This window comes from Anabrus simplex, chromosome 10, assembly GCF_040414725.1.
Source record: "Anabrus simplex isolate iqAnaSimp1 chromosome 10, ASM4041472v1, whole genome shotgun sequence".
In the NCBI taxonomy this organism is placed as follows: domain Eukaryota; kingdom Metazoa; phylum Arthropoda; class Insecta; order Orthoptera; family Tettigoniidae; genus Anabrus; species Anabrus simplex.
This window is the reverse complement of record NC_090274.1, coordinates 33,540,497-33,612,585: the sequence shown is the minus strand read 5'-3', so window position 1 is coordinate 33,612,585 and position 72,089 is coordinate 33,540,497. Positions and strand designations below refer to the sequence as shown.

At 40.1% G+C, this 72,089-nt stretch overlaps 2 protein-coding genes across 5 annotated transcripts in view; one reads left to right on the top strand and one right to left on the bottom strand.

Annotated features, from left to right (window-relative positions):
• Positions 1–21,661: 21,661 nt before the first annotated feature.
• On the bottom strand, positions 21,662–58,002 carry LOC136882356 (isoaspartyl peptidase/L-asparaginase). 4 transcript variants are annotated; one of them, XM_067154963.2, is made up of 7 exons: positions 57,896–58,002; positions 54,262–54,495; positions 52,232–52,309; positions 43,018–43,234; positions 35,194–35,321; positions 25,151–25,261; positions 21,662–21,995 (listed from the first exon to the last, which is right to left on the bottom strand). In XM_067154963.2, exons 2-7 carry the CDS (start codon positions 54,452–54,454, stop codon positions 21,781–21,783), a joined length of 942 nt encoding a protein of 313 aa, XP_067011064.2. In that variant the 5' UTR covers positions 54,455–54,495; positions 57,896–58,002; the 3' UTR covers positions 21,662–21,780. The 4 variants fall into 4 exon arrangements, with proteins under 4 accessions (XP_067011064.2, XP_067011065.2, XP_067011062.2 ...); XM_067154964.2 differs by having other exon boundaries at positions 54,262–54,492; positions 57,896–58,001; XM_067154961.2 differs by lacking the exon at positions 57,896–58,002 and adding an exon at positions 57,689–57,814 and having other exon boundaries at positions 54,262–54,492.
• An 8,512-nt stretch (positions 58,003–66,514) lies between these two features.
• The window catches only part of DCTN5-p25 (Dynactin 5, p25 subunit), a 9,013-nt gene continuing 3,438 nt past the window's right edge, over positions 66,515–72,089 (top strand). Inside the window, exons 1-3 of the mRNA XM_067154401.2 lie at positions 66,515–66,749; positions 66,985–67,172; positions 67,580–67,691. Coding sequence (XP_067010502.1) covers positions 66,702–66,749; positions 66,985–67,172; positions 67,580–67,691 — 348 coding nt within the window. The 5' untranslated portion in view covers positions 66,515–66,701. The remainder of the gene's footprint in view (positions 66,750–66,984; positions 67,173–67,579; positions 67,692–72,089) is intronic.

Genomic DNA, 72,089 nt, shown 5'->3' with positions numbered 1-72,089 from the left:
TGCTGTGAAGAAGGGTACCAGGGGTATATTTTTGCCAAAGTCATGGATACAGGTATGATTCACCCCCTTTCCGCGCGCATCCCTCTTCGTCAGTCTGGCAGTCTCTAGCATCTGTTGTTAGTTTCTTAGTATGTAGTCACATGCGAAATGATTTTTAATTATATAATCACACCACTCTTCTATTTAATTGTAATACATGTGTAATATTGTTATTTTGGTTTTCCGTGGTTTCCCATTTTCACACCAGGCAAATGCTGGGGCTGTATCTTAATTAAGGCCACGGCCGCTTCTTTCCCACTTCTGGCCCTCTCCTGTCCCATCGTCGCCATAAGACCTATCTGTGTCGGTGCGACGTAAAGCAACTTACAAAAAAAATCGCTGAGAGAACATCAGAAAACTTACAATTTTTTAGCATTTTTAGTTTTGATGTATTGACGCCCTCCTCCCCCTCCCCCGCCCCCCAAACCCGGGTATTTTTTGCTGTCTGTAAAATCATTTGCCCCTTCCTCCCACTTCTATTTCCCAATCGCTGCTACTGGACCCTGGTGATATGCCACGTGTAAACTGCGTAGTTATGTAACGTTATATTCAAAAAATAAACAAACAAGACAGTGTTTATTGCAGGAAGAACCATTTGTAAACTAGTATCACATCGCATTCTAACAATGTCATGATCATAGCAATCTGTTCTCATATTCACTCAGAATAGCGTCGAGAAACCGGGAGATCGTATTACATTTGCGTCACAGTGCGCGCCTAGCGTGTACGATACAAGAGCGTAACCCAGAAACCATGTTTCCTCGAAGTTCGTAAAATAACGACCTATTTCTGGGAAAATAACAAAGGGAAGTATTATAAACTACAGTTGGCTTAATGGTCAGCGTACTGGCCTTCGGTTCAGAGGGTCCCGGGTTCGATTCCCGGCCGGGTCGGGGATTTTAATCGCTTCTGATTAATTCTCCACTTCATATTTACACAATACCCTACCAACCACCACAGAAACACGCAATAGTGATTACATCCTTCCATATAGGGTTAGCATCACGAAGGGCATCCGTCCGTGAAACAGGGCCAACTCTACATGTGCGACGCAGTTCACACCTGCGACCCCACAGGTGTGGGAAAAGCGTTAGAAAAAGAAGAAGAAGAATTATAAACTACAGCTATCCATACGAAAATTTGCCTCCTTTTTGCTAATACACTCCACGTTCGGCTATTTTAATCTATTTCAAGCCTGGCTGAGGGGCTCAGACGGTTGAGGCGCTGGCCCCTTCTGACCCCAACTTGGCAGGTTCGATCCTGGCTCAGTCCGGTGGTATTTGAAGATGCTCAAATACGTCAATTTCGTGTCGGTAGATTTACTGGCACGTAAAAGAACTCCTGTGGCGTCTCCGAAAAACAAAAGAGTAGTTAGTGGGACGTAAAGCAAATAACATTATTTATTATAAAATATATTTCAACTGAAGACGAGTGCAGGAAAAAATCAATTATGGGAAAAGTACAAAATAAATCGGTCTCAATTACAGTTACCTGAGAAAAAATTTACTCAATTATGTTTTCAAAAAGTAATCAGTAAAATTACAATTCTTTCACAGAATGCGAGTCGTCAGGGAATGGGATGGAATGATACCAAAGTTCAAAAGAAAAAAATACATTACTCAATGTTGTGCGGTGTTTTTTTTTTTTTTTTTTTTTTTTTTTGTTTTTTTTTTTTTTTTTTGCATACTGGCATTTAAGCGGCTGTCATCACCAGGTGAGACTAGTCAGACTTTCAGAATTATCGCTCCCAAGCAAAATTTGAATGTCACTTTTGAATTTTCATTATTTTCGAGATAATTAATTCAAAATATTTATTCAAGTAGGGAAATGGAAATGCCTTAACCCCATCGCCGTCACGTGTTTAATACGGCTTCATTCTCGACCACGTAACCTCCTATGGATGGGGTGTGGAGAGTGGTAGAATAACATTCACGGTATTCCCTGCCTGTCGTAAGAGGCGACTAAAAGGGAGACCAAGGACTCTTAACTTGGGAGCGTGGGTTGGCGACCACGGTTCCGCTTTTGCTATTTGCTTTACGTCTCATCGACACAGAGAGGTCTTATGGCGACAATGGGATAGGAAAGGCCTAGGAGTTGGAAGGAATCGGCCGTGGCCTTAATTAAGGTACAACCCCAGCATTTGCCTGGTGTGAAAACGGGGAACCATGGAAAACCATATTCAGGGCTGCCGACAGTGGGATTCAAACCCACTATCTTCCGGATACAAGCTCACAGCCGCGTGCCCCCGACCGCACGGCCAACTCGCCCGGTAAACCACGGTTCCGCTACGTGAGCCTGGCATTGTTTACACTTACCTGTGTCAGTGTTCTATCTAACCTTCCTTGGTCAGCTCTTGTTCAACGGTATTAGTTTTTCGAGATGTGGGGAGATTTTTTAAAATGTTTACGCCCTTCGTTGATCTTCCTTTCTTTGGCCGATACCTTCATTTTTCGAAGAGTCGGATCTCCTCCGGGTTTTTTTTCGATTAGTGTTAATAGAAGATGGTTCCCAGTTATTTTTTGAGGTGACCCAAGTGTAATTATTATTAATTATTTCTGCAGGCGATCCCATATCACATACGTTACGCCCCTTTGCTAGAGTTATTTAGTCGGGAGTAACATTGGACAGCTGAAATACAATTTATTCTTTTACTTACTACTACTACTACTACTACTACTACTACTACTACTACTACTCTACTACTACTACTACTACTACTACTACTACATGAGGAAAGCAACGGGAAACTACCTCACTCTTCATTTCCCTACTATACCTCTTCAGTGATGCCTAGGCCACCTATGACAGCTGATGGTGGAGCTGTTGAGGATCCAACCAGCCTTAGGGCTGATGACTGAACACATTACTACTACTACTACAGAAATTGCGGTCATTATGCGTATTGTGTTCCTTTTGTTTAAAGCTATGAGGTCGGCAGATGCAGAGTGGGTCTCGGCCCATAAGTGGCCACGGCTGGTCCGTGTTCCAGCACTCTTACCGGCCAACCGAGCAGAGGAGGGGTGGCCACGGCTCTACCGTGACTCTGCTCTGTATTCGGGAGACAGGGACACGGCTGGCCCCAAACGTCGGCTGTCATGAGAATAGTTTTCCATTCTCCTGCACTAAGGCGAATGCCGGACAGTTCCTAGTATAGGCCACGGCAAGTAACTGCATTTAAGTAAATATTTTTAAAAACTACTGATAACCTGCTGATAGGTATGTCGTTATGCTCGAACGTGTCCTGTCTATTATTTCATAAGAAATGTTTGGAAGCAAGAATCTTCCTAAGAAAATAAGAATGTAGCGTCTGTCCATACCTGCATACACTCGTCTTTTTGGTCCCAGTTTTGAGAGGGTAAATAATAATAATAATAATAATAATAATAATAATAATAATAATAATAATAATAATCGTATGGCCTGAGAAACCGTCGTAAGAAACTTCTAAGAAGGCAACGCCGGGCTGAGTGGCTCAGACGGATGAGGCGCTGGCCTTTGAAGGTGTTCAAATGTCAGCCTCGTGTCGGTGGATTTACTGGCACGTAAAAGAACTCCTGCAGGAAAAAATTCCGGCACCTCGGCGTCTCCGAAAACCTTCAGAAGTAGTTAGTGGGACGGAGAAACAATAACGTTATTAAGAGGAAAACGCGAAAGGATGGGTGGGTGTGGTAGAAAAACACTCACGGTATACCCTGCCAGTCGAAAAAGAGGCAACTAAAAGGGGCCCTAGGGGTTCTTAACTTGGGAGCGTGGGTTGGCGACCACGGGAACCTCCGATGAGTCCCGGCATTGCTTCCACTTACTTGTGCCAGGCTCCTCACTTTCATCTATCCTATCCGACCTCCCTTGGTCAACTCTTGTTCTTTTGCGACCTCGACGATATTCGAGCACTCGAGGCCTAGGGAGTCTTTCATTTTCACGCCCTTCGTGGTCTTTGCTTTTCTTTGGCAGTTTCGAAGTGTCGGATCCTTTCCATTTTTTCTCTCAGATTGGTGTTATATAGAGAATGGTTGCCTAGTTGTACTTTCTCTTAAAACAATAATCATCACCACCACTAAAGAATCTTTACTCGCTCTCTCGTCTTCTAACCCCGAAAACGTATCCATGATCCATGATTTTATGCTTTACCCTGTGCGAATGCGAAGTTTTTTTTTTTTTTTTTTTTTTTTTTTTACAATTTTATTTTCGGTTTTCGATTAGATTCTATTCCATTAAATGGGCATGGACTTTCACACCATCTCACAACTTAATTTTAGAAGAGCTGATCTTTATGTCATCATGATGTTCACTGAATATGCTGGTCTAATATTTGATAAGGTTTATTATGAGGATTTTGTTACATAATCTAGTCTGTGTGACCCTCAATTACGCTAAAGCTTATCAATGTATTGTGCTACGTACAGGAAAGTGAATGAGTAAGCGTGTTAATACAAGGCCAGGGTCTTGACATCCCCTGGTGTTTGCGTGATTTTTATCTTGGATTAGAGCACATGCTCATGGCTTGTTGGCACGAACTGGATGTCACTTGTGTCTCAGCCAATGGGCTGTCGAAAAAACCGTCAAGCCTTCGAATGATAAGAATGATAAGACATATATCCGAATTATCTCAACGAATAGCATGATATGATCCACAGTCAACACCAAGATTTGGTTTTATCCCCCTCCCCCCCCCCCCCCCGCCCCACCCCGGATTTAGGCTTAGATGGATCATCTGTCGATGTTACACCTTGGATCCGCCTATCTCCGTAGTTGTATACACTAGGACACGCACTGTGTTGATGGCAGTGTTATAACACGAAACCTAGCAACGTGAGGTGGAGGCCCTACACCAAGGTGACCAGACATCTCATTCTGCCGCAATCTGTACCAGTCATTGTACAGTTAATTACTGTTAGCTTGTTAGCTATCTCTGCCAGAATTTCCCAACCTTTTCTGATTCGCAGAACCAAAGAAATATTTAACAAAACTTCGAAGAACCCTGGATTCCTGACACATTTTAACCTAGGTCAAAATATAAAATTATGTTACACGGTAGGCGAGACAAATTTCAATTCGTACATTTTCAATAAATATATTTATACAGTATACAGCAGCTTTCATATTTCGTCACAAGGGCTTCTTCTTCTTCTTTTTCATTCCCCGTGGATTGTGAATCAAGGATTTCAACAGTTTTATATTCTCTCCACCATTCCCTTCCTTCCCCCAGTATTTCTTCTACTTTTACTCCTCTCTTCTCTATACTCTCATATCCATCCACCTCTTTCTGGGCTTTCCCCGTTGCCTTCGTCCTATTATTTTCTCTGTAAATACTCGCTTTGGAACTCTCTCCTCTTCCATTCTCATCACGTGTCCATACCATTTCAGCATTTTAGGGAATCCAATTCTCTCTCTGATTTCTGTGTTTCTGATTTTATCCATTCCTGTCTCACCAATTATTCCTTTAAGGAATTTCATCTCGGCTTATCCCTTCTAAATACCAATTATTTATAAACTTATTTTTAATTCATTTTTTTTTTTGCTAGTAGCTTTACGTCGCACCAATACAGATAGGTCTTATGGCGACGATGGGCCAGGGAGGGGCTAGGAGTGGGAAGGAAGCGGCCGTGGCCTTAATTAAGGTACAGCCCCAGCATTTGCCTGGTGTGAAAATTGGAAACCACGGAAAACCATCTTCAGGGCTGCCGACAGTGGGGCTCGAACCTACTATCTCCCGAATACTGGATACTGGCCGCACTTAAGCGACTGCAGTTATCGAGCTCGGTAATTCATAATTTATCTAGCGGTGAGGATTTAAACAGAGTGTATCCGTGATGATGTTACAAATTTTCAAGGATGATGGAGGACGGAGAATGGATCAATTTGAGATAAGGAGCCGTAGTCCGGAAACGATCGAGTCAAAAGTTAAGCCAAATACTACTCATTTTAAGTCCGTTTACCTGCACAAGTTTCACAAGCCGCTCCTTTTACAACAAATGTTCGAAATGGCGTCCCCCTGCGTCAATACAGGCATGGCATCGTCGTACAAAGTTCTGTCGTACCCGTTCGAACATCCCCGATGTCGTCTGAATTGTTAAGGCGGGTTTACTTCTTCTTCTTCTTCTTCTTCTTCTTCTTACCCTGCAGGCTTGGTTTTCCCCTCGGACTCAGCGAGGTATCCCACCTCTACCGCCTCAAGGGCAGTGTCCTGGAGCTTCAGACTTTGGGTCGGGGGATACAACTGGGGAGAATGACCAGTACCTCACCCAGGCGGCCTCATCTGTTATGCTCAACAGGGGCCTTGTGGAGGGATGGGATAGGCAAGGCAGAGGGAAGGAAGCGGCCGTGGCCTTAAGTTAGGTACCATCCCAGCATTTGCCTGGAGGAGAAGTGGGGAAACCACGGAAAACCACTTCTAGGATGGCTGAGGTGGGAATCGAACCCACCTCTACTCAGTTGACCTCCCGAGGCTGAGTGGACCCCGTTCCAGCCCTTGTACCACTTTTCAAATTTCGTGGCAGAGCCGGGGGACCTCTGGGGGGTTGCAGCTAATCACACTAACCACTACACCACAGAGGCGGACTAAGGCGGGTTTACACGCAACGATAATGTAACGGAATAGTCACGATTTATCGTTGCGTGTTAATAGGACATGGTAGCGATTTATTGGAACTGGATTGGATGGTTGGTGCCGAATCGTAACGACAGGTTGGAACATGTAAACAGTTGCGGCCACATGTCGCTTCAATTGGACTCAGTTTGCGTTGGCTCTTCACAAGAGAGGTTGTTTTGAAATAGTGTTTTTCTTCCTTCTGATCATGCCCGTTTCCAAGCAAAGTCCTCATGAGTTCCTTGAGTGAATTCATTGAACAATATCAAGAGTTTTCCGTGTTTGTGGCTCATTAAGAGCAAAGAATACTCCGACAGAAATAAAAACAGACCTGGTGTATGCAGAGCTTGTTAAGAAATACAAAGAGCTTGATCCGTCGGCAGACAGAAGAACTGTAGTGAAAAAGATCAATGCATTGCATACTGTATATAAAAAAAGAACTAGCCAAAGTCCACAATTCGCTGAAATCCTCAGATATCCTGGATTCAGGAGGTCAAATGGACTGTATCGCAACTGACCTGTCTAAAGCATTTGATAGGGTAGATCATGGGAGACTACTGGCAAAAATAAGTGCAATCGGACTAGATAAAAGAGTGACTGAATGGGTTGCTATATTTCTAGAAAATAGATCTCAGAGAATTAAGTAAGCGAAGCTTTATCTGATCCTGGAATAATTAAGACGGGAATTCCTCAAGGCAGTATTATTGGACCTTTATGTTTTCTTATATATATGAATGATATGAGTAAAGAAGTAGAATTAGAAGTAAGGCTTTTTGCGGATGATGTTATTCTGTATAGAGTAATACATAAGTTACAAGATTGTGAGCAACTGCAACGTGACCTCGATAATGTTGTGAGATGGACAGCAGACAATGGTATGTTGATAAACGGGGTTAAGTCAGGTTGTGAGTTTCACAAATAGGGAAAGTCCTCTCAGTTTTAATTACTGCGTTGATGAGGTGAAAGTTCCTTTGGGGATCATTGTAAGTATCTAAGTGTTAATATAAGGAAAGATCTTAATTGGGGTAATCACATAAATGGGATTGTAAATAAAGTGTATGTTATGAGGGGTTGTAGTAAGGATGTAGTCCGGCTCCATGGCTAAATGGTTAGCGTGCTGGCGTTTGGTCACAGGGGTCCCGGGTTCGATTCCCGGCAGGGTCGGGAATTTTAACCATCATTGATTAATTTCTCCGGCACGGGGGCTGGGTGTATGTGTCGTCTTCATCATCATTTCATCTTCTTCATCACGACGCGCAGGTCGCCTACGGAAGCCAAATCAAATGACCTGCACCTGGCGAGCCGAACCTGTCTTCGGACACTTACGGCACTAAAACCCATACGCCATTTCATTTCAGTAAGGATGTAAAGGAGAGGGCATATAAGTCTCTGGTAAGACCCCAACTAGAGTATGGTTCCAGTGTATGGGACCGTCACCAGGGTTACCTGATTCAAGAACTGGAAAAAATCCAAAGGAAAGCAGCTCGATTTGTTCTTGGTGATTTCCGACAAAAGAGTAGCGTTACAAAAATTTTGCAAAGTTTGAGCAGGAAAGACTTGGGAGAAAGGAGACGAGCTGCTCGACTAAGTGGTATGTTCCGAGCTGTCAGCGGAGAGATGGCGTAGAATGACATTAGTAGACGAATAAGTTTGAGTGGCGTCTTTAAAAGTAGAAAACATCACAATATGAAGATAAAGTTGGGATTCAAGAGGACAAATTGGGGCAAATATTCATTTATGGGAAGGGGAGTTAGGGATTGGAATAACTTACCAAGGGAGATGTTCAATAAATTTCCCATTTTTTTGCGATCATTTAAGAAAAGGCTAGGTAAACAACAGATAGGGAATCTGCCACCTGGGCGACTGCCCTAAAAGCAGATCAGTGTTGACTGATTGATCCGGGGCAGGTGAGGATATACCTAGTTTGTGGTACTTCGACCTTCTGCATTTTTTGAACAGTCAGGACTCTGCAAGACCTGGTAGGAGTACAATGGCCGATGGGGTCGAAGAAAGACCACAAGATGTAAGCAAACCGAATTTTTATTTGTAGTAAAAGTAGTTTTATTATTTTCTCAAATTATGATGCACATCACATGTCAGAAATCAGTAGGTCTACATTTTAATTGTAACACATATTAATGAATTAATGGCACATATGGTTCAACTTCATTTTCTGTCTATATAATTAAACGTTTGCAAGGTAATAAAGTGAAAAATATTACTATAAATAAACCAAAATTATCATAAACATTTATTATAATACGCTTTTTTCAGGAACTGTAACGTTCAAACGTTCAATGCACTTTGTTCCTGCCCGTTAAAATACGTACAGAACTTTTCTCGAACAAATTTTGCTTTTTCTAAAACTTGACCTGAACGTCGCACTTCAGTACTTCCTCCATCGCAACAACAGCTGACTGCGTTGTACCACGGTCGACAATAAAATAATATTGGACAAGACATCGCTGCGTGTAAACAGTACTCACTCTTTCGATTTATTTATAACAATGAATTGTTACAATCACATCGTCACGATTTATCGTAGCGTGTAAACCCGCCTTTAAGGACGGACGGACTTTAACTTGGATTATTAATAACTTTCGACTCGAACGTTTCCAGACTACGGCTTCTTTCACAAATTGATCCATTTACTGTCCTCCATCATCCCTGAGAGTTTGTAACATCAACAGGGATGGCTCTTTTGTACTGTCGGATGCCCATCCTGACGCCAACCTCAGGTAAGGTGCTAAAGAAGGTGAAATTAATTATGGTGAATGAAATTGGATAAACAAGTGGAAGGAATCGGCTGTGGCCTATGAATATGAACGGTCCCGGCATTTGCCTGGAAGAGAAAATGGGGAAACCACAGAAAACCATACTCAGGACAGGGTCTCGAACCCACGGATGTAGAGCTTGAATCGATAGCCGTAGCGCGGTAACGGGCTCGGTGTCTTACTCCTTATGTATCTGCATAAAATCGGAAACAACAATGCAACTGTAAAATGATCTCTGCCACTTTTCTTCGGTCACATTTTCACACTCTTGATCCCATGCTGCCAGAAGCTCCTCGTCGGATGCAAAACGCTGCCCTTTCAGCTTCATCTTCACTTCTGGGAAGAGTGCGAAGTCACATGGGGCAAGATCAAACTGTATGGAGGGTGATCAAGCACAGTCAACCCTGATCTGGCAAGAAAATCCATTGTTACGTTAGCACGATGTGCTGGAGCATTGTCGTGATGCAAGAGCCAAGTGCTGAGCCGTGACCTTGGACGGAGCTGCTTGAGAGCCTGGATGACCTGAGGCAGACAAGTCTCACTGTACCACTTCACAGTAAATGTCCTTTGTGTTTCTAGCACAACCCGAGTCAGGATGCCCCGTTTAGTGAAGAATACTGCAATCATCCTTTTCTTCTCTGACCTTGACTTTCGCACAGTCACAGGAGTACCCTCATCTTCAAACAGCCACACCTTGTTCTGGGATTTTGTTGGGACATCGTAATAATAAAGCCAAGTTTCGTCACCTGTAACGATGCTATTGTCGTTATGTGAAGTCCGATTTTCAAACTGTTTTAGCATTTCTCGGCACCATTTCACTCGATGTGCCCTTTGTTCCTCTGAAAGTTAATGGGGCACCCAAAGGGAACAGACCTTTCTTAAATGGAGATGGTCATGTAGAATTGAATGAATAGCTGTTGCAGGGATGTGGAGGGTCTCTCCAACCTGCCGATATGTCAACCGCCACTCTTGCTGCAACATTTTCCTTGTAGCTTCAATGTTTTCCTCAGTCACTGATTTAGACGGTCGCCCAGAAAGAGGATCGTCTTCAACCCCAAAATTTCCCCTCTGGAACTCTTTGTAACAGCGGAAAATTGTTGTCCGATGTGGACAGTCTTTCCCCAGCATATGAGTCATTTCCTCCAGGCACTGGTCAACAGTTAATCCACGAGCAAAATTGTAGCAGATAATTGCGCGATATTCACCTTTAGACCACACTGACATCTTAACTTGCTTTCAATGCCACTGCTTGGTAACAACTGGTGTGAAGGTGGTGCTTTGCTGTATAGTAGCCCTTGCATATAAAGGAGAGGAAAACTGAAGGAAAATGATCTGTGGGGAGACGGAGAAATTCCTCGCTTAAAGACCTGCGCCACTGCTATGGTCGAACTTCCATTGAAATCTTTCTAGCCTCTGTTTCACGAGTGGTCATAATCAATTGGATCGCCAACCATCATAGGGAGACGGCGTTCTAAGAAGAGCAGTCCAATAATAACTTACCTACTCTGATTAACCACTCTTGTCATCACTTTCATCTCTCTTCTCAGGCTCGACATCAATTGCCGTGTCAGTTGTCATAACAAGAGAACATTACTAACTGTACTTATATTATGGCAGTGTAAATATTTTAAATGCCCCCAGACATTCATTTAACTTGCTCCACATTTACTTCCCTTGCCCTTTATAGAGCAATGGGATAGTGACTCCCCACCCAAATTTTGCAAACGGGCATTGGTTTATTATCAGAGCCCAGATTTTGATGAGATAATTAATGTCCAAAAAATATCTAAACATTCTAAATAAATATAGGCTTAAAATGCGTGAAATAATGACCTAAAATATAAACGATTTACCTGAAATAGTAAATATTTGCATTTTCCACATTACATTTAACTAGTAATGGAGTGAATACAATCTTAATGTGTCATCAGTAATAATACTAATTATAATAATAATAACCAAAAGGAAGTACTTGAGGAGAGAGCAAGGAAGATAGAATGACATTTAAAATGAGCCTTTGCCGGTCTGAGTGGCTCAGACTGTTGAGGCACCGGCCTTCTGACCCCAACTTGGCAGGTTCGATCCTGACTCAGCCCGGTGGTATTTGAAGATGCTCAAATATGTCAGCCTTGTGTTGGTATATTGGCACGTAAAAGAACTTCTGCGGAACTAAATTCCGGCCCCTCGGCGTCTCCAAAAACCATTAAAAAAATTAGTTAGTGGGACGTAAAGCAAATGGCATTATTATTAAAATGAGCCATCATACTTACATATCCAAAATCATCTCCTACTGGGCTAAACTGAGACACTACTGTGTAGTAGTCAGACCGGCATGCCTTTACGCTGCAGAAACACTAACAAAATATGTCGAGTGAGAAAAAGGAAAGGAAGTTCCTAAGAAAAATTTTGAGTCCTAAGAAATTGTCCGAGCCCCTGAGGTCCCTTTCAGTCGCCTCTTACGACAGGCAGGGGATACTGTGGATGTTATTCTACCACCCCCACCCACAGGGGGATGAATCACTACAGTAGATACAGGAGTACACTAAGCATGGGGAAGGGAGGAGGAGGAGGTTTCCATCAGGTCCCTTCCTGCTAGGAAGGAAAACCCACAGTTTTTGCCATATTTTTAATATGAGTACACAAAGAAAAGAGGATAATAAGGATTTTAATTTTGTAATGCTTTTCACGCTGAGTTATAAGCTATGAGGATTGGGGGCAACTATTTTTTTTTTTTTTTTTTCCTATCATATGTATGGTGCTCTTCCATACAAGGGTCCTATGTCCTGCAAAGCATGACACTCGTAGTACATGGACACAGCACAAGATGGCAGTGCGTTGGACAGGTACCACACAAGGGTGATGGAACTGCAGTAGTGAGTCAGGCTCCTGGATGTGATGAGGAAAGAACAGCGTGCATACGAGAAACTGGCTGTTCACAGGGGTTACAATGCCAAAGAATGTCCTAAAAAGCAAGTGGAAGCTGTGGAGAAAAATACCCTTCCACACAAAATTATTGTGAGATAGGCAGCATCTTTCAGAACAGACATGAAATAAATTCAGACCTGTTAGTGTCTGGAATGATGTGTAACATGCTGTAATTACCCATTGCATGGACGTGAATGAAAGACACTACTTGAGTTACAAGCCAAAACAATACCATCCTTCTCCACGACAACAACAGATTGCATGCAGCAGAGGCTGTATGGAGGCAAACTCAGCACCGAGGGTAGGAAGTACCGGAACAGCCGCCATATTCACCAGACCTGTTTCCATGCGATTCTGACCTCATCCCCAAAGTGAAAGAACCATTGCATGGGAGACTGTTTGGGACATGACAGGACATTACTAATGCTGTGAAATGTGAGACATTTCTTCTCTTTCAGGTAGTTTATAAATGTATTACTCAAAGTTAGTTTTGGCAGACTTAAGAGCCCAACAGTTATAAATTAACTGAGTCAAAATTGAAAAGAGGTGGCTTCAAATATTACAAACAAACAAAAATCACACATGGTGAGGCGACTGGTATCCAACATCTCCAACATGCTGTGTACAATCTAGCGGATTACTTTGAGGGTTTACCATAAAGGTTTCTGTACTCTCCGAGAATAAACATTATGTAGCACAACAGAGTTTCCTCGCTCTATATCCTACACTTGGCAAACCTACTCAGCATTATCCATACATTCCACAGCACCTCACGCTCCCAATTCACATCTGCTTATTTCTATTTGTCTAGTAGACCCCACTTTCATGTAGGAAAAAAAATGCTGCCATGCCAACTCTGATGATTTTTCTGATTTTTGTTTTAAGAGGAAGTACAAGTTGAAAAGAAATTTAAAATAAAACTAAATTATGCATTCAACAAAGGAATTACAAAACAAAGTACAAAATAAAACAAAAAATTATTGAATTAAGCCAGAAAATTTCTACAGAATCAAAAGGGAACATGCGTTCCCTGAGTAAGAGAACACTTGCAATTTACATACCCTTGATTAATCTACTGTCACACATAAAGCGGATGACTAGATCAGCGGTAGTCAAGTCATCGACTAGTATGTGTTCAAGTGTTTCCTGCACGGTGAGGCTCCTTTGACCTCACCCACAAAGTGAAAGAACTATTGCATGGGAGGTGGTTTAAGACATGAGAGGATATTACCATCGCTGTGAAATGTAAGACTGCAAATTTTTTTATTTAGTAGATAAAAACAAGGACACCACGTATGTTTCACATTTCAGTATACCATGGAATATTTACACAGATTTTGTGCATTATTGTACAAGGAACGCTGAGGAGCAGCAGGGGTCCACTAGTTCTTAAATTAGTTTTGACAGTCTGAACACTCTAAGAGTTATAAATCAAATGAGTCAAAATGGAAAATAAGTGGCATCCACTGTAACAAAAAAAAAAAAAAAACCAGGAGACAATGACAACATGAAACACAAAAGGACAAGGACAATTTCCACATCTTAAAATCAAATGGCTCTCATCTCATCAATCTCAGTTCTTTACATCCAATTCTTCTCAGTCTCCGACGAGCTCGTATCTGCTTCCCAGCTTCATCACTCTGGAAATGTTAATTTCCAGACCACCTAGAATGTGCGAAACTTGAGGAAAACCTACCCCGTGGCTATAAGGAATCTTGGCATACATGGAAGGATTGGGAGATCTAAGGACAACTCAAAGAAATGGGGTTTCTTGCAAGATGGACACACCTCAAGCAACTGTGATAAACATCAGATAACATGGCACTTCACGAACTGCACTTTGTCCCCATATGGTGTTCATCTCTTTGTATTTGGCACTAGCCAACAACCAATGCCATAACTGTCACCAAATTTTGGGCTCAAAGTTATTAATGTCATTATGGTCCGTACTGACAATTGATCACTATCAAAGGGTAGAGAAAGGTCCACCTATTCAATACCATTAGCTTAATATAGTGCCCTATATATCTGGTACTAGTTTCGACCCTATATACAATAGGTCATCTTCAGCCATGATCTAACTGGAAACAATGAAATGAAATGGCGTATGGCTTTTAGTGCCAGGAGTGTCCAGGGACATGTTCGGCTCGCCAGGTGCAGGTCTTTTGATTTGACGCCCATAGGCAACTGGTGCATCGTGATGAGGATGAAATGATGACGAAGATGACACATACACCCTGCCCCCGTGCTAGCAAAATTAACCAATGATGGTTAAAATTCCCGACTCTGCCGGGAATTGAATTTGGGACCCCTGTGACCAATTAGCCATGGAGCCGGACTAATTGGAAACATATGTTTACATTCAACCAATAATAAAGCATACAATTGGGAATGTCTTAATTTAAAATCTAAGTCTAAAACATTGATGAAGTCTGACTACACATTTAAAATTGAAACCAAAATGACACATCAAAATTGCTGTGGTCGGTGTCAAACCATGGCATCATACTTTCAGTAACCGAGTGTTCTTGAGTCGATCTGGGAGTTGGTATTCCTTATCTGTATAGTTGAGCCATTTGATTTATAAATGGTTTATATGTACAGTGGCTTGAAGGGGACATTCACAACTTGAATAAGAGCTCCTTTTCATCAGATGTAGTGATCTAGTGTTTAATTTGGTTTGAAGTGAATGTCTGAAAAGAAAATATTTGAAGTAATTGAGAAAAGAAGGGAAGCTAGAAGATTGAGATTATTATACATCTATATGAGACTCATCCCTATGTTCCTCGTAAATTGTGTGTGTGTGTACCGGGTGAGTTGGCCGTGCGTGTAGAGGCGCGCGGCTGTGAGCTTGCATCCGGGAGATAGTAGGTTCGAATCCCACTATCGGCAGCCCTGAAAATGGTTTTCTGTAGTTTCCCCATTTTCACACCAGGCAAATGCTGGGGCTGTACCTTAATTAAAGCCACGGCCGCTACCTTTCCTATCCCATCGTCGCCATAAGACCTATCTGTGTCGGTGCGACGTAAAGCCCCTAGCAAAATAAATAAATAAATAAATTGTGTGAATTTTGGGCTGACAAATAGTAAATGTATTTTATTAATCCTAATTTTTATCTATGATACTACTGACATGAATAAAGAAAGATGATTTAATGCTGGTTGTGTAAGATAAGAAGAACACCAAATAAACAAAGTAAAAGGGAAGAGACAAAAAGATAAAGCTGAATACAAGTGGTAAAAGACTAGCAATGCAGGACAGTGGTGGTGGTGATTACTGTTTTATGAGGAAGTACAACTGGGCAAACATCCTCTAAATAACACTAATCAGAGAGAAAAAATTGGAAGGGTTCCGACGCTTCGAAAAATTAAGGTATCGACCAAAGAAAGACCAGGGTCACGAGGGGCGTGAAAATGAAAGAATCCCTAGGCCCTGAGTGCTCTAATAAAGTCGGGATCGGAAAAGAACAAGAGTTGACCATATAGGATAGATAAAAGTGAGGAGCCTGACAAAAGTAAATGAAAGCAATGCCAGGACTCAGCTAAGGGCCCTGTGGTCGCCAACACACGCTCCCAACTTGAGAGCCATGGAGCCCCATTTAGTCGCCTCTTGTGACCGGCTGGAGATACTGTGGGTGTTATTCTACCACCCCTACCCACAGGGGTTGAATACAGGACAGACATAAAAGGAGAAATGAATCCCAAAGTAATGGAAGGGAACAAGCAGTGATAAAACAACTCCTATATAGACTTTTTTAACATCGCACAGACACAGATAGGTCTTACGGCAACAATGGGATGGGAAAGGTTTAGAAGTGCGAAGGAATCGGCTGTGGACTTAGTAAGGTACATCCCCAGCATCTGCCTGGTGTGAAAATGGGAAACCACGGAAAACCCTCTTCAGGGCTGCCGACAGTGAGGTTCGAACAGACTACCTCCCAAATGCAAGCTGATAGTTATGAGACCCAAACACCATGGCCAATTGCTCGGTAGTCCTATATAGAAAGAACATGAATAAAAACATGTAAAAGGATAAACACAATGATGAATCAGTATTTTTTTTATTCCATCATGTGTCCCTATCTACTCCAAGGTTTAGGAATAGCAAGCCTCTCTCATGCAGAGGCTCAAAGTTTGAGTCTCAGACAGGTCTGGGATTTTTACTTGAATCTGAGGACTGGGATGCGGTTTATTCAGCTCAGTTATCGTATGTGTCACCTATCTCCCAAAAGATATGTAAGTGGTCTGAGTGGTATCGATTCCGATGCACCCATCGACGCTCCTCTGTTGGTTTTATATTTGTGTGTTTATCTGTTGATATTGGTAGTTATTTTAAGGTAATTTATGACTGTGTACGTGAGAACAAATGAGGGAGTATTTGACAGTAATATAGTGGCTATAGCCTAGAAAACCATGCCTAGGCAAGCGGACTTGTCACGCTAATCATGTGACATCTCGTAATCTGCAGACGATTTGGGATGAGCGGCGGTCACTTAGTAAGTGAAGGCCCATCAGGGCTGCAGCACCATGGGCTTTTTTGTTTGTTTTGTTTTATCATGTTTCTACCTTTCTTTATATGACTAATTAATTTACCTCCACTAGTTAAACCGATCAGCTGGCGATATTTCGTCGATGGAATAAACTTAAATCTGTCTTGAAATATTTCTCTTATTCACAATATCTTATTCTCTTAATTTCCTGAGAAGAAAGGACAGTTTTTTTCAACACTGTGGGAGAAAATCTTATCAATATTTTGGTTACAATCTATATCAGGGCCTCTCCAATGCCCAAAATCTCACGCGTGCAAACCGAGGCGCAGAGGTTCTGTGCACCGTGCATCGGGCGACTCGGCTAAGCGCGGCTCAACTTTTAACTACGAATGATAAGTTATGGTGCAGAATAACTATTTGTATAAACATAGCAAGTGGTGGAGCACTGTGAAGGAAATGAGGAAGGGGGAGGCAGGCGGAGCGAGCGACACAGACGTAGGGAAAGAGAGAGACAACGCTATTGTTCAAACTCGAGGAGTGGGAATCTGCACTCTGGTCAACCTAGCCAAGTTGTCTTTTGCACCTTGCGCCGTGCAATGCACCGGTGCATGCACCCTGAGAGACCCTGATCTATATCATGGATTAAAAATCGAGAATTACAAAATAGGCATCTTTTCTCGCCACATCGTCTGTTCAACATTTGGTATTTTTAGGTGCACTCTTCTTAATTATGCCCAGTCTTAAAAGGGCTAAGGATAAATTTCCTTCCCACTGCAAAAAAAAAAAGAAAGAAAGAAAGAAAGAAAGAAAGAAGAAAGAAATCCAAGGTATACAGACATCATCAGAACCAGAATTCTCATCAAAAGCTGGGTAACAAAGAGTATAGGTTGTTTTAAATGGGTCTTTTATATAATATAAACCATGAAATAAACATGCCTCTTCAGGATAGCATATTAAAAAAGGAAAATTTATAGCAGGACTATGAATCTTAACAGAGGAAATTTTTTACAAGCATGAGAAGATGAGGAGCATATTAAGGAGGGTAAGCATAAGTAGCTCAATTAATTTCACTGCATTTCAATAAATTTAGTGTCCGAGGACATGTTCCACTCACCTGGTGTAGGTCTTTCTAATTGACACCCATGGATGACCTGCGCGTCCAGATGTGAGATGATGATGATTAGGCAGAAGAGAGTAAACTCAGTGTCGGCATATAATTTACTCCTGTCGAATAACACCAAGGAATTTTTTCAAGGCTTTAACCCTAGAACTGGCAACTATCCAACATTCAACACTTTGGTCCTTGCTGTAGTGGCACTGTCGAATATTCGACATGTTCGTATTTCATCGCATGATTTTCTCAGTTCTTCAAGACATGACACGACGTTCTACCTTCTGTCATTCTCGATGTCCACAGTAGCCGTGAGTTCATTTTCATTCATAGCTACAACCTCTTTGGGTGCAATTTCAGGGAACTAAATGACTGCAGTTTTCCGACCATCTGTCTGAGCACCACTGCTGTAGTATTTGTAAACAAGCATGGGCTCTGCTTTGCAATTCTATTTCATAGTTTTCCATTCGGTGTGGGTTATTTATTTCTGTGTACATATATACATATTCTTATTTGATTGATTATACACATTTTAATATAGTGAGGGCATGGCATCTTTATTGCAGAAAATTAGTGATGCAGTATGGCAAAATTTCTTGGAAGATGAAAGTGACGAATCTAACTTTGACGATATTGAGAATGAACCAACAGATTTCGAGTCGGATTTGGAAAGTGCATCAGCTATTTCTTCGCATCAAATATCGGAAAGTGAAAGTGATGACGAGCCTGCCATTCAGCAACTTATCGTAACAACGTGGTCTAAGGTTACGCCTCCCAAGCAAGGCCTGCCAATACATTTTTCTAAATATTTTCAAGAATATACCTCCCAGAGCGAAGGAACATTTGCTAGTGCATTACAGGCATGTTATTGACAATCCATAAATAATAATAATAATAATAATAATAATAATAATAATAATAATAATAATAATAATAATAATAATAATAATAATAATAATAATAATAATAATAATGATGATGATGATGATGATGATGATGATGATGATAATTTGTTGTTGTTATTATTTTGAATTTAGGAATTACACTTCTTGAAGAGACTGTACTTTTTTCTAGTCAAAAAGTGTATGAAATTTTGTGTCAATACAACAATCCTCAGTGTATTAGCTTTATATAGATACATGAAACTTCGTAGATTTATTTCATACCTCGTGGTAATTTTGTATTTTATTAAGACAAGTAAAAGCTGCCAAATATGGCTGCCACCACAAGATTTAACATTGCCAGTTCTAGGGTTAATGTCCCCATCCAACGGATGATCACAATCGCCATTAATGCCCTCACTCCATATGAACACTGCAGAGAGGTTTGGAAGCAAATCAAGGATTTCGGCACACAGTCCAGTGATCAAAAATTTTATACCACCACCTTTCCTACCCTGCCGACGAATTTTCTGATAGTGAAAAAGGTTTCCACCAACAGGACCTGAACTAGTTAACCAAAGTGTTGGACCGTATAGACTCGACGACCTAGGCCTCTTTCAAAAGGTGTGGGTTCAACTTGTTTCTGTGTGTAGCCGTGGGTCTTCCAAAACACAGAACCAATTTTTAAAACAGAGTCATTCAGATGACACAGAAGCGGAGATTAACCGTGCGTGAAAGAAATAATCGAGCGGAGGGGTCCATAACGAGACACGGTCCCGCACCCGCTTTTAGTTCTTATTGGACATTAGTATTTATGAATGTCATCTGCACTGCAGGTCGATCATGCCCACATTGTCGGTAGATCTGTGTGCACTAATCGGAAGCATTGCTAAATTTGGTATATTTATCTATTTTCAATTTATCAATTTATCCGTGGGCTTTTGTCTGTGTGATTTACTGTGGTTGTTACGGAGCCCGGTAGACATCAAGAACATGATAACTTTAGTGTCGGAAAGACCAGTAGTGTAGGACCAATCTCTGGAAGAATACAAATCCAGAACAAGCACAACAGAGACAAGATGACAGATTTGCCATGAAATCTCCAGTGATTTCGAGAATATATCTGATAAGCAAAAAAAAATATATTTGGTAAGTAGTTCAGGCGTTCAGCATGTTATACGGCATCCCTCATTTTAGTGTTTTCCCGGAGAAGATGGTTGTGTAACTTATGCAGAAGTTCATCAAAGGAGGATATTGACAGCCAAAAAGAGTTAGAAAACTTGCCATCGTCCATTCTCAAGTCATGAAACAATGTAGCAGATGCTCCCATCTGACTTCTCTGTCCTATCATTGGACGGCCAATCAGGGGCGAATGCTGGTCATGAAAGTCAGGCTTGCTCTTCCATTCGTGAAAGTTGGTGGGGTGGGACATACATAGTTCTGAATGAATAAAATTCATAAACCCAAAAATCGCTAAATCACATGAACATTTTAATCATGCATTCAAACTGGTTACGTCACACCTTCAAGAATGGCCAAAAGAATAACAATCAGACAAATTTTATAATTATTAACAAATCATGACAAGCCAGTGATTATATAATTTAAAGAAGTAAACGTCAAACTATGTACACAGAAAAACTGCAACTATTTATTAGATCTTCCTACTTGAAAACAAACTCTACTCTGCGGCTTCTCTCTACAAAACCATCAATAACTTCATCATAGAAAGAGGACTGTAATCAAATTTTTGCAAGCAATCCTTTTTCAATCGACAACATAGCTGAGATATAGAGAACGAACGTACATATTCTCTGTTTTTCTCCCTGTGCTGTGTCTTTAAATCTGGCAGCGCCGGACAGGGCCTACCATTCTTAATAATGTCTGTTTTCTCTTGGATAGTCCTCCGAGAAAATAGATTTGATAACAAGCTGTCAATAATGCACGATTCGGAACCCATTGCAGCACGTCAAATCATTCAGAATAGATGATCAGGAACTTACAGTACACTACTCACTGACACAACACACTAGATCTGTAGCTCTCAGACCAGAGCTTCCAACTACACATTACAAACATGACAGCTTGCAACCGGCCTTGGAGAGAAGAAACCTGCGCGCGCATACATTTCTCGCTGTGTCGACAGCTCCGCTGAAGCTCCTAAGATACGAGCAAGCCTCGCTGAACTCGCCAAGATAAGTGCAACATGCGATTTGTATAATGCAGATCTATTACAGATACGGTACATACTGTAATTTTTTTAACTCGCCTGCTTTAGAAAAATATTGCGCTTGCGCAGCAAGCGTAGCATGCTCGGAGAAATCGCCCCTGCGGCCAATACATTTTTCTAAATATTTTCAAGAATATACCTCCCAGAGCGAAGGAACATTTGCTAGTGCATACAGGCATGTTATTGACAATCCATAAATAATAATTTGGTATATTTATCTATTTTCAATTTATCAATTTATCCGTGGGCTGTGTGATTTACTGTGGTTGTTACGGAGCCCGGTAGGCATCAAGAACATGATAACTTTAGTGTCGGAAAGACCATCCTCCCATCCTCCGGCTTTGTTTCCTTTTCCTTAAGTGTAGAAGGTAGAGTAAACGAAGACGATGATTGTCCGTATTTCTACAATGAAAAGTGTGTTGAAAAGGTTCTGCTGAAAAGTGCAAGGAATTTTGCATGGCTGTAATTTACCTGCTATGTGTAAAAGAGTCAGTGGAAACGGGTGCACCCGCACATACATGCGGGAGCGGTTTAATCCCACGCTGTCTGAAATAATTCTTAATGTTCAAGGCCTCCAGGCAGGCTATTTCAACAAATGAATGGATGATTTAACGAAACTTAAGACATAAACTGGCAACATAATATAATCATTATTAATACAATTAAATTTCCAGTCAAGATAAAAAATACTTAACAAAAGACAAGACAATAATGGTATATATGAGATGAGGATGAAGTTTGGTACCTAACTGCACTTAGGATCATGATCAATCATATGTTGACCAGGGTCAATACCATAATGCACTTCATGACCCTTCTTGTACGCCCAGGACATACGTTTGGAGGAAAACCCTACTCCCACATCACCACGATTAGACAGGGTGATAGCTCCAGCAGTAAAACCAAGTATCTCCTTCAAGTTGTCACAGCCTTCAGCTGTAGCACATTGTGCTTGTCTGCCTGTAAGCAAAATGAAAGTCACTGTTACCAGGTTATTCCAATGCAATGTTGCCAGAAAATATACTAGTAATAGTTCAGGACCTGCGTACTGGGAATACATATGCCTGTAGAGGTCAATGACCGGGCGAGTTGGCCATGCGCGTAGAGGCGCGCAGCTGTGAGCTTGCATCCGGGAGATAGTAGGTTCGAATCCCACTATCGGCAGCCCTGAAGATGGTTTTCCGTGGTTTCCCATTTTCACACCAAGCAAATGCTGGGACTGTACCTTAATTAAGGCCACGGCCGCTTCCTTCCAACTCCTAGGCCTTGCCTATCCCATCGTCGCCATAAGATCTATCTGTGTCGGTGCGACGTAAAGCCCCTAGCAAAAAAAAAAAAAAAGAGGTCAATGATAATTATTATAACTAGTGTCCGAGGACATGTTTATTATTATTATTATTATTATTATTATTATTATTATTATTATTATTATTGTATCTGTATTATTATTGTTTAATTCAATTCTGAAATCTGATTTCGCTATGTAGTAATTGATTATAGCTTGCGTGATGGTAGTTAATTTGTTATGTAGAGAGAGAGAGGGAGAGAGAGAGAGAGATAGAGAGAGAGAGAGAGAGAGAGAGTGCGCGCGCGCGCGCGTGTGTGTGTGTGTGTGTGTGTGTGTGCGTGTGTGTAGATTAACATTAAAGACATGTAAAGTAAGAGTTGCTGCATAATATCATCAGATATAGATATATTGTGTGAAATAACTTTTGACATTGCAATGTTGTGCAATACTGCTAGCGTAACTGTCGAGTCATCGCTCTGTCATTGTGTGCATTTAGCGATGAGCTCATTTTTAGGATATACCTACGGCTGCCGTAGGCTTTTTCACAACAACATGCAACATTTGGAGCCGGGTGGGAGTAACATCAGAGTCATTTTTGGAGATTACGTAGGTGTGACAGCTAATGGCTATATATACACTAGGGCCAGCATCTTATCCATTAGTCATTTGAAAGGAGAGGCCTCAGTCTGAGAGTTCAGTTGGTTGGAAGGAGGTGAATGGAGAGACTTGCCATGAAGTCAGTGGGATACCGAGCCTTGCCATATGGAGTACTACTGAGATGGTAGTAGTCAGTTGTTTGGATGGAGAAGCAGCAGTTACATGGATACTTAGTCGCCAGTCACCATATGGATTAAATGCTCAGAGTGTGAATTTAATTTCAAGCCATGCTATATCTTGTCAGTGAAACAAAAAGGATACATCACCAAATTAGGCTTGAGACACCTACAGCAGACACCAACTCAAAGGAATATGTTATAATTACACTCAAAGTGTTGGAGGTACAGTCAAGTGAACACAGAGGGATAAATATCTTGTACAATTTTTAAATGTCCAGTCAAGAGGAATTCAAATTTAATACCTAGTTTCTTTCAGTTGTAATGTCATAATTTTGTATTCTTGTTTTATTGCAGCAAGTCTTACTATTTTAGACATAATTTAAAGAATAAATTTTGTTCAATATCTAATTAATTTATTGTTTTATTTCAAAGGTAGAATCAGATAACCTCAAATTTAATGGAGAAACAAAACGACAATCTCCTTTTCCTACAACCTATATGTTATGCTTTCTAAGTAAGCTCATTACCCCACACCCTAGAAATATTCAAGACTCTCATTCTATTATTGCTGAACTGAGTTGTAGCTGGCGCCCATCAAATATTGTATGTGTAAGTAATCAAGTAAGAACAAAGTGTGAGTACATAGTCCAACGACTGAGTATTTTATTTCATGAATATTTTAATATGTTAATACGTTTTTCATTCTAATGCAATTCAATATTTTTAAATACAATGAGTGGAGGAGTCACAAGATCTATCATAATACTTGTACACAAGTAAAGCAGTTGCTAAGCAAAAATGTAAGAACCTCAAGACTCAAGTGATATGGCCATGTAAAAAAGGATGGATCATATCAGAACAGCAAGAAAATGGCTAGAAAAGGAAGTGGAAGGCAAAAAACCTAGAGTCAGACCAAGGAAATGGTGGATCAGTCAAGTAAAGCAGGACCTGGAAGGAAGAGCAGAGGACTGGCACCAAGTTGAGAAGGAAGAAATGTACCTGGGTAGACAAAGATAGAGAGAGCTCTTGTACCGCATCCAAGTGACTGGAGATGGTTAAAGGATGATGTAGACAGAATACAGGATCTTCCAGAAAGAACAAGAAAAAGGTACAACATAAAGTTGTCCTAAATGGGTGAAAAAAAATGAAAAAAATAATTGATAATAATCTTCCTGAAGAAATGATGACTAACAAAGAATATCACTACATTCCTCGATACCAAATAAGGAAAAATCAAACATTCAAGTATCTTAAAGAGACTTCTTCTAATGCATCAGAGAAAGAGTCCAGTTCCTTGGCTGTTGGTTGGCACTATTACCCCTGGGTTCAATTCCCAGCCAGGCCAAAGTTTCAACCATGTTTGGTTAATTCCTCTAGCTTGAAGGCTGGGTATGTGAATGTTTTTTTAAACACTACGTTGCACCGACATAGATAGATCTTATGGCGACAATGAGGTAGGAAAGGTCTACTAGTGGGAAGGAAGCGGCCATCCTGCATTTGTTTGGTGTGAAAATGAGAAATCATGGAAAACCATCTTCAGGGCTGCCGACAGTAGGGTTCGAACCCATTATCCCCCGAATACCGGATACTGGTCGCAGCATATATTTCAACAGACTGTCTTTATTCATTTAGTCCCTGTTATACTGGATTCAAAAAATAGATGTTAAAAATATTTATATTCAATGAAAACTCATGCATTAGCAAAAGACAGTCATGGCAAATTTGCCAACATTCCTAACTTGATAGCAAAATACAAATTGTATTTCCAGATTTAGTGCATCAATGTTATGTTGAATCAGTTTAATATGTTTTAGAAAATATTCATGAAAAGCCTAAGTGAGGCATTAGTACAAGTGGAGGTACATGTTGCCCCTAGTGGTCCATCACTGCACTGTCTTACAAAGGAGATGGAAAGGTGTGGCAATCCATCTGACGAGTCCGCTGCTACATGGGGGGAAAACACTGGTATTTCAATGTTGAAAAGCCAAAATTTGCAGCTAGAGTTAATATTTTATTTCCAAGACAAATGACCTACTTTGTAACTATCCTACCTTGTTCCATGCGAGCGAGAATGTCTCGTGCCAGGTTTAATTTGATGATGGACTCTCCATGGCCTGTGGTAGATACAGCTCCTACTCGATCATCACTGTAGCCCCCACAACCTGTAATTAGATATTATTCACTAGAAACTAGATTATAACACAACATTATAGAGACAAGTTATACACATTTGTTTTTTTGTACTGGACAGGAAACAAGCAAATGTACAAATATGTCAAAGACTGGAAGCTTGGGAGTTGAACAGAAACACATGCAGAAGATAAATGTTATGATAGTACAATACCGGTATAGGAAGAGAGACCAATAGAAAGAAGAGGCAAGGACAAGAACGAAAACACTAACGGACAAGGACAATCTTTAGATCTCCACATGCTGACATCCTGAAATACACAGGCTCTCTCCTCATCAATCCCATTTATTATTATGTTCAGTCTTCAGCCCTATGGCTGGTTGGATCCTCGACAGCTCTGCCACCAGCTGTCATAGATGGCCTAGGCATCAGAAATGGCATACTAGGGAAATGAAGAGTAAGGTAGTTTCCCGTTGCTTTCCTCTTTATAATAATAATAATGATAATAATAATAATAATAATAATAATAATAATAATAATAATAATAATAATAATAATAATAATAATAATAATAATAATAATAATCAGCAGCCCTTTTTTTTTATGGAAAAAAGTTAACCAATACCCACTCGACCCATCCCAAACATAGAATACTGGAGTCGCAGGCTACAGTTTCTATGGTGTCATATAATCATATTATACTACCAGGTAGCTAGTTGCAGCAAATTAGTTAAAAATTAATTTAAAACACACAGCGTCTGTACTCCAGTGGAGTGGCCTAAAATAACACCTGGCAGTAGGTATAAAACACCTTTGGGAGTGGCGACCCCATCGTAATAATAGCCTATAAATGGTATGGTACTAGGAAATCAACCTCGGAAAAGGTTAGGGCATTCTCTGCTTAAAGCGACGTGTAGTTTTCGGGATACTGGGATAACTGTGAGAAATGGGCGACCAGTAACCAACATTAAGACAGCAATAGTAAATCTTATGACCCTCACAGGAAAGGCAGAGGAAGTAGTAGATTTTATGGAGAAGGAGAAGTTGGAAATGATGGGGCTGAGTGAAGTGAAATAGAAAGGTAACAGAAGGAAGAAATTGAGGAAATGATACACATTATATTGGAGTGGTGGCCATGAGGCAATAAACGGAGTGGGACTAATCATTTCAAAGCAATTGGAGGAGTATGTTGAAGTGGTAGAATGTGTGAGTGACAGAATAATGAAGATTACACTAAAGATGAAGAATGAAGTGATGGACTTCATACAAGTGTATGCACCACAGACGGGAAATAGGGAAGAAGATACTGAAGGTTTCTTGAAGAAAGTAGAAAGAGAAATTTCAGGTGTGGAAGTGGTTTTTATTATTGGAGATCTGAATGCACAGGTCAGAAACGAGAGACAAGGAAAGGAAGAAGTCACTGGACCATATGGATATGGGAAAAAGAATCGCGAAGGAAAGGAAGTAGCGGACTTCTGTGAAAGGAATGGACTTATAGTGGGGAATAGATGGTTTCGAAAGAAAAACAGCAGGAAAATTACAAGATATGGGTAGGGTGAAAGAAGAACAAAATCAGTAATTGACTACTTTTTGGTGGAAAGGACAAATCGCAGGAAGCAGATGGATGTGACAGTTTTACCAGGAGAAGCATGTGATGGGGACCATAGAGTTGTGGTGGCAAAATTGCGGTTGGGAAAAATGGAAAACTAAAAGAGATAAAAAAAATATACAGGAAGATTTTCAGGAGAGCTTGAAGCAACAAATCCCAGTTACTGAAGTGGAAAATGTAGAAGAGGAGTGGGCCAATTTTAAAAAGGCGTTAGTGCATTAGAGAGTGCTTGTGGCAGGACATCTACAAGAGTGAAAGAAAAGGAGACACCGTGGTGGAATGAGGAAGTGAGGAAAGTGGTGAAAGAAAAGAAGACAGCCTGGCGAGAATGGATCTGAGATCAAACAGAAGAAAGCAAAAGGAAGTATCTCAACGGCAAACAGAGATGGAAGAAGGTGGTAGGAGAAGAAAAGAAGAAGAGTTGGGAAGAATTTACACAAAAAATGGAAGCGGATGTAAGTGACAGTAAAAGGATGCTGTATGGACTTATAAGAAGTAAAAGGACAGAAAGAGTTACCACAAAGCTAGTGAAAAAAGAATATGAGGAACTGTTAACACACCCAGAAGAGATAAAGAGAAGATGGAAGAGGTATTATGATCAGCTATTGAATGTGAATAACTGCACAGGGGAGATAGAAGCAATAGAGTGTGAGGACTCAACAACAGAGGATGATATAACAATGAGGGAGGTGGAGTTAGCAGTACAAGAGATGAAGATGGGAAAAGCAACAGGGATGGATGAAATCAGCATGGGAATGATAAAGGCTGCTGGACCTGTTGGTATGCCATGGTTGTGCCAATTACTGAAGTGTATGTGGGAAGACAAATGTGTACCAGAAGAATGGAAAAAAAAAAGGGATAATAATACCAGTGTTTAAGAAAGGGGACAAGAAAGTTTGTGGTAAGTATAAAGGAATCGCACTTATATTGCAGGTAGTTAAAATACTGGAAAGAATATTAGAAGGAAGAATGAGAAGAAAGATTGAAGGAGAGTTACAAGAGGAACAATATGGCTTCAGGAGTGGAAGATCTACAGTGGGCCCAATTTTTAACATGAGACAGCTGATGTAAAAGAACAGGGAATATGGAAAGGATCTGGTCATGACTTTCATAGATATAGAAAAGGCATATGATAGTGTACCCAGAGAGAAGGTTTGGGAATCCACGGTTAAAAAGAGACTCAGAAGAGAAATGTTAGAAATGGTGCAAGCAATGTACAACAACTCTGTTAGCAGAGTACTGACCCCAGTTGGAAAGACAGAATGGTTTAGTAATAAGACTGGACTAAGACAGGAGAGTGTGCTGTCACTTCTTTTGATTATAACGGTCATGGACAAAATTGTAAAGGAAACAGAGGAACCTTATGGAGATAAAGAGATAAGATACTGCTATTTGCAGATGATGATGTGATCTGAAGAAAGGACTGCAAAGAAGAGCAACAACAACTAGATGTACTGAATGAAACAACTGAGAAGTATGGCATGAAAATCAGTACAGAGAAAAGCAAGACTATGGTGTTGAGAGGGGAAAGGCAAGAAAAGGGCACTGTGAAAATTTGGAAGTCAGAGTCTGAAAATTGCGAACAGCTTTAAAATACCAATATAATGGTCCGTTATTGGACATTATAAGTTTTCCAGCTAACTCATTCTTGGTTGCCTGCGTTAGCTGGAAAACTTAAAATGTCCAATAACGGACCATTATATTGGTATTATAAATTTACTCATTCAGGTCAAATTTTCTAAGTTCCCTATGGGAATCAACATCTATACCAACAGCTTTAAATACGTAGGAAATGAATTAATGCAAAATGCTAGCGTGAACATGGAGATTAGCAGGAGGGTACAGCAGGACAATGCATTCTACCAAAGTGTAAGAAAACTTGTTTAGAGCAAAGAAGTACAAAGGAAAAGTAAAGAGATAATATACTACAAAATGTACTATGTACCCATACTGACTTATGCAGCTAATACTTGGACTCTGACTAGCAGGCAAGAGAGTAGAATTCAAGCCAGTGAGATGAAATTCCTAAGAAGTATGATAGGAAAGACAAGGAAAGACAGAGTGAGAAATGAAGGTGTTAGGAAGGAAGTTGGTATAGGAAAACTAAATGAGAGAGTTAAAAAGAATAAACTAAGGAGAATTCCAAGATAGATGCTGGAGGCAAAGTGCGAGGGCAAGAGAGCAAGAGGAAGACCTAGAACAAGGTGGATTCATTCAGTGAAGAGCAGCATAAGAAGGCAAAAATTAGACTGGGACAAGGTCGTGGAAGAGGAATGGTGGAAGGAAAGAGAAAGATGGAGAAATACCATAAATACCCCAACCCGGCAAGAGTTGGATAAGGGGAAATAATGATGATGATGATGATGATGATGATGATGATGATGATGATGATGATGAGCACACCATAATGTATAACTCAATCTATAGGCCAAAACACAACTTAATCTTTACACTAACTATCAATACTTGCTCCATCGTCACAAGATTTTCGCCACACACATGTATGAGCAGAACGACTGTCCTTTGTTTACTTCTCGTGGCCTTCTCATGCAGGACATTGGGCAGTGCACAAGACTGCCAACCTCTCTACTTAGGAACTAAGGGGTGATGGTGGTGATTACTGTTTTAATAGGAATTATAGGAGCTAGGGGGCTAGTGGTGTAAAGGTGAATTAAAAGGTTTTTCTTGCCATGCAGATGGTTAGGGTAGGGCCTAGGCAAGTTTCCTGCCGTGCGGACAGTTAGTAATAGGTCCTGGACAGGACCAGTGATGTGGGAACAAGCAAAGGGGGTCTGGGGACATAAGCCGCAGGTTACAGCCGCAAAGCAGCCTTAGGCCTCTAGTTTCCTTTCTTTTTTTTTTTTTTTTTTTTTGCCAGTTGCTTTACGTCGCACCGACACAGATAGGTCTTATGGCGACGATGGAACAGGGAAGGGGTAGGAGTGGGAAGGAAGCGGCCGTGGCCTTAATTAAAGTACAGCCCCAGCATTTGCCTGGTGTGAAAATGGGAAACCACAAAAAAACATTTTCAGGGCTGCCGACAGTGGAGTTTGAACCTACTATCTCCCGAATACTGGATACTGGCCGCACTTAAGCAACTGCAGCTATCGAGCTCGGTCCTCTAGTTTTCAGTGGAAACACCGTTGGTCTGTAATGATTAAGGTAGGACCTGTTTTTTCTTGCCCCATGGATGGTTAGGGTAGGGTCTGGACGAGTTTCTTGCTGTGCGGACGGTTAGGGTAGGTCCTGGACAAGACCAGTGATATAAGGAGAAGCAAAGAGGGGTCTGGGTGCGAAACCCTCTGGGTTAGAGCCGTGAAGCAGCCTTAGGCCTATAGTTTCCTCTGGAAACACCATTGGACTGGACTGGTAGGGTAGGGCCTGGAGATGACCATTGGTTATCCTGACATGTTCCATTTACTTGTACTTTTATTGTGTCGGGGTTGGTAACAGAATCTCATCATCAAAATTGACGGGAATGACATCACATGCCACTTCACGTTGGCCAATAGGAATGCAAATAGCTACTGCAGCAATGGAAAATGGTGTGTCATGCTCTTCATTAGGTTATAAAAGTAAAAATACTTCTGGGGGTGGGATGGTGGGTTCTGGGACATTGCAATGAACACATCTCTCTTCTGACACTCATTCCAAGTAATATTTCATCAATTTCTACTTACTTATAATGTTACAAATATCTTGTGATCAGGTGTCAATTTTTACCCATTAACTTTGATTTCAACATAGGTAACTAAAATATTACTAAAAATGAAGTCATGACATTCTTTTCTATTACCGTAACTACCAAATTGGACCCATGATGCTGATATCTTGTCTTTGCATCGGTCGCAAGTTGTCTTCCTTTCAGGTACTATTTATGTCAATATTAAGTTAATTTGCGAGAAACCACGTTCACTTCCAGAGGTAAAAATGGGAATACTGTTGATGGTGTTCATAAGTGGTAGTAGTGACGCTGGCATTTTCTCCTCAACGAGGAATACATGATAATATCTTAGAACATGTCTGTTTTGAATCCTTAATCGCCTACACAAATTTTGTACTCCAACTTTACCAAAAGTGACATTCATCTAAACATTATCTAGCCAATATTCAGGATACAATACTTTTGTCCATTCTGGTATTTGTGTGTCTTCTTTAGTTAAGAGACACTTTTCCATCCATCGTCTTAAGCTGTCATAAAATATTTCTTTATCAAGAGAACTTTTTGCATTGACAGCTCACCTTTTTTTCTCCCTTCTCCAGGGTTACTTCCTTGAATTTCAAATTCTCAGCTGCCCTTCGAGCTTCATGATAGTGCAACTCACTATTAACTTTATATTTCTTTTCCCAATAGGGCCAAAACATGTACCATTAATGAGTTTTTATATAACATTTAATGTATTGACCACGGTGGACTAATTACGTTAGTTTGTCAATACAGAACAAATATGAGATTAAAATTGAGAGATATAAATCAATGATACCTTCTTCTTCTTCTTCTTCTTCTTCTTCTTCTTCTTCTTCTTCTTCTTCTTCTTCTTCTTCTTCTTCTTCTTCTTCTTCTTCTTCTTCTTCCTGATACGTTTCTGCTTATGCAGGTCATTGAGATTCCACCTAATCAATACTATTTATTTGCCTTTGACAAACTAAAATCTAGTACGTTTCGTCTAGCGACTAGACATAATCATCTACGTCTTGTTTAGGTGTACTATTTACAAGAAGTAAGGACATATTCATCCCTTCTTAATCCTAAAAAGACATTTGAAAACCTTAAAAGTAATTAACATATCTCAAACTAAAGGAATGTGTCATGGAAGAGGGGGGAATGGTGGGGGGAAGAGAAGGAATGGGTGAAACTACCAAATTATGGTTTAAAAACTTTTTTTAGCAGTTAAAAATGGCTTATGGCTAAAAATAATTTTGATGTTATATTATACAATGCAGTTTTTAAAAATTAAGTAGTCCTTATGTTACCGTGAGTCTCATATAATATGGAAATGTGATCAGTTGTTGTCTTCTTATGGCACTGGATCTTGTTTTGAAATTATTATTTCTTAAATTTTTGTTGTATCATGTGTGTGTTGACAAAATCTATAACCTCACTGCAAGAATATCTGAATTCCATGGAGCCAGCTGCACACAAACTCTTCTACACTTCCATCTTCACTGAACTGCTGACCTCCTAGGTCTTGTTTGAGTGGTCCAAACAAGTGGCAGTCACAGGGCTATAAATCTGGACTGTACGGAGGGTGTTCCAGAGGTGTCCAGTGAATTTCCTCCAGTTTTGCCCGCATTAAAGCGGCAGTATGTGGCCTTGCATTGTCATGGAGAAGAATATGTTTCAGATTGGTTGCTGGCATCGCTTGTTGTGGTACGCAGCTTTTGCCTCATCCAAAAGGCAACAGTGACAGACTACATTAATTGTCCTTTGTCCATGGAGAAAATCCACCAGCAAAATGCCCACGGAGTCCCAGGAAACCGTTGCAAGCTTTTTTCCAGCAAATGAGCGTGTTTTGGCCTTGACCGGACCTGCTTCCTTTCTTTGTCGCGACTCTATGCTTGCTTGTTTTGACTCTGGGGTGTAATGATACATCCTAGTTTCATCACAAGTCACAATATGATGCAACAAATCCTCTTCTTCCTCCTCGTAGCTACGCAGGAGTCTCTGACGAACTTCCTGGCGTAAAGTTTTTTTGTTCCTGGTTGAGAAGACGAGGAACCCGCGGCAGACAATTTTCTGAAATGGAGTTCATTTCGGATGATGGTTTGAACACTTCCATAACTTATTTTGACAATTAAAACAAATTACAAAATTTTTATTCACTAATCTTCACCAATAATGTCACAAATTGCAACAATGTTGTCTGCACTGATGCTTGTCTGTGGTCTCCCTTTTGTGAGGTTCATTTTCCACAGCTTCTCTTCTGGTCACAAATTTTTTAGCCCACTCATACACTCAAGTCTGCAAAGGTGTATCTTGCCCAAATTATGCATGGAGCCATCTCAAAATTTCATAAGATTTGGTGCCCTCTTTTGCGAGAAATTTGATAATGATGCATTGCGCAAGAAATGTGTGCACCTCTTGCTCATTCATGGCGTACTGAAGCAGCCCAGCTCTCCACCGTTGTTCGCGCGTGCAAACCCCTTCTCCAGACACCCCCACCAACATCCTGGCAAAGCCCCGCCTCTGAATTACTACTAATAGCAGCGGTACATTCAAATTTCCATTTATATTTGATCCGCTTTTGTAGTACACCTAAACAAGATGTAGCTGATGATATCTAGTCACTAGATGAAACATGTACTACAGTTTTTAGTTTGCCAAAGACAAATGAAAAAATGAAATGGCATATGGCTTTTTTTGCCGTGAGTGTCCAAGGACAAGTTCGGCTCGCCAGATGCAGGTATGATATAGATGTTGATTCCCATAGGGAATCTGAAATATTTGTCCTGAATGAGTAAATTTATAATACCAATAATACCAATAATACCAATATAAATTTATAATACCAATAATACCAATATATTGGTATTATAAATTTACTCATTCAGGACAAATATTTCAGATTCCCTATGGGAATCAACATCTATATCATCTAATGGCCAAGCAGGCATCAATTTTTGATATTGAGACAAAGTCTCTTAGTGCATTGGCACTGCCGGTGGCTCTAGTTAGCCTACGCAGTGGCCTCCACGGTATGCCCTGGCCAGCGTATTGGTAGGTGTGCTAGGTACCAACTGATGAGCCCACCCTAGCACACGAGGGCGAAACGCTGGCAACCAAGAATGAGTTAGCTGTAAAATTTATAATGTCCAATAACGGACCATTTATATTGGTATTATAAATTTACTCATTCAGGACAAATATTTCAGATTCCCTATGGGAATCAACATCTATATCATCTAATGGCCAAGCAGGCATCAATTTTTGATAATGAGACAAAGTCTCTTAGTGCATTGGCACTGCCGGTGGCTCTAGTTAGCCTACGCAGTGGCCTCCACGGTATGCACTGGCCAGCGTATTGGTAGGTGTGCTAGGTACCAACTGATGAGCCCACCCTAGCACACGAGGGCGAAACGCTGGCAACCAAGAATGAGTTAGCTGTAAAATTTATAATGTCCAATAACGGACCATTTATATTGGTATTATAAATTTACTCATTCAGGACAAATATTTCAGATTCCCTATGGGAATCAACATCTATATCATCTAATGGCCAAGCAGGCATCAATTTTTGATAATGAGACAAAGTCTCTTAGTGCATTGGCACTGCCGGTGGCTCTAGTTAGCCTACGCAGTGGCCTCCACGGTATGCACTGGCCAGCGTATTGGTAGGTGTGCTAGGTACCAAATGATAAGCCCACCCTAGCACACGAGGGCGAAACGCTGGCAACCAAGAATGAGTTAGCTGTAAAATTTATAATGTCCAATAACGGACCATTTATATTGGTATTATAAATTTACTCATTCAGGACAAATATTTCAGATTCCCTATGGGAATCAACATCTATATCATCTAATGGCCAAGCAGGCATCAATTTTTGATAATGAGACAAAGTCTCTTAGTGCATTGGCACTGCCGGTGGCTCTAGTTAGCCTACGCAGTGGCCTCCACGGTATGCACTGGCCAGCGTATTGGTAGGTGTGCTAGGTACCAACTGATGAGCCCACCCTAGCACACGAGGGCGAAACGCTGGCAACCAAGAATGAGTTAGCTGTAAAATTTATAATGTCCAATAACGGACCATTTATATTAAGATGCAGGTATTTCGATTTGACTCCCGTAGGTGACCTGCGCATCGTGATGAGGATGAAATGATGATGAAGACGACACATACACCCAGCCCCCGTGTCAGCAAAATTAACCAATTAAGGTTAAAATTCCCGACCCTGCCAGGAATAGAACCCGGGACCACTGTGACAAAAGGCCAGCATGGTAACCATTTAGCCATGGAACCGGACCCAAAGGCAAATAAATAGTATGGATTAGGTGGAATCAATTGTTTATTTCTCCCAGTTGTATATCACATCGATACGAATCATGAGGATGTTAGTTCGCAGATATGAGATTCTTAAATTGCAATCCCAGTTCAATGTCCTACAAATATCGTCAAGAGCATACTGGATAGCATGGCTGCTCTTATAGCCGCAAAACGTGGAACAATGAGGTTATAATGGAGACAACCCATCAATAAACATAGTGGACAATTAGTGTCCAATTACTTTTTGTTAAATGCTTTACTTGAAATTTTCTGCTGAGGTCAATTAATCTTAATCTTACTGTAATGGAAATATAAAAAGTAAACTACGAACAAACATTCTGGGAAATATCAAGAAAGAAACTAATACAAACCACAAAGAGCTGTGTCCCCTACACGTCCTGGCATTTTGCCTGTCGTACCCCCAGTTGAGACAGCAACAGCCAAGTGACCATTTTCATCAATAGCAACAGCACCAACAGTTCCAGTGCCTCCAGTCCACCTTAAATAAGAACACAAACAAGGTTAAAACACCTGCTCGTTCTCTTGGTGTAAAGAGAGATTTCTCTCTCGGTATGTGTTTTGAAAAAGTGTGTAAGGGCATACATTGTGCATTTGAACATCAGACAGGAAGAAAGGATGGTTGAGAGAAGAGAAAAGAGTGTGTCTAAATAAAGCGGGTAAAGTAAAGTAAACTCATGTCCTCATCCTGAGGTTCGTGTAGCTCTTTTCAGGCACACCTCCAATGGAGTTGAGCTGCATGTACCATTTTAACCAAACACCAGTCCTCCTACCATTCTTAAATCTCTGGCAGTACTGGGAATCGAACCTGAGCCTCCGAGGACGGCAGCTATACTGCTAACTGGTATGCTATGGAGACAGAGTATAAAGCAGGTGAAGGGGGAAAATGGAGAGAAAATAACTTAACCAGAGGAGATAAAGAAAATATAGAAAGATTATTTTCATGAACTTCTGAATGTGACAAGTGGTTTAGATGAGATAACACAAAACCGTGTCAGGAGACAGAAGCTGAGAACATCACAATGGAAGAGGAAGAAGCTGCAGTCAAATCAAGAAGGAAATGCAGTGGGAATGGATGAGTTATGTTTGAAAAAGATAAAGGGAGCAGAACCTGTTGGTCTACTCTGGTTGTGAAGGCTATTTAGATTTATTTGGAAAGAAAAATCTGTGTCAGATTACTGGAGTACAGGAATAATATCCATATTTAATGATAATGAGAAGGTATGTGATGAAAGGCGAAGAGCTGTACAGAAAACAAGGTAGGACAGAATTAGGAATGATCAGATATGAAGAGACCTGCAGGTCAACCTGACCATGGAAGAAAAGCTGAGTGTTGCAATGCTGAAGTAGCTAGGACATATTAAGCCGCTACAGGAGACTTGAATACTCATTGGCTGAATGGTCAGCATACTGGCCTTTGGTTCAGCGGGTCCCGTGTTCGATTCCCGGCGGGGTCGGAGATTTTAATCATCTCAGATTAATTCTTGTGACCCGGGGACTGGGTGTTTGTGTTTGTCCCAACATTTTCCTCTTCATATTCACACAACACACTTCACTACCAACCACCACAGAAACATGCAATAGTGATTACATCCCTCCATATAGCGTTGGCGTCAGAAAGGGCATCCATCCATAAAACAGGGCCAAATCCACATTTGTGACACAGTTCGCACCCGCAACCCCACGGGTGTGGAAAAAGCGGTACAAAAAAGAAGAAGGAGACTCGAACACCAAGGAAGTATCTTGAAAAGATTGTTCTGGGATGAAGACCAATTGAACGCCCTAGAAAAAGGTGCTTAGATCAGATAACAGAAGACCTAGAGAAGAGAGCAGAAACATGGGATGCCCTAGAGAGAAAACAAGCACACCAAGACCGTAATAAATGGAGGCACATTGTTTTTAAACATCCTACCCGGCTCACTGGAAGGAATTCATGATTATGATGATGATGATGATGATGATGAGAAGGTATATGATAATTACTGAGGAATCATGCTAATATCACAAGAAGCAAACATATTTGTAAGGATACTAGGAAGAAAAATGAGAAAAATGGTTCAAGGACAATTAGAATAAGAGTAGTGTGTTTTTAGGAAATGGAAGATCAACATCAGACGCCCACCTTCAGTATGAGACAGATGATGGGGGAAGTGAAATAGCAATGACAGTCCTGAACTTGGAATATTATAGAATAGAATATAGAATTCCCATAGCAAAGGTTTTGATGAGAGAGAGAGAGCGGGGGTGGGGGGAGGAACCTGGTGTCAAAATGTAGCCTAGTCTTGTCAAATAACACTGAGGAGTCTATTCAAGGCTTAACATCTCCATATGACAGACAAATCACTGCCAACAGCACCATAATGCCCTTACTTCACATGGACACTGCAGAGAGGTTTGAAATTGAACCTAGGCTTTTGGCACAAAATTAAGTGTTTATAAATTGTATACCACCACCTCTCCTATCGTGTCAGCCAACATTTTAATGGTAAAATTGTTTTCGATCAACAGAACTTGAACCAGCTAACTACAGTGTAGGACCATATAAACTTGAAGCTTTAACAGTCATGACTACCAGGCAGACTGAAATACACGCAAACAATTTTTGCAGCAATGTCCAGACCCCTGCGGTTTGGACGTGTAACCAGATTAAGGCATGGAAGTCTGTTGTCACCACTGTTGTTCATAATGTTAATGGATGAAACTATGGCGGAAACAAAGGAAAAATACGAGGACAGGGAGCTGAAGGTGATGCTGTTTGCAGATTACATTGTGATGCAAGGAGTAAATGAAGACAAAGTACAAGATCAACAAACTCAACATACCGAATGCATAAACTGGTAAATATAGAAACAAATAAGTGCTGAGAAGAGCAAGACAATAATGCAAAGAGGACGAACTGGGGCAAATATTCGTTTAGAGGAAGGGGAGTTAGGGATTGGAATAACTTACCAAGGGAGATGTTCGATAAATTTCCAATTTCTTCGCGATCATTTAAGAAATGGCTAGGAAAACAACCGATAGGTAATCTGCCACCTGGGTGACTGCCCTAAATGCAGATCAGGATTGACTGACTGACTGACTGATTGATTGATTGATTGATTGATTGATTGATTGATTGATTGATTGATTGATTGATTGACTAGAAGGAAGAGAAGGGGAGAAGGGAAAGGAACTTCCAATTAATTTCCAATTTCTTTGCAATCCTTTAAGAAAAGGCTAGGAAAACAACAGATAGGCAATCTGCCACCTGGGTGACTGCCCTAAATGCAGATAAGTAGTGATAGATAGATAGATAGATAGATAGATAGATAGATAGATAGATAGATAGATAGATAGATAGATAGATAGATAGATAGATAGATAGAGTGATTACTCTGGACTATCAATTCCAGAACAATGAGATGAACTTTTTAAGAAGTATGACATGAAAGACATAAGTACAAAATGTATTATACACTCACATTGACTTATGCAACCGAGACCTGGACAGTGATAAGTAGGGAGGAGAGTAAATTTTTTTTTTTAATTTTGCTTTACGTCGCACCGACACAGATAGGTCTTATGGTGACGATGTGTTTTTATAGCAAACCTAGGAGTGCGAAGGAAGCAGCCATGGCCTTAATTAACACGTTGGGTGCCACGTGCCGCCATATGGCGTCACGGTGGTCTTCAAATTTGAGATGGCGTGACGCCATATGGCGGCACACCGTTCTTGAAATCAGAGTTGGCGTGACGCCATATGGCGGCACAGTTGAGTTTCAGGCGATGCGCCGTAGATAATCAGCTGTGACATCTATGCGCGTAAAATTGGTACTACGTGAAGGGCGAACTTCAGGGTCTATTCCAGCTATGTATTTTTACTGTAAGCCACCATATGGCGCCACAGTATTCTTCCGAAGCCACTGAGTGGCCTGTGGTCGTTGTCACAGGTGAAAGCACGCCAGGCATTGTTTATTCCTCGTTTACGTACGTATTATCACTCAGTTTATATAGTTGTGCAAAAATATAAAAAAAATGGAAGATATTGGTAATAATCTTACGAGGAACACATACATGTGTTACACTCGGATTCGGTTGAAATTTGGTAGGAATATTCGTGGTAGACAGTAGAATGCTAAGGTGAAAACTGCATGTACCCAGCGCAAGTTTAAACGCCAAAATTGAACAAATAAATAGTCATAAAATTAGAAGTGCCGCGGGAGTATCGGGGTGTGGCGGAGAGGTAGGGAGGAGCGAAGCAGCGGACGTGAACCAACCGGGCTGCGTCGAGCTGCGCCAGCAGCCAGGTAGCGTAAGGTTAACGCGTTCCCCTTAACTTCCCGATCAGATGTGCAAAACGTAAATATGAAAACAGCACATGAAACAAGTGTACAAAGGACGATGTTTGAACAACGATGCCAATAAGGTTTGAAAAATTACAACGAGTAACAAGAACTCGGGCGTGCCGAGACGCATATTTTCAATGTTTAGAGTTATCAGAAAACTGTTATCAACAATATGTAATGTAATATAAGTACTTGTTTTGCATTTTACTAGGTTTTCATAAATATTGCGTTAATTTGAATTAGCAAATAAATATCTCGTATTTGAAATTCGTTTGCACATTCCATGTCAAAAAATTCTGTGACACCATATGGCGTCACGCTATATTTTATCTTTCGTAAAAATTGATGTGACACCATATGGCGTCACACATGACCATGGTATGGTGAGATAAAATTTACTTAGTACATCATATAAATATATCCCAAGATTATATAAACAGACTACAACACGTACAATTGCTTTGGCACCAGCGGAATGCAATTCAAAAACAAGCCTGGCACCAGTGGAATAGTGTGCTACAATCGGCTCGGCACTCAACGTGTTAAGGAACAGCCCCAGCATTTTCCTGGTGTGAAAATGGGAAACCATGGAAAACCATCTTCAAGGCTGCTGACAGTGGGATTCGAACCCATTGTCTCCCGGATGCAAGCTCACAGCTACGCGTCCCTAACCGTACGGCCAACTCGCCCGGTAAAACAGAAAACTTAACCCTCTCAGTGTTGTTGTAATTGTTAGGTACTAGCCAAGAGTGCCACCCACTTTTTGTCCAATTTGCAACTCTCTAGAAAAAAATCATCACTCTCTCAATTTATACCCATTCTCAGTGAAACTTTATTCTGTTATATAAAAGGAATGTTCCTTTGAATTAATGGCACTTGATACCTAAATCATTCATAGTTAAAATTAAAATAAATCATGAATTTAAAATTTTTAAATACAATTAATGAAAATCCAAATTTTAAGGCAAATACGGTAGTTCTGAAAATCAACATGACACATTAACTCATTGGGCCCGAGCCACGGAATCGTTCCGTGCTTCATCTCGGTGGACCAAATGCCGGACAACGGAACTGTTCCGTTGTCTCATTTTACTACGTAATTCAACTTTTCCTCAAGAGATGGCAGAGTGGGTTGCATTTGTGATTTGTGTAGGGATTCTTTCTTTGCAATGTTATATGCTCTTTGCTAATATATTTCGATTGTGTGCTTGGTAATATTAGTTTGAAGTGGGCTATCTCTCGACTTTGAGATTCGCTTGTAAACAAGATGGCTGCCAGTATAGAACTAATATTTACCGATATATAACTCCTTTTAGGAAGTAATGATGATTAGGAATGTAATTTTTTCAGTGAAATTAGTAGTAATATTAGTATTCATGTTAGCAATGCTCCTGAAGAACAAATAGATGTGGAAATCGAAGAGGAAATGCAAAAAGAAGGCCGTGTTATAGCTCAGCAGGCGGACTCAATACGGACCCGTGATGCTAATAAAATAAAATGTTTTACTGTATTCCTTGTTCCTTGTTGTATGAAAGCCTTTTGTGTTTTCATGTATATTTAAATCTTTAATGGTCTTGTAAGTAAGAAATTTCTCACGACATGAATCGACACTATATTTCCTCCAAAATAATCCCAGCGCCAATGCAGTTTCAATCCAGCAAATATGCAGGGCTCAATAGGTTAAATGATGGTATTTCTTGTGGCACAAACTCTTGACTGTCGTTTTGGATAAAATCATATTATCTGGAGTGATAATATGTCATAAAAATCAAAATATAAGCTATAGGTTCAGCATCATGAGGAGGGGTATGTATCAGTCCAGGTAACTCGAGGAAAGGGTGGTATGGTAAATCACTATCATGGTTAACTTCATCGAATTATGGCAATGTGTGATATTATGAATACCAATATTACCATGGAAATCTTCGTTACTTTCTGAATTATCTCTAACCTCGGCAAATGGCAGTGTTTCACTTACAAAATAGTTTTCAGAATCACTATCACTGACTATAATCTCACTAGAAGCGTTTTCAACACTATTATAAAGTCCAGTTCACTTTCTGACTTGACATAATCATCATTATTCCCTAAACTATGTATGTAATAAGTTAGACCATCATTGCTTTTAAAAACATTGTCCCGTAAGTCTGCCATCAATGTTGACATGTGCACAAGATGTGCGGACACGGCCTTCATATATTAAACTGTTTGTCACCCAGAAACAAATAATTTTATGTGGCTCCTAGTGGTAAATTTGGAGACCACACCTTCCTTGATAAGAATATACTGATATGTACAACCATCTAATGGAAAAGGAAGAACTACGATGGTTTCTAAACAAGTCTGCATGAGGGATGAAATATCGTTCATGGCACTTTTGGCGAGTACACAGAGGAATGAAAAATCACCCCTTGGTGCTCAAAGAGTTAAATGAGAGAACTGATAGGAGTAAGTTAAAGGTGGTTTGGACATGTAACGAGGATGGAGGAGAAAAGAATACCAAAACACAGATGATGGAAATGAAGTTCAAGGGAAAGAGAGCAAGTGGGAGACTTAGAACAAGATGGATCGATTCAGTAAAGAGGAGTCCGGCTCCATGGTTAAATGGTTAGCATGCTGGCCTTTGGTCACAGGGATCCCAGGTTCGATTCCCGGCATAATTGGTTAATTTCGCTGGCACGGGGGCTGGGTTTTGTGTGTTGTCTCCATCATCATTTCATCCTCATCACAACGCGCAGGTCACCTACGGGAGTCAAATCGAAAGACCTGTATCTGGCAAGCCGAACTTGTCCTCGGACACTCCCGGCACTAAAAGCCATACACCATTTCAGTAAAGAGGAGTGCAAAAAGAAGAAACCTGGACTGGGACAAAATGATGGAAGAGGAATGGTGGAAAGAGGGAGAAAAGTGGAGAAGTGCCATAAACGCCCCAATCCAGCAGGAGCTGGACAAGGGGTAAGGAGGTGGAGGATGACAAGAAAGGATAGGGTAAGTAATGAGAATGTCAGGAAGGAAATTGGAGCTGAAAAGCTTTCCGACAAAATGGAGAGAATAAAATGATATGGTTTGGATATATTAAGAGGATGGAAAAGGGAAATGATACCAAAGCAGATCATGGAGGCAAAGACTGAAGGAAGAATAACAACTGGTAGACCCAGATAAAGGTGGCTGGAATCAATCAAGAACAGTTTTATAAGGACCTGAATTGAAACACAGTTGAGGAGCAGCAATGGGGATTGCACAGAGGAAGTTGGAAAGGTACCCTTAACATCCTGACCCAGCTGGAGCTGGGAAAAGGGATACTGATGATGTTGATGAGGAAAAGAAGGAAGAAATATTCTTCCTGTAAGCTAACTTGGTTCGAAAGAAATCAGATGTAGAAAGATAGGAAGAAATCATATTGGAATTCAGTTACATTTAGTTTAACTCAATATGTGACCCATTGTGCGGAAAAAACCTAAAGTCAGATTTTTAATTTTTGAGATTTTTGTGGTTCTAAAAATGGCATAAGGTACTAAGCATTTAAAAAAAGTTTTACTGCTTCTACGTGCAATACTTCAGAAGATATTGATTATTGACTGTTGCTATCAAGAAAACTGTATTTTGAGAAAAATGCAATTACAGCTTCACTAATTTTCTTATCAATTGCACAAAGTTTTCCTGGCACTGAGTTGCAAAGACTTCAACTGCTGTGTAACTTAGTTTGTTAAGAAGATCTATTGGTAGTGCACAAAGTCAAAGCATAGAAATGCAATTTTTACACCCCCGACACTTTCGTTCAACTCTGCTGACTTTGGGTGCCTTTCCACGTAACGGGTCACATTTGAGGTATTAGCTTATTTTAGTACAGACCCTATTTCTGAGACAGTGGTGTTCCCCTTTACATGTCTGCTGAGAGCATCTTTGGCAAACGAAGTGATGAGATTCTCCTGAGGATAATCTGGAACTCCCATTTCATTAGCAAATCTCTTGGCTCCATCAGCCACCAGCAGACAGTGCGGCGTCTTCTCCATCACCAGTCTGGCAACATCAATCGCATGTTGGACGTCTTTGAGTGCCCCCACAGCCCCTATGAATATAAATCAAGTCGTTATTTTTCACGGCTATGATAAATAACTTCAAGGCTATATTTAATTAATGTTCAATGATGGAGAAAGAAAAAAACAAGATTACAGTATCAAACGAGGTGAACTTAATTTAAACTACATTAAAGGAGATAGACTGTTATTTAGTTTCAGCAGAGAGAATAAAAGTTTTAAACTTTAGAATGAATTGAAATTGAAAAAAATGACCAACCATACATGCATACATACATACATACATACATACATACATACATACATACATACATACATACATACATACATACATACATACATACATACATACATACTGTTCCGGATTGTCTGTGGAACAGCAGAGGTGAAAGAAGGTGCCGGGATGAATGGGTCTAACTACAGAGTCAAAGTTAATTTAAAATTTTAACAAAGGTTATATTTTCCAAAAAACAATAGAAATTTGATAGCTTTTCACTTTAGGGAAATTACAAAGACATAGCAATCTGAAAACAAAACTTAGAAGAATCCAAGAATTTTAACTCTCTTGGGCTACAAGCCCCTAGTTTTACAATTTCGAGCTCCTAGCTCAACGCCCAAATTTGTTCAAGGGCAGAAATCCCCTAATAACATGGAGCACTTGCTCCCACCTTACGATGACAAGCCTCCCAGAGGCATTCTTACAACACTAGAAAATAGCTGACACGCTCTCAGTTTTTCAAGCCTATTCAAGGCAATATCAGACTTTACAATTACTTGCCATCAAGGCACAACTTACACAAATGAAACGGGGGTATCTCGTACCCAACCTACTGGGCCTTAGCAGAAAAAGGACAGGTTAAATAAATGATCCAAAACACCAAGTTGAATGGAGGCGTGTACTTGCACTCCTAAATATGATTCTTAAAACCTAAAAGGCACTAGGCCGATGAAACAGGGGCTATTCTCAAACTATGGAGGTGACTCATATAAGAATAATTTAAGACATTACAGAAAGGAAGAAAACCAGTTACAAAACACAGTCACCTCAAACCAATATGAAGGGGAGCTCGAGAGGGTAAATCACTCTCTATCCCCGAATTACAGTTGCAGATTTTATGTTTTTACATAAGCCGGCAGAAAATTACATTTTTAGAAAGGTAGGTTACATGGTAAAAGTTTCGGACCTTTCCTGCAGGTTAAACTGCTGAGCTAGCAAGAAATAAAGATGTTAAATGGCCATTACCTTGCTGAAGAACTGCTGTCTGATGAAAGAGGCACCACCCGCCTCCTGCTTCACATACACACACTCAGTTAGATGTTGATCAAATGGCCAAGAGACGTGAAAATCCGCAGTTGATAAACCCCCGGGGAAAGTTCGAGACCTTTCATGAATAATCAAGCCACACCCTCTCACTTTTATTGGCTACCTTAAAGTTACACACCAAATCGAAGAAGAAGCCAGTGATTGGTTAGAAATTAATTACAGAAATTCTGGATTGGCTAAATTCAAAACTGGCGGAAAGAAAAGATAAATATTGCCAACCCACAAATGAATGAACATAATTTAGTAAAGAACAAACTTATGAATTCAAAATTTCTTCAAATAAAGTTCCTTCACTTCGCACCAGGGTGCATGATCATAGTTTTTTTGTAGTGACCTCTATGAGAAAATGTCCAAATTTCTTGATGAACGGAAAACAAAAACAAGTTGAAATACACCTAGTACTGGAACTTCACCATCACAAAATTAAGGCAGTGACATCTTCTGACTAAAAGTTTAACTAGGTTTAATTCCAAGTTCTGTGTTTCTCCTGTAGAGGAGTTCTAATTGGCGCTAGATTTAAATGTGCGGTGTAGAGGTGTACCGCCCAGTACACATACATACATACATACATACATACATACATACATACATACATACATACATACATACATACTTAATCATACACATGAGATCGGCTTCAAAGGTAAACATTTAATGAGTCGGAATAAACTACAGTACAAATAAAAAGTGTATTAGTGGCTTATTGAGTATCTCCCAGCCATAATTCACATTTCCTGCATGAACAGAGGACAAACTGGAGCAAATATTCATTAGTAGGAAGAGGAATTAGGGATTGGAAGAATTTACTACGGAAGATGTTCTATAAATTTCCAACTGATATGGAATCTGCCACCATGGTGATAGCTTTAAATGCCGATCAGCAGTATATGATGATGATGATGATGATGATGAACAGCCCAGACCTTGCACAGTCTGAATTTCACCTCTTTTAAACATGCAATCAAACCATAAGATGTATTCATTTAACATCAAAAATATGTTCTTGAACATTCCAGTATCAAAAATGATAAATCTTGTAAGGAATAATCTACTTAAATACAGTAACTTAAGTAGGCAAGAGATAGCAGATTTTATTAAGATTTTGGAGTTTGTCACCGCTAATAATTACTTTACCTTTAATGGCCAAATATATAAACGGGAAGGTTTTCCTATGGGGGCCTCAGCTTCAGGAATTATGGCGGAAATTTATATGGATTTTCTTGAAAATAATAAATCAATAACATTAAAGGAATAATAAGCTGGTTGAGATACGTAGATGATACGTTTACAATAATTGATCATAGCATTACTAATGGAGAGAAGGTATTAGAACAATTAAACAATATGGATTCACAGATTAAATTTTCTTTTGAAACTGAAAATAATAAAGCGTTAAATTTTCTAGATATTACTATTATTAATGACTCTAATCAACTTAGGTTTAAAATATTCAGGAAACCCATTCAAACGACGAACGTAATTAGACAAAATTCTGTACACCTGGCAGCACATAAGAGGGCCTCCTTTTACAGTATGATTTATAGATCTTATAATATACCAATGTCAGAAGTAGATCGTAAAAATGAGTTGGGTACTATTTATTTTATAGCAAAAAGCAATGGGTTCAACAGGCAAATTGTGGATAATATTATTAGCAAAACTGAGAATAAATCATTTTCCACATTAACCAAGGATACCAAAAAGCGCCCTTTTCACCTATAGTCTAGTCACAGTAAAATATACGAAATCACAAATGTTTTCAAGAAACTTAATATGAAAGTTTCTTTTAAAACAACCAATAACAATACCCATCTTTTCTTTAATCAGCACACTATCAATAAAGGCAATAGCAAATTTCAGAAATCAGGTGTTTACAAATTGAAATGTCAGCAGTGTTCTGCCAGTTATATTGGACAGACAGGCCGCAATTTTAACATAAGGTATAATGAACATGTTAATGCGTCAAAGTACGGCAGATTCTCAGCATTCAGTTCTCATATGGACGATACCAAACATACAGTCACGGGCATTTTACAAGACCTTCAAATTCTCCATTTATGTAAGAAAGGAAATCTATTGAATATTTTAGAAAACATTTTTATAAATCAATCAATCAATCAATCAATATTCTAAAGGCTAATGCCTTGTCGATGCAACCACTCTTTTCTTTCATTGGCTGTTTGTTTCAGTTCCATGTAGTTGACACAGCCTAACCGCTTCTTGATGTCGTCCAAATACTTCATCCTAGGTCTTCCTCTCCCTTTCTTTCTCAGCACTTTCCCTTCAGCATGTTAGTGATGAAAGTATTGTGTCTGATGACATGTCCAATAAAATTTAATTTCCTGTTTTCCACTTCATTTAAAAATCTTCTCTCTTCTTTAACTTCCCTTAAGACTTCCAGGTTGGTTTTCCTTTCCGTCCAGCTCGTTCTAGTCATTTTCCGCCATATCCACATTTCAGCAGCTTCAAGTCGATTCGTTTCTAATTTAGCCAGAGTCCAACTCTCACTTCCATACTGAAGTGTACTCCATACAAATGATTTTGCAAAGGATTTTCTGACAACTATATTCATGTGTGTGCTGGTTAAAATGTTTTTCTTGCTCACAAATGCCTGTTTTGCCAATGCTATTCTTCTCTTTTTTTTTTTTTTTTTGCTAGGGGCTTTACGTCGCACCGACACAGATAGGTCTTATGGCGACGATGGGATAGGAAAGGCCTAGGAGTTGGAAGGAAGCGGCCGTGGCCTTAATTAAGGTACAGCCCCAGCATTTGCCTGGTGTGAAAATGGGAAACCACGGAAAACCATCTTCAGGGCTGCCGATAGTGGGATTCGAACCTACTATCTCCCGGATGCAAGCTCACAGCCGCGCGCCTCTACGCGCGCGGCCAACTCGCCAGGTCTATTCTTCTCTTTACTTCCAGGAAGCATCTATTATCCTCTGTTATCATACTATCAAGATAACAGAATTGTTTCACCTGATCAATTCTGACGTCATCAATTTTTATATTGGTTTTGACTTCTTCCATATTTTTCCGTACTACCATTACTTTCGTTTTCCGTTTGTTTACTTTTAATTTCAATAGTTTAAGATTGCCTGAGAGGACTTTCAGCATTCTATTAATTTCTTTTTCTGAGTTTGCAATTAATACGATGTAATCTGCAAATCTGATACAATGTATCCTTTCACCATTGACTTTTATTCCGTTTTTCTTCTCCTTCATGATTTGAATAGCTTCCTCAATGAACATATTAAATAAATACGATGATAGGAGACAACCTTGTCTAACTCCTTTCCTAATCCTGGCCTTTTCTTCTGCCTGATCGATGATTATTTTTGTGCTTTGGTTCAGATACAGTTGATTAATCATTCTTCTATCCTTCCAGCCCAGTCCTATTTTCCTCATAGTTCTAAACAGTAGTTCCCAGTTCACATTGTCAAAACTTTTCTAAGTCAATGAAGGTAAGATAAGTCATTCTATTCATTTCCATCCTTCTCTCCAATAACATGCGTAAGGCCAGAATTGCTTCTCTTGTTCCTCTGCCTTCTCTAAATCCAAATTGGTCTTCTCCAACATACTTATCTACTTTTCCTTTTATTCTGTTCTTAACTATGTTAAGGAGTATCTTGAAGGCATGTGTTAATATAGATAGTGTTCTATAATTGGCGCAGTCAACTGCCCTTCCTATTTTAGGTATGGTAATGGTTCTGCATTGTGTGAAGTCTTCTGGCACGATTCCTCTTTCGTAGCATTCATTTATTACTCTGAATAACTGGTCTTTCATGTTGATACCTACATTTTTTAGTAATTCTGCTGGGATGTCATCTACACCGGTTGCTTTTCCTTGTTTCAGACTCTGAAGGGCATGTTCAAATTCATGTCTCATGATTGGAGGACCTTGAATTTCTCTTCCACACTCATTGATGTCTTCAATTAGCTTATTGTCATTCTTGAAGTCCTTATCATCGTACAGTTCTTCTATGTATTCTTTCCATCGAGCACATATCTTATCATTGTCTATCAGTAACATTCCTTGTTCATTTTTTACTACTGCAGATTTGGTTCTATTTTTGTACTGAAGGGCACTGATTTTCTTATAAACTTGATCCTGTTTTCCCTCTTTTATATCTTCTTCTATCTCTTCAGCAATGTTTTTGGTCCATTTCTCTTTTTCTTCTCTGCATTTGCTTGTGATCTGATTTTTAATCCTTTTGTAGTCATCTATATTGTTTTCCTTCTTGAGCTTATTCCTTTCTTGAATTAGGTTTAGTATTTCTTCTGTCATCCAAGGTTTTCTGGGCTCCAATTTCCTTTTTCCTAACAGCTCATTTGTTACTTCAATTATCATTATCTTGATATTATTCCACTGCATTGGCTCATCACTTCCATTATCTACTTTATTGGTTCGTTCTTCAAAAGCCGCCTTTGTTGTTGCTTCTTTCAGTCCTTCTAGTCTCCTCTTCTTTTTGATAGATCTTTTGGTTCTTTTAAATCTAATGTTGCACTTGGCTAACACAAGTGTATGGTCACTATCTATATCAGAACCAGGGTAGCTGTGGCATGATTTTATCTGATTCCTGTATCTTTGCTTCATTAGTATATATCTAACTGAAATCGTCTTTTGTCTGGTGCCTCCCACGTGTACCTTCTTCTAAGAGGAACTTCAAATAATGTGTTTGTAATAACCATATCATTTTGACTGCAGAAATCTACCAAAGTTTCACCTCTTTCATTTGTTTCCCCCAGACCAAAATTTCCTACTGTCTTATTGCCTGTATGAAATCCCACTATTACATTAAAATCACCCATTATTGTGACATTATCTTTTCCTTTAGTTAGTTTTAATAGTTTTTCAATATCTTCATACATAGTCTCCACTTCTTCCAAGTCATGAGCCGATGTTGGAGAATATTTTGTTTGGATCTCTTGTTTACTTTACGAGTTCAAATTGGTCAGCATTGCTGCAGAAGCTGCTCGAAAGATGTGCTCTGCATTTGGAGATGAATCAGTCAGTGAGAGCACAGTGCAAAAGTCACTCAGTCGATTTGTATCGGGAGATAAAAGCCTCCAGGACAAGCCTCAAGCTAGGTGTCTATCCACCATCAATGAAGCCCTGCTGAAAGAGAACACAGAGCATGAGCCACATCAAAAGTGTAAGAAACTTGCACAAGGTTTTCAAGTATCAGAGAAAACCATTCAATTGCATCTGCACAACCTTGGAAAGACTTGGAAGCTCAGAAAAAAAGTTCTTCACGTTTCAACCGAGGAAACCAAACTCCAGTGGCTCGCCATTTGCTCTTCACTGCTGTCATGCCACAAGGAAGCCCCATTCCTGGACCAGATATTGAAATGTGACAAGGTGTTATACAGTCCCCTGGTTCTGCTGAATTTGCCCTCAAATAAAATATTCATCAAAAGAAATTACTGCTCTGTGTTTGTTGGATCAGTGCTGGTAGTGTGCACTTTGAATTCCTAGAACATGGTAAAACCACCACAACTGAGGTGTACTTGCCCCAGTTGCAAAGGGTGCACAGTGCACTGTGTCAGAAGCAGCCAGCACTAGTCAACAGGACAGGAGTGATCCTTCTTCAAGACAATGCTAGACCTCATATGGCAAAAATGACCAAGGAGATAATCAACACACTTGGTTAGGAAGTTTCACCTCATACGTTTTACTACTCGGACATGACTCCATCTGACTATCCCCAGTTTTTGGTCATGGATAACCATTAGAACAAACTACAGTTCCAAAACTGAGATGATGTCATGCAGGCCATAGGACATTTTTTGCTTCTAGGGAAAAGAAATTTTACATTTTTTTTTTTTTGTACGAATGAAGCCATACTTTTCAGTGTTGACTTACTTAAATGTAACAAAAACTTCAAACACACTGTAATTTTAATATAAATTATAACACTATAAACATACCTGTAAAAATATACACTATTACACAAAGAATGACATGTTTTGTTCTATAAGAACATCCTCAGATTCTCCACCCTATTTCCCCCTCCTCTCTCCATGGTACAGTATACTAGATTTTAACATCCAATAGGAGGGATCAACAACGATCCATACACCCCCTCCCATGCTTCCCCACCCCTCCACAAGCAGTGTGCTAGACCTAAAACTTACCATTTGCCTCTCCATGGCCACAGTCCCAAAATAGTGTTTGGTGACGATGGACTTAGCATCGGCAGTCTAGATAAGTACAGAAGTTTTTCATTGTATTAATACTTGTAAATTTATTTTTTGTCAATACTGGTCATATTATCAATAAACTCTCTACCATTGACAAGTTTACGCAACGTAAACAACAATGCACATATATAAGCATGTTTCAAGTGTTTTGATAGAATCTGAGGATGTTCTTGTAGAATGAAATATGTCATTTCTTGTATAATAGTGTGTATTTTTACAGGTATGTTTACAGTGTTATAATTTATATTGAAATTGCAGTGTGTTTGACAGACTGAAAAGTTTTTGTTACTTTTAAATTTTACAGACACAGGATTTATAAGCTTGTATCCAGGGCATGACAAATTCGGGCGCCAGGTTGCCATGGCGCCCAAAATTCATTTTTTGGCACCTTCTTTTTTCAAGCTAAGTATAATCTCCCCCTTTATATGTTTAATTCCCGATTTGGTGTCACTGAACTAAGTTGTTTGCAAAGCGCATGTAATAATACACAACCCCTTGTCACTCCACACAATTTCTGCTTTGACATTAATGTTATTACCAATTTAAATAATAATCAAAGCCGCATTATATAGGTCTAAGCAATAGAAGAAAAATTAATGTTACGTATGAACATTTGGGTGTCAAGGAAACCTCTCGTAAAGAAATATTACCGCCATAGAAATAACTAAAATATTCTTCTCATGTAAATAACACAAATAATATGCTGCGATACTCCTTTACTATCAGAACAGAATCTTGTTTGCTATTAAATTTATTATTTTAACAGATCTGTTATTGTAAAGTGAAATAGTACGTACTCTAGTGGAATTTATTTCTGTATGTTGACAAGATACGAAGCTCCTAGGCATGTGCATGGACACAAAAGGCAAAATAAGGATGTCTTGTAAAGTATGGGTTGTTCCTTGTAAAATATTTGCAATTAGGATGGGTCGATAGTATTTACATTTTAATTTATTAATCCTTTAACATGATAGACTAATACATACAAAAGAATTTTGCAATTTGGTGTTGTTGACAATATTCACTTTACTATTTACATGTTACAATTTACAACTTTCTTAGAACGGTATCAAAATATAAGTATACAACAAATGGATAGTTTCATAAATTCGTATACATTTCTTATTTAGTTCAGTATCCCACTGTCTTTAAATTTTTTGGTAATCTGTTGTAATGTATAAAACTATAAAATTACAATACCTATTGCTATTACTACCATGTTTTATTTTTCACAAGACTAGATGCCAGTATATTATTGATGTGAGTACTAGAAAAATTACCTGGCTCCTAGGTTTGACTGCTGGCTCCTAGATTTAAAAACATTTGTCATGGTTTTTTACTGAATTTTACTGAATAAAATGCATTTGCGAGAGTCTTTATTTATCACTGAAAAATACAGCATGACCATTTTCGGATACCTGGTACATCAATATCCTCAATAGCTGAACATTCTGACCGAGAACAAATGTATAAAGAAAGAAAGAAAGAAAGAAAGCTCTCTCACCTGTATGTAAATTCTTCCCTTCCATGATGATAGCATCCATCTCAACCTCACCATCTGTGTTGAGCACTGAGCCATGACCTGAAAGACAAAACATACAAAAATGTGTATAAGGCAATACCGTTGTAATTTCATATAGAGTGTATGTACCCAAGGCTGAGGTGATGATGATGATGATGATGATGATTTAAGAACCCCTAACTTCAAGGTCATTAAGTTGAGGGTTGAGGGGAATTGTGTATTAATGTCCTCCACACAACCCTAACAATAGTTAAAAATAATAACAAATCCACATTAATACTTTTTTAGACTTCTGGCTAGTAATTTTCTGAACTTTTTCCTGAGAGGAAGATAACAGCTAACTCTAAATAGTCATTATTTTCAAATGTTAATGAAGGCAATTCTCAGTTAGAGAGTCAAATGCGTCAATTATTACGCCCTCCACATCTAATCCCTTTACGATCACCCTCTCTATTGCTATCTCTCTGAGGTTGCTCAATTCATTGCGGGTCGTGGAATTTTGAAAATAAGTTTTCAAGCACTGCATGGAGAAAAATGTTCTCTCACACTGAGAACAGGTTAAAATGGGAGATTTAAAATGCAGATATTTTAATAATATGAATGGAGGGAAAGCTTGATTATTTTGAGAAGAACACAAGCTGCTTATCCCGTCGTCACTAGTGTATGAGGCTAAATCTACCGACAGAAGGCTGGCATATTTGAGCACCTTCAAATTCCACCAGACGAAGCCAGGATCAAACCTGCCAACTTGGGCTCAAAAAGCCAACGCTCTATTGTCTGAGCTATTCAGCCCCCTCTATGGATTAGTGGTAGGAGTGTCGATCTCTGTATCCTAACCTTGCACGTTCAAACCGACTAAGGTAGTCAGATTTTTGAAACGGGGAAAAAAGTCCATTTGACATTCCATAGCATACGATGTTGGCATATAAAACATATAAGCATGCAGCTATGAGCTTTCATCTGGGAGATAGCGGGTTTGAACCCCACGGTCAGCAGCCCTGAAGATGGTTAATTAAGGCCACGACTGCTTCCTTTCCACTCCTATGTCCTTCCTATCCCATCGTCACCATAAGATGGTGGAGAGTGACGATTATTTTCTTACAACTACGCAACCATTCTCTATATAACACTAATCAGAGAGAAAAATGGAAGGGAATCGACACTTTGAAAAATGAAGATATCAGCCAAATGAAGACAAGAGCCACGAAGGGCGTGAAAATGAAAGACTCCCTAGGCCTCGGAAACCTAATACCGTCGGGGTCGGAAAAGAAAAAAGTTGACCAAGGGAGATCAGAAAGGATAGATGACAGTGAGGAGCCTGGCACAAGTAAGTGGAAACAATGCCAGGACTCAGCTAATGGTCTCGTGGTCGCCAACCCAAGCTCCCAAGTTCGGAGCCCCTGGGGACCCTTTTAGTGGGTGTTATTCTACCGCCCCCACCTAAAGGAGGCATCATCGCCATAAGACCTATCTGTGTCGGTGCGACGTAAAAAAAATAATAATAACAGAGATCTGATTTTACTCTGCAATTTGGTAGAGTAAACCAAAACATCGGAATTTGTGCGCAGGTGCCCCAAATGCCATTAAATATAAATGACTACATACGGTATTATTATTATTATTATTTTTTTTTTTTTTTTCAGCAAACTAATAGATAGACAGATAGACAAAAGCTTAACTGGAACTTCCTTTTTGTATACCTACATTATGAGGTAAACATTTGAAGTACCGGTACCAGTATAGATACGGTATTGTGAGTTTAGTATGCATTCTTTATGGCCTAAGCAAGTGAAAATGAAAATCCACAGCCTGTTTCCAGTCATTCGACCGGGTCAGGAATGGAATGAATGAAGTCCCCATCTAGCGGCGAGGATAGTCTAAGCAAATCAATCAATCAATCAATCAATCAATACTGATCTGCATTTAGGGCAGTCGAACAAATGAATAACTAAAACACTTTTCCGAGCTCCTTGTAACATAATGCACAATTTAATTATGGGTAAATACATCACCTGCGTTGAATGCTCCGTCATCTTCCATGATATGAACCGCCGCCACCACAGCGTCCAACACGTTTCCTCCAGGGGCCATGAGAGCCTTGTAGCCTGCCTTTGCAGCTCGTCGAACACCATCAAGTTTGGGCTGAATTCGCTCGTCGGGGATATCTCCTGCTCCACCGTGTACCAGCACCACGGGTTCTATCATTGCGAGTGCGGTTACCGAAGAATCTCGGCTGTCGGGAACTGCTATAATCAATATCACGAATACCAGGAACACTGAAGGAGACATTGGCTTATTAATGAACTGCTAACTACAAGACTGTTAGATCGGAAACTAGTCCGATAACAACTTCTATAAATTACCGTTACTCTGGCAACACATCAATGACCTAAATTCTTGAAACTTGCACACATTATTTACTAATGACGAAGAGAATACCGAAGAAGCAACTACTTCAATAAAATTTGGAAAGGTTCGTGACATTTTTCTTCTCAGCAAAAGTGACAACCAAGAAAGGTACCGTACAGTAAAACAAAGTATTGTAATGAATTTTGGAATTAAACCCGAGTTTTGAAAGTCCAAGTAGAATTGTAGAAGTTAATTTATTTTTAAATACTATATTAATTAAAGTATAGTCAATTTTATCATCTTTGCAGCTAAAACTTAAACATGGGGTTAGGCCATCTCATAGTACCGGCTGACAACTTCGCTATTTAGCACCTTAAAATAACGATTTACAATAGGCCTACTATTGTTGTGACCTTCAGGTTCTTCGCTTTCTGATTAATTTAAAATTCCTCACGCGCTAAATTGCGTAATCTGAGAATAAGTAGCTTTTCAGAACATTCCATTCGATCTGCAAGTTTGCTGGATTAACATTAAAACCATCAGTCCTCCGTGACATCTGAATAAATAAAACAAAAAATATCACTTCGATCGCTATAATACCGCTATAGATTAGACTTCACTTAAATGAAATTATATTTGGATGTGGTAGTATGGGTATTTCTTATTTTCATGTTCTCGCAAAGAGGCTTACATACCGTTAACCTACATGTTTATTTCCATTTCACTGTTTTCCATTAAATATGTTCTTCCATTCTATAAGTAGCCCTAACGGAAGGAACTAGATTTTCCATCAAGAAGTACACATTACTTCTTATAAGACTGTAAAATATTCTTTCAGAATCGGTACATTTTCTAAAATCCAAATTTATGTTTCTTGTTAGTATCTGTATTTCTTAGTATCGAAACCAAAGATCGAAACTGCTCCTGTCCAAAGAGCATGACCAAAGAGGATATAAGAGGATCATGACATCTGACCAGAAATCAACCAACAATATCGGTAATGAAATGGCGTATGGCTTTTAGTGCCGGGAGTGTCCGAGGACATATTCGGCTCGCCAGGTGCAGGTCTTTTGATTTGACACCCGTAGGTGACCTGCGCGACGTGATGAGGATTAAATTATGATGAAGACGACACATACACCCAGTCCCCGTGCCAGCGAAATTAACCAATGATGGTTAAAATTCCCGACCCTGCCGGGAATCGAACCCGGGATCCCTGTGACCAAGGGCCAGCACACTAACCATTTAGCCTTGGAGAATATCGGTAACTGTATTTACAGGATTCTTGGTGCAGACGTCGTAGAACGTCAATATGCAGTGGACTGTTTTAATCACAGAGCAATGAGAAGCGTGAAAATGTTATGAAAAGGGAATACAGGCATAGGTGAAAAGTATCTGCTACCATGAAAAGAGGATTGTAAATCATTTAGAGTTTAAAAATATTAATATGCTTTATTCCGCCACTAATTTCCGCCCATCTTTACACTATCACATAAACTGTACTTCTGTCGGTACGCTTGTCATTCAGAATAAAGAAAATATCCCTGAACAGAGTTTAAGCCAGAAATAATAACATCCAGCTTACAGACATGTACAACTTACCCAGGGTGTTCGCAAATTTAAAAGCAGTGGTTGCCTGAAATTCTTCATTGAACGAATCGGTGGGACGCCAGCCAAACGTCCACTATTGCATGTTTCTGTAATGGGCGTAGTGTGTTGTGTGTAAATAAGGATGATGGTGTATTAAGATTAACACAAAAATCCTATCTCCGAGCGATAGAAATTAACCGGATGGGGCTAAAATCCCAGGCCCAGCCGAGAACCGAAAACGGGGCCCTCTGAACCAAAGGCCACTTCGATAACACCCCCAGCCAAACAGCCGAATTGGACTAGTGAATTCACTTTAATTTAATAATATGTTCCAAGTAGGTAATTGAAATTGTTGTGTGTCATTCATTACACTCTCGTTATGGCTGCTTTTCAGCAGAGATAAATTATTAACTAGATTTCTGATTGTGTGGTTATTTATTTATTTAGTAACAGTACACGGACGGGCAATTATCATTACATGCTGATAGAGTTCAGCAAGAATCTCTTAAGGCATCATTTGCGGTACTACTACTACTAAAACTGTTTTCATTCCTACCCTGAAGGGGGAGGCGGACCTCTTAGGCGATAACACCGTCTCTCAGGTCGGGAGATTTGTTCGGTGACGGAGATGTTCGGAGAATGTGAGGGGGTGGTCGGCCGTGGCCTATACTAAGAACTGTCCCGGCATTCGCCTTAGCGCAGGAGAATGGAAAACAACGGAAAACAATTTTTAGGACAGCCGACGGTTGGGGCCAGCCGTGTCCCATCTCCCGAATACCGAGGCGTAGGGCAACGGTAGAGCGGTGGCCACCCCTCTTCTGCTCGGTTGGCCGGTCAGAATGCTGAGCTGTTGGACCACGCACCAGCCGTGGCCACTTAAGGGCCGAGGCCCACTTTTTATCTGCCGATCCATATGCGGTCCATTGTGGCATATTTTATTGACTTTGTTCTGCCGGTCTCATCGGAGTGGTATAACCCCGTACCGGTATTATTTAGGTACTCCAGTGGCCATACTGATATTTATTTCTATGGAGTAACTTACGTACGGTACCGGTAAGCCTACAGTATATCATTCGAGTTCGCTACATAAATTCTCAGTCAAGCACTGCTTTTATTTATTTATTTATTTATTTATTTATTTATTTATTTATTTATTTATTAGTGCCTTGTTCAGTGGCGAAGTTAGCGCTCTAGGTCCTCTCTTACACTCCACATTTTGATTACAATTTAAAATGGTTACAACTAAATAAATTGACATAATTTAAAAAGATTTTTAATAAATTACAAATTAATTATTAAAAACTAACATAATAGCCTATAAGTTAAATGTAAGACTTAACATGAAAGCAAGTACGGTAACCTAACTTAATCCTCAGACACACTCAAACCATTCTGTTACGGAGGCATTGTTGGAATAACCCGAAACCCTTTTGCATTAACATAAATGCAATACAGTAGTTTATGCTGCATTCGTTTGCCATTATTCTCAAAATAACTTACTCTGGGGAAAAGACGATGACCTGCAGCCGTATTCCCCCTTCCATACGTCAGCTGTTTCTACTGTGCAGTGTCACTGCCTTCGTGAAGGCAGTGGCAGTATGCACTCAGCTCAGCCCACTACGTCATGAGAATAAATAGCCGAACCAATGCGCAGCGTTCGATAAATGTCTTGTTTCGATCTCAATTTCAGGATGAATCTCATCTTACCTGCTCGTCCAGCTGATGTTCTTGATGAATGTTATGGTGCTCTGCTGCAGTTAGTTATCTATATATTATGTACCTTATCTCGGTATGCACACAGTTCATAGTTCAAGAGAACGCGAGAGACAGTACAGTGCGTCGACACTAGAATGCTCTAGTAAACCAATAATAAACAAAACTCTTTTAGTCTACGATCTTACTCAGACTGATAACAAATAAATGATAGACTGACGAACGTTACGATTGTTTTTGGTAACCATGATCGTTACGGCATCAAGTCTACAATGGTGTGACACCGTGGGTCGCTGGTTCGAGACCCATTGGTCGAAAATATTTTTACCATCATATCGTTGGCCGCCAGGGTAGGGGAGGTGGTGGTATACAATTTCTAATCACTAGATTGCGTGCCAAAAGCCTGGATTAAATTCCAAACCTCTCCGCAGTGCTCATATGGAGTGAGGGCATATGACGCTGTTGATGGTGATTCGTCCGTCGGATGGAGACGTTAAGACTTGAGCAGACCCCTTGGTGCTATTCAACAGGAGTAGGCTATGTGTCGGCACCGGGTTTCACCCTCTCCCTACTATCATATATCACGTCATTCATTTCATCTCATTAACTCCTCTGATGAGATTGACGTCAGGAAGGGCATCCGGTCATAAAAACCCATCACGACTGATTCATCTCACCTCATACCCGACCCCGCAGGGAAACGGGACAAGGGTTGGACAAACAACAACAACAACAACAACAACATCGTTGGCCGGCAGGGTAGGCAATCACTGGATTGCGTGCCAAAACCTGGATTTAATTCCTAACCTCTTCGCAGTGTTTGGGGGCATATGACGCTGTTATTGGTGATTCGTCTGTCGGATGGAGATGTAAAGCCTTAAGCCTTAGTGTTATTCTACAGGAGTAGGCTACGTGCCGACACTGTGTTTCACCCTCTCGCTACTTCATCATCATTTCCATCCAGACGCGCAGGTCGCCCATGGGGGTCAAATAGAAAGACCTGCACCAGGCGGGCCGAATATGTCCTTGTGGACACTCCCGGCACTAAATAGCCTCCGTAGCGTAATGGTTAGTGTTATTAGCTGTCGTCCTCGGCGGCCCGGGTTCGATTCCCGGTACTGCCAAAAATGGCAGGAGGACTGTTATGTAGTTGAAATGGCACATGCAGCTCACCTGCAGAAATGCACCACCTCGGGATGAGGACACGAGTTTACTTTAGTAAGTGAATTAACATAATATTAATTCGACTTGACTGAGTAAATCAGCATCAACAAATGGGGAAGATACAAAACTGGGATCAGCTTGGAGAGCAGCTAAAAAACGAAAAAAAAAATGATGCATGAAAAGATGTGTAGTGATTAGTGTGATTAGCTGCCAAAAGCGGAGGCGCGGGTTCGATTCCCGGCTCTGCCACGAAATTTGAAAAGTGATATGAGGGCTGAACGGGGTCCGCTCAGCTTCGGGAGGGGGTTCGATTCACACCTCAATCATCCTCGAAGGGTTTTCCGTGGTTTTCCACTTCTCCTCCAGGTAAATGCCGGAATGATACCGGTACCTAACTTAAGGCCACGACCGCTTCCTTCCTCTCCCTTGTCTATCCCTTCCAATCTTCCCATCTCCCTATGAGGCCCCTGTTCAGTATAGCAGGTGAGGCCACCTGGGCAAGGTACTGGTCCTCCTTTCCAGTTGTAACCCCGACCCAAAGTCTCACGCTCCAGGACAATGCCGTTGAGGCGGTAGAGGTGGGATCCCTCACAGAGTCCGAGGGAAATCCAACCCTGGAAACAGATTAAGAAAGAAGAAAGAAAGCAAGATAAGATTCCCAACTGAGGTTTTACAGTAGAAGGGTTATTTTAATTGTATGTTGAGTCTTCAGCCCTTCGATCTTCAACAGCTCCATCACCAGCTGTCATAGACAGTATCGGTGATTAAGGGGCGCGGAGGTCCCTCCCCCTTTGTGGAGAAAACATTACATTTTTATTCCATTTTAGCCCCCTGAAAGTACGTAAGAATTATAGGAATTTTACAAAACGCCATTTGTACAAGCTTGTAGCATGTACTGTGAGGAAGGGTAGCAGGGGTATATTTTTGCCAAGGTCATGGGCACTGATTCACCCGCTTGCCGCGCGCATTCGTTAGTTTGGCAGTCTATTCAGTGTCTGTTAGTTTATTAGTGTGTAGTCAAATACTAAATTATTTTAATTGCGTAATTACGTCGTACTTCTATTTAATTGCAATACATGTGTGATATTGTTCCTTTCGTGAAAGTTTTATTGTACCTACCGGTATAGTTAGGGTTGCCACTTTTTGATATAAGAAATAAGGGACATTTACCTAAAAATACGGGATTTTTCACAAAAATAATGGACAGTTGATAAATACTTGAAAATCGAACGTTAGGTACCAATTCATTAGATTATAATTAGTTTCATTAACAATGAGATAATTATCGAAATTTGTAAAAGAAACTAACTTGCTTACGCCCTCTTAACAGTACATACAAAACAATGCATTAGGTATGACAAAACATGAATAAGAAACATTATTAAAACTACCTTATTTTCTTCATCTGTACTTCACATTTGACATAGCTAACTTTAAAATTTCACTATCTAACAACTGCATCATGCCATGGAACTCTCTACAAGACATGATGTTTCCAGAAATTAGTAGTTCACTTTTAATCGGGTCTACTGAACACCTGTTTCTACTCTCTTGACCACTTGTTAGACATTAAGAAGAAAATGCGTTCAACAAATGCATGTGACCCAGGAGTACTCATTACAATTTTTTTTCTAATTCTATTAGTTTCTCTTGTCGCTTATGACTAGTAAACATTTAATTTTCATCAGAATCTGATATTTTAACACTGATGTCTCCGATGAGCTTTGATAACTTCACAATTTACGTAGGCTCCAAAAAGAAAAAAAATAGAGCTACTTTGAACTTCAGTGGCGTTTATATCAAATACGGATTTGAAAATATTCAGAGACAAAAAAAAAGACAAACGCTCGGCTTTACAGGACTACAGTTCATAATACGGGACGCAAAATTTTAACCTCAAATACGGGATGTATACCCTAGGTATAGTATTGAATTAAAATCTCAAAAATATAGTATAACCGCACTAAAGTCGAAATTCACTCAGAGAGCATAAAATACTTACCCTTTTGTAGCTATATTTTCAATTTTGACGTATATAACTCCACCCCTCTTCCGGCTATATCACTCAAACCCGGGTACTTTTTGTTGTCTATACGGTTTTTGGCCCAACCCCCAACCCCCCTTTAGGCTTAAGCGTCTCTGAAGAGTTATACAGTAATAGAGAAATTGGGATTGAAGTAGTTTACTGTTGCTCTCCTCACCGAGCCAGAAACTGCTATTACATATCAGTCTGCCAAGCCCACCACCCGACACTATGAGCGACATTTTCACACCATTCATAACAGGGACTGGCTGCATAAGGAATGGAATTTCTATCATCGTTCATACCTTAGTCACTTTTAGTGGCTTTAGAAGGGGATATGAATATAGTAGTGATTATTAACGGCGTGTGGCCTCCGGGGAGGTCTGGTGCAGGTCTTTCGAGTTGACGCCTCACAGTCGAGCTGCGCGTCTGTGAGGAAAGGGCCCAACCTAAGATGAAATCTAATGATGAAAACCTCACCAACACCAAGACCTAGAGCCATACAAATTAATTCAAGAAAGTTAAAATCCCCAACAAAAAAGAGCTTCATAACAAAATGTCTTACTGGTAACTACAGAACCTTATCTCTTATCTCCCATGCCAACAAGATAATGTTACATGTGACCGAGCTAGTTGGCTGTGCGGTTAGGGACGCGCAGATGTGAGATTGCATTCGGGAGATAGTGGGTTCGAACCCCACTGTCGGCAGCTCTGAAGATGGTTTTCCGTGGTTTCCCATTTTCACATCAGAAAAAATAGGAAGGAATACTCGAAGGAATAGCCCTGTTTACTGCGTTCCTCAAAATCTCATTCACACGTGTTTTGTAGTGTGTGAAGCCGCGATTTTTCAGGTGCGCATGATGAGGAAGAACGAGACTTAATCCCGTGCTAATATGAACTCCGAATTGTTAAGTGCTCTGTTAGTGCAGAGAATGCACAAGATATCAAAAGAGAAAGCATGTCACCAGTGTACGTTTACCAAACAGGAATACAAGCTGCTAAGGGAGCAACTACAGTGCTCATTAAAATAAATTATCCTTAACCTCCACTCAGATATGTACTGCAGATTACCTGTTACTTTAGCAGGTAAGAATCATACACTCTTTATATGCCAGTCTTTGAATATGTTACATCTGGTTGAATTGTACGTTGTTCATTCATTTTTACAGGCTTTAATCATTTCCCTGATTTCGCCGTCCATACTCTTCCTGATGAACATTTCTCTCATTTTCTTTCTGGTTTTGAGGATGCCTAAATATCCCCCTAATGGGGTCTCATGATAGTACTTAAAGATCATGGGCACAAGAACAGCTGAAACAGCTACTATCGTGTCTCGAAGGGCAGCACAGAACCCCATTCCTCAACGCATAAGGGACAACATGTCCCTCAAAAGAAAGGTTTTCCGTTATAGGAGCCAACACTGGATTTTTTTTTGCTAGGGGCTTTACGTCGCACCGACACAGACAGGTCTTATGGCGACGATGGGATAGGAAATGCCTGGGAGTTGGAAGGAAGCGGCCGTGGCCTTAATTAAGGTACAGCCCCAGCATTTGCCTGGTGTGAAAATGGGAAACCACGGAAAACCATCTTCAGGGCTGCCGATAGTGGGATTCGAACCTACTATCTCCCGGATGCAAGCTCACAGCCGCGCGCCTCTACGCGCACGGCCAACTCGCCCGGTACATTGGATCTTCCCATTGATATTTTTCGATATCACGAAATAACATAGGGGCATCAATAAAAATAGCACTAACACAAGAAGGTTCGGAAATGGAAGGAAGGAAAGAAGGAAGGAAGAACCGTCCTCCTGTTCAATGGATTCGACGTCACCAGAAAACATGCGGCTTAATCCATCTGCGACCACATTCTCTGAACGTCTAATGTGTTGCACGTCGAATTGAAAAGCTGAAATACGGATAGCCCAACGGGCGATACGTCCTGTACGACGAGGTCTAGCTAAAACCCAACTTAAAGCCTGATTGTCAGTTTCTAACTCGAATTTAACATGCTCCAAATAAAGGCGGAACTTCTCCAAGGTAAACAGAACTGCAAGTCCTTCTAACTTATGGAGTACTTGGCTTCTTGAGCCGATAAGGTCCTGGACGCATAGGCAACACGCTGCATTCCGAGTTCAGTTTCTTGAAGAAGGACAGCAGCAACATCAGATGAAGAGGCATCAGTTCAAACTATGCATCTCTTAGAGAAATCTGGCCTAGCTAATACTGGGGCGTTACAGAGAACTAACTTAAGATCTTCAAACGCAGCTTGCTGCGATGGCCTCCATTCGAACTTGACACCTTTCCTATGAAGTAGGTTTAGGGACGCTGCCCTATTAGCAAAGCTGGGAATAAATTTCCAAAAGAAATTCACCATGCCTATGAACCTAGCGATTCCTTTAACGTCCTTAGGCGGCTTGAAGTCACGAATAGCCTGCGTTCTAGAATAGTCGATAGAAACTCCATTGGGCGACACAATATGCCCTAAGAAAGACACAGAAGGCTTACCAAAAGCCACCTTAGATAACGGTCAACCCAGCCTTACGAAGGCGATTTAGAACTTCCTTAAGACGATCTAAGTGTGCTTCAAAGGTTTCAGAAAACACCACGACATCGTCAAGATAATGAAACGAAATGGCGTATGACTTTTAGTGCCGGGAGTGTCCGAGGACATGTTCGGCTCGCCAGATGCAGATCTTTCGATTTGACTCCCGTAGGCAACCTGCGCGTCATGATGAGGATGAAATGATGATGAAGACAACACATACACCCAGCCCCCGTGCCAGCGAAATTAACCAATGATGGTTAAAATTCCGGACCCTGCCGGGAATCGAACCCGGGACCCTTGTGACCAAAGGCCAGCACGCTAAACATTTAGCCATGGAGCCGGACGTCAAGCTAATGATACAGATATTCAAAATTGATGTCGGAGAAGACCCTATCCAGCAGTCTGGTAAGGGCAGCCACACCCGTGAGGAGCACAAAAGGTACACAGGTGTATTCGTACAAATTCCAATCAGTAGCGAAAGCCGTCGGATATTTGGATTCTTCCGCCAGGGGAATCTGATTATATGCTTGGTTAAGATCTAAGACGGTGAAGAACTTAGCCTTACGAAACCATGAGAAACAAGAATGAAGATCAGGAAGGGGTATTTTTCGAATTCGACCTTCAAAGTCGGCGTATTCGTCGCCCATTAACACGCAAAGGACCAACATGATAACAGTTGATAGGGCCAGCAAATTAACTGAAATTATCGCATCCAAAGAAATAGAAATTGCTTCTCAAATTTCGTACCTACCTTGAAATCATAATAACTAATAGTAATTGCTGTGAAATAGAGATCAGGAGGACGATTGCCATGGACAATAACATCACGACTCAATTGTCTAATATTTGGAGTGATCGATCCATTTCAGTAAAGCTTATAATGAGACTAATCCAGACACTAGACATTTCATCTAAGGTGCTGAAACCTGGACTATGCCAGCAGGAGATTCGAGAAAAATCAACTCCTTTGAAATGTGGTGCTGGAGAAGATTGTTTCGCATACCATGGAGAGCATTTCTCATTCAAGAGTTCATCCTGAAAGAGCATCAGCACCTGGTTATCGGCAGTGTGTGTGAGCAAAGAATTATTTGGTCGCATCATGTGACGGGTCGAAGAGAACCTCGAAAGGTAGGTACCGGTATATAATATTAGGAAATGTGTCAGGGAAGAGGGAGCATCTAGACATTGCACAGAATGCATAAAACGCACGACTAAGATGTTCCTCCTTCAAGCAATTTGTCCGGTAGAAGACCACGTAGGATGGCGACGGAAAATAAAAAATCCTCAAAGATCACTATCCTCCGGATTGAAGGAACGATAGAGAGAGAGAGAGAGAGAGAGAGAGAGAGAGAGAGAGAGAGAGAGAGAGAGAAAATCAGGGAGGATAATCTTCGCTTAGGAGCGAAGCGGAATGGTTCATTCTAATGCATGAATCAGAAAAAGGTTCTGAAATAATCCTAGACAGGGTAGGCCCTACAAGTGTTAAGAGGTATAAGTAAAACATGTTTGTTTTTAAGTGCTAAAAATCCCCAGTGAAGGTTGTGGCTCACAAACTTCATTTCGCTGTCACTCGGCGGCGTTTCTCATACAACATCCTCGTTCGAAACCTGCTTGGAACCAGAGGTGCGAAAGCCAATGCAATTCTAAATGTCCACTGGCTCATATCAAAATCAAAATCTCTTTATTTGCAAATGAGGTGTTTACTTCGCTGGCAAATGGTACACTAAAATACATTATTGTCAAGCACTAAATATTAAATTAACAAGAGAATAAAATTTTCCTATAATACAATATTATATAATTTACGCTAACGATTTTTTTCTATTAAACACACAGCTCATCCTTAATAAATTTACATTGTTTACAAAATTCTACTTATAATATCTCCTGTACTACATACAAATATAGTCATCTGATATACAGTATGTGGAATTACTTCAAATGATACTGTACATCTGGTATAAGATTAAAATTTATGTTGCATTTATTTACTTTTTCTTTTCTTTACCCATTCTGGAACCTAAGTAGCATAACGACCTGCTGCGTCTTAACCAGAGCCCCTTTTACCACCACTTTTCAGAGTTCCTGAAGGGCCTTCACAGCTACCGTAGCGGTCCCAGGGCCCTCGAAGTCCCCACTGTACTTCACCCCTACAGGCAGTCCCCTACTTTGGCTGTCCAAACTCCTTAGACCAGGGGATGGAATTAATTTATTTACACACATTTTTAATTTACAATAACCTGCACTGGTCGAATGCTCTCTAACACTTCATTTATTTTCTCTGTTGCTGTTTATTCTCTTTTTGAATATCTGTACAGATTTTTGGAAAAGGATCAAACACTACCCCTGGTAAACTGTTCCACTCCTTCACACCCTTCCCAATGAATGAAAATTTACCCCAATCGCTTCTGCTAAAATTCCTTCTAATTTTATATTTGTGGTCAGTCCTGCCGATATAATTATTTTCCAACTGAAGCCTCTCACGGATATCTCCCCATGCTGCTTCTCCTGTATAGGCTCTATATAAACCTATAAGTCTAGTTTTCTCCCGTCTCTTACTTAAAGTTTCCCACCCTAGTTTCTTTAACATTTCTGATACACTACTCTTTCTCCTGAAATACCCTCGCACACTTGTATTCTACAAACAAACTAATATTTATCGTCAACTTTCATGAACTTACACCGACTGAATACGAAAACAAGGAACGCAAATTTCAAGGGTCAAACCAGACGGTGATGGAGCAAACATGCTCTGTCACTTGAATCGCCGTCTTGGGAAAATCGAGAGTAGCCGTTGCCTACGAGATATTTCGTAGGCAACGGAGTAGCTTATTGCTTTCTGTGCTGGAGTCGAAGGAGTCGACATCTTGATATCGATTCCACGCTGCAATCGCGCACACCCCTTGCCTTGTCAAATCATGGGTGGTGTCGTTTCTTATTAGGTTATGCAAGCGTATTATAGGTTAGAAATACGCAAAAGATAATTTTTTTGGTATTTCTCGATTCTTTTATTTGCTGTGGCTGATATAAATTTGGAGAGTTTGTGTCGTTAGTGATTACAAGAAAGTTATGGAATTGCAGGATGTATATTATAATAAGTCCGAATATGTGGAAACGGTAATCACTTTTAGTTATCATCATTTATTTAGTTACAAATTGTATGCATATAGAACGGTTCGAGTGTTTTTCTTAAATATTTACGGATCTCTATTTAGATTGCGTCAATTTAAACAGAAAATTATATAGAGTATAACTTACAACATTCAGCATTGTTCTCTGTGTACTTTCGAATCTCATAACTTGTCTGATTTCTCGTAAAAAAAATATCAATTCAGTGTATTTGTGTTTGTAGGCATCGGGAAATAAAGTGAGTCGCCAGACTGTTCTCTGTGGCTCACAAAATATTGTTCTGAGTGGCAAGGTGATTGTTCAGTCAGATGCTATAATACGTGGAGACTTGGCGAATGTACGTGCTGGGCGACACTGCATCATCAGTAAACATGCTGTTATTAGACCACCGTTCAAGAAATTTAGTAAAGGGTAAGTTACTTTTCTGTCGTATGTATGTATGTATGTTGGGTATCCAGCCCGAAGGCTGGTTGGATCCTCATCAGGTCCACCATTAGCTGTCATAGGTGGCCTAGGTGACACTGAAGAGGCGTACTAGGGAAATGAGTAGTGAGGTAGTTTCCCGTTGCTTGTATTTTTTAAAAAAAATTGTATAACATTAAGTAATAAGTTAATACCTTATTTTGCATTTTGCCTTATGAAATCTTTGAAGATTCCTTGAGGTTTGTAATTATCTGTTTCCTGTCTTCAAGATGAATTGCCACTAAATCATTGTTTTAATTGAAGGTTTACCATCTCCTTTACTTTAGGCTATGTCCTGTTTTCATTTCATTTCCTGTAACAAGTATGTTTGCTTTGATTATTCTTTTCTGTTCCAGTGTGGCATTTTTTCCACTGCATATGGGAGATCATGTATTTGTTGGTGAGAATTCTGTCGTAAATGCAGCAGTGGTTGGTTCATATGTGTATATTGGCAAGAACTGTGTAATAGTAAGTACAATATACTGTACATTGTGTTTTAATTTCCTTATTGCTCTGTTAATGGTAGTTAAGTAAATGTCCTTACAATACCGAGAGTTAAAATTTGTAGTTGATACTTATCTAGGCTATTTACTTAGTTTGTTTCCTTTTGAATCTTCACTGGCATTCACCACAAGTTAGCCATCTCAACCAGTGAGTTGATATTCAAATGTGCACGCACGCATGCGCGCGCGTCGCCATTTGGCACAATTGTGAGCCTGGTCAGGGTGTAGGCCTGCAATCCTGAGGTCGTTGGGCAGAGTATGAATCTAACGCTGCCTTGGTCTTCCTATTGATACTTTACCATTGACTTGCTGTGCAAAAGACCTCTTTGCCCCAGTTGACATCTCTGCTCGAAGTATGTGACCATACCAGCGCAAACAGCTCCCTTATCTTTTCTATTATTGGAACCACTCTATTATATCACTCATGTACTTCATCGCTTGTCGCATGATCAAGAAGTTTACACAAAAATCAACTTCATGGTCCATATCACACTTTAACAGATTCACAACTAAGTAATTTTTTTATTTTCCACCTTGTCGACACATTAGTTGCTTAAGGCAACTTATTTGTTAAAAGTGATACATGTATAGCATATTATTAACATCTTCAGCCACATAACACTGTTTAGATGAAAAATTCATATATTGACAAAGTATCAATGCTTTGAGACCTCACCATCTGCGGCTTGCAGTAAAACCCTGTGTCTTGAGTTCTTTTGAGATCTCTAGTGCTTTCAGTTGACACATTTCACTATAAACACCATATCCTAACTCACGTTTTTCTATCACAAATTTGTGGAGTCGTTCAATTTCCGGAAACATTGCACTCCACCCGCGGAGTGCTCTGCGATCGCCGTTACTTTTTAGAAGTTTTTCCTTCTTCTGCTAATCAAGAATACACGATTCATTAATATCATACTTTCTGCCAATGGCACGATTTCCGTATATTTCAGCTTTGCTTACAACTTTGAGTTTATCATGCACAGTAAATGACCACAGATGCCGTTTTGAATCCATCGCTTACTATCGAGACAGCACTTTCACGGGACGGAATGGAACTTGAATGTGAGCGAGGTAGACTTCCATAACAAACACTCTCGACTCTCGCAAAGTACGATATCCCACGAGATCAGCTCTTTGCGCACCCAGCATGCCAACAACACTTGTGAAACAAATGAAGATTGAGCATCTGCAGCAGTGGCTTTCATATTTACCGCGTATTTACCTATATTCTTTGATTTACCTTATTTCATTACCTTACATTTCGTGTGTACATGCCACTGTAACCGTATTGAGAAAAAGTCAATCTTGTTTTCTAGAATGCAACTAAAAAACAATAAGACCTGAATGCCCGTTTACATGTGGTACATTGAGTACGGTAACCGTATTCAAATTATTTCAATACTCCATGTAAACGTAGTAAATATTTCAGAGAATGAATGGCTTGAATATGACCTGCACCCAAGATTTAGAACCAATATTTTGGGGAAAAAAGTGCGGGTGGTATTCGGGATTATACGATAAGCATCACACAGCTGTACCTTTCAGTGTGGTGTGAGCCATGTGCACTGGGGAGTGCGTCGTTAAGTTTTACCTTTGTGGGTGGTGGTTGGTTATGCTTCCCCCTGGCTGTTCCCTGCTCCAGGTCCTCTTAATCTTAGCTATTTTGAAATTACAGACATGTTTTAATATTTCTGTGTTTTGTTGTTATACAGTAACTGAACATGATAGCACAATCCAGCACTCATAATGATGATGTATTGGCACTCACCCTCCAAGAGGTCTATCAAGGATTACAATCTCCTTTATAAATATTTTCTCATTTTGCTAAAAACGTAATTTATTAGTATAGGGAGCATACTCATATACAGGGTAGTCAGAAACAATGTGAAATGGGTATGTGAATTTTAAAGGGTTTGTCGTACTGATAAATAATTTGAAAGAAATAATTTGATATCCTGCGCCAATTTCATTTTATCAGTTGCTGAAGTTAGCCAATCAGATTGCTTCGTGGGCAGTCAAATGGAATTTGCGAGGTGCCTGTTGCTAAATCTGCACGTCGCTTAAGACCGACTTGAGAACTCCAATCTTGATAAATAATTTTCATTTCCGTGTTGATGCTACTTACTTTTTTAAAATTTTTAGATTTGGCTTTATGTTGCACCGACAGAGATAGGTCTTGTGGCGACGATGGGATGGGAAAGGCCTAGGAGTGGAAAGTAAACGGCCATGGCCTTAATCAAGGTACAGCCCCAGCATTTGCCTGGTGTGAAAATGGGAAACCACGGAGAACCATCTTCAGGGCTGCTGACAGTGGGGCTCGAACCCACTATCTCCCAGATGCAAGTTCACAGCTGCGCGCCCCTAACCGCACGGCCAACTCGCCCAGTGCTACTTCAAAACTACCTGAAAAAAGATGTTCCACCAAATCAACACTTGTTAAATACTGAACTAGTTTATTACACTAGAGGGCCAGTTTCAACTCATCATGGAGTCCTCTTCAGCTCAAGTATTAAAAATAAGAACCGTAGTACATGTATACATACAGATAAAAAGATACAAATGTTCTGTAATGTTGAACCATCAGGGGTTCTGGAAAGTTCTTCCTCAATGTCCTGTTATTTACAAAATGCCTCTTGTTTCAGCTCCAATATTAAAAAAGAACTATAATAAATACATAAATACATGTTCTTCCCAGAAATTTTCATCAGCAGGGTAGCAGGAATCCTGTGTAATAGAATGAATATGATTACATTTCAATTTATTTGCCTCAGGGCATTAACAGTGATATCAGATAGGTACACATTAACTGCAAAATTGAATTATTTAACTGTTATTATCATGAACAAGACATAACTTCTTATGTTCTACTGTTCATTCATAATCATGTAACACCACGGCTTACCGCTCGGTTGCTGTGGAGTGCCATACGGGTTCTTGACATCATGCGGAATTGAGTGCTCACATGTGATTCCACGCAAATCACGACACCGCTCACACACTACACTATGTGATAGTGGAGTTAAACCTTTAAACTCCATTGTAATTGATGCAATTATGCTGCCAATAATGAAGATTTATCATCTAAATAAACAGTTTTACAGTATTTACATTTTAATTTGGAACAACCAATGACTCAAATATGTATTATTTTGTAACTAGCACATATCTAGGTTATGTTAGCCGGGCGGTCTGTAAAAATGGTAGGCCGATTAAAACGGTACTGTACATATGTACATACAGATAAAAAGGTACAATGAAATATCGTATGTTCCGTAATGTCAACTGTGAAGGATTCTGGAAAATTCTTCCTAAGTGTCCTGTTGTTTTATATTATTAAAAGTGTCTCTTGAAAGTGACTAATGTTACAAATAAGAAGTTATGCTGCAATATGATTGGAATCCTTCCTTGTTAAAGTCCAACACTTCTGTGAAATGTCGATAAATCAGTCTTATATGGTTTTGTATTAAACTGATATCAAATGGGCCTTGTTTACATAGATCTGTCCAAACTTGTCAATATACATCCTTGAAGGTGAATCTTCTCCTCAACCATTAGGTTGCTGGGTGACATGCATGTTTTCCAAGCGTCTTCTTTCCTTAGCCAATAGCTTCGAGCGGCATTAGGTGTTTCTGCTTCTAATGCAGTCGATAAATTGAGTTCTTGGTTTTCCTTTACTCCTTCCTTCCAGCTTCCCTTCAATAAGAGTGGTGATCAATCAGAATGACAAATCAAATGGCCAACAAAGGTATTCTTTCTTTTGTTCAAGGATTCAGCCAAGGTGCGTTTCTTACTTACTCTTTTGAGAACATTCTCGTTTGTTACTTTATCAGTCCAAGGTATCTTTAGTATTCATCTCCAACACCACATCTCAAATGTCCTGAGTTTCAAAACATCTGCTTTTCGCAGGGTTCATGTTTCAGAGCCATAGCTTACAATATTCCATATAAAACTTTTCACAAAGTGCTTCCGCAACTCTAAGTTAACATTCTTGGATGTTAGTAAGAGCCTTTTTTTATTTTTATTTTGAGAAGGCTTCTTTCGCCTGTGCAATTCGAGCATTTACCGTAAGCGCACCTTTTATACATGCACACTCTAGTGCTGAATCGGTCGACCTCGGTTATCTTCGAGATTCGTATTGGCAACCTTTGAGATAGGAGATAGTGGGTTCGGGTCCCACTGTCGGCAGCCCCGAAGATGGTTTTTCCATAGTTTCCCTTTTTCACACCAGACAAATGCAGGGGCTGTTCCTTAATTAAGGCAATGGTCGCTTCCTTCCCACTCCCTGCCCTTTCCTATCCCATTGTTACCATAAGACCTATTTGTGTCAGTGCAACATAAAGCAACTTATAAAAACTACTAT

Coding starts and splice junctions, on each gene's coding strand:
- LOC136882356 (XM_067154963.2), bottom strand. CDS start 54,454: ATGATAGAACCCGTGGTGCTGGTACACGGTGGAGCAGGAGATATCCCC. Junction 52,310..54,261: donor TGACGGAGCATTCAACGCAG/GTGATGTATTTA, acceptor TTTGTCTTTCAG/GTCATGGCTCAGTGCTCAAC. Junction 21,996..25,150: donor TCTCGCTCGCATGGAACAAG/GTAGGATAGTTA, acceptor TTTTGCTTACAG/GCAGACAAGCACAATGTGCT.